Here is a 72,089-nt window from a genome sequence, read left to right on the forward strand (position 1 = left end):
AGGACTGGTGAGTGGTAAATGAGCAGTGCTAGGTTGGTAAGGGAGTGAGGGTATGAATGGAGGTGGGGAATGGACTTCAGAAGTTGAAGGGAATAATGGTGAACTAAGAGTAGTGGACAATTGTTCAGAAAGCTCAGGGATCTTGGCAGTACTAAGGGATGATTGTGGTGAATTCAGAATGTACTCATCAATTGATTTGTTGGCTTTTTGGACTTCAAGGTCTACAATAAACTCAGGATCTAGGACAGTATCATGAATTTCACTTTCAGACTTTGACTTAAATAATGACAAATCAAATTGCTCATCAAAGGGAAGATCTTCTAAAAACAACCACTCATCAGGACATGAATTAGCTTTAATCAATGGTGTGTGACTAGCTGAAATTTCTTCTTTTTTGGATTTTCCTGAAATCAAGTTGGAATTATCAAATTCTAGGGCCGGGTTTGGATTTTGGTTAGCCCTAGCATAATGAGTTCTCCTTGAAGCCAGAATTTCAAAAAAAATTCTAATTGTTTTTCTTTTGTGAGAATTTTTTTTTTTTTAAATAACTTCTGATAAATGCTTTAAGAGGCTCGAAATATAAATTTAGAAATTTCTTAAAGTTTTAGCAGGACTGAGGATTTGAATTCCCCAATATAGTCGCCACTGTGTTATCACTCAAAATTTTCCTTAAAAGTTATCAGAAGAAGGAATAAACCGAGGTAACCACAAACTAATCTTTTAAGTATAGGCTCTAACCAATCTATGACTTAGAGAGGGCTCTCTCTATGAAATTTAGCTTTGTTTTACTGGGATTTTAGGCTAGTTCTTAATGTTCATTGGGGTTTTGGTTTTGAATTGAAGGTTGGGTGGTCGAATTCCTGGAAAAAATGGATAGAGCAAGGTCTTTAAGCCGTTGGGCTATGGATTCAACAAATGGATAGCAAAACTGGATCAATTCATTAAAGGGAATGTTCACAGGGCAGGCTAGCAAAGTAAAGTGAAAATCTTTAGGTCGAATGGGTGAAATGATCCTAACCAGGGTGAGGGAGCACTTAAGAATCCTCAGACCGGTGTTAAGATAAAGAACAGAGGATAATGAACAAAGGGAAACTAAGAATCCTTTGCTATATATCACAAGGAACTGCCTAAACTAAGGAGCAATCAAGAATTCCTTAACTTAGATTAGTGAAGAAAACATTAAATATGCATAACAGTCAAAATAGAGTGCAGCTAAGCAATTTCTGAGATATCATTCCATGTTATAGCATTCAGATTTTTAGAGATACAAGTAAGACTGTGGAAAAAACTTAAAGAAAAATAACATTGAACGTGAGAGAATACTTATTTGAACTTTTCTTTATACAAGAATCCAGTGAAATATCTTATCTTTATTCCTTGATCCAGCTAGCTGATCCAATCATTGATACAATAGAATTTCAAAATTAAGAACAAGAAGTCTATAGAAATGTTTTGGAAACCACACCACATACTTCGAATTGTGAAGTATTTATACAAAAAATTATTGCAAAATATCTCAAAACAACTTGAGATTTAATCTAGGAAATACAAATATCTTCATGCAAGAAGATAGAGACAGCGAATGAACTATTTTCATGTTGTTCCTTTTACTATCATTGTGTTGGCCTTTATTGTTGAAGTGTAACCCTTTATGCTGGCATGTTGTTGTAGTGTTTCATGTTGGAGTCTTCTTTAACTTTTACCTTTCATCTGATACTCTTTAACCCCTATACTCTTTGACCCTGGTGTGTTGTTTTCACCTATTTATCTGTTTAGTAACTTTTTGCTGTAAATTTGTCACAGTAATTTAGTCATTATCTCCCACCATTCTGCATCAAGTAATTTTACATTCATCATCCTTCTGTAGATTTCATCAGCTTCAGTATACTTGGCAAAATTGGGCTTGGTGAGGAACAAATGTTTTGTCTCATGCTCAAGGAAAAACAAGTTCTAAAATGTGTTGTACAAAACTTTGCCTGTTGGCAATGCTTTTATGGATGAAGAGTTGTCTTGCTCCTTTACCAACTATCTGAGTCTAGTATCATAGTCTAACTGTGTCATGTGTTTGTCATTGATAACCATAGGACTGGGTAGACCTTTCTCCCTTAAAATCTGGAATTTAGCCATGAACATATCAATGGCTACCTACATATTGTGACACTTTTCTTCTAAGTTAAGCATAAGGTTCGTTTTGGAGAGGACCTTCCTTATTTCTAAAATGGTTGCAGTCCTATCTTCTATATTATTCTCATGGAGCTCATATCTATTCTTGTTGTTGAGGAAGTGGATGAGTCTATTGGCATCCTCTGGCTTATCTCCCAACTCCTCCTTCACTTTCTGGATAGCTTGTAGCTATCTTTACTAACTCTATTTGTTCAAAAATAACTTGTATTGAGGGCTAAATATCCTTTATGGAGTCAATGATATTGGCCCACAACATTTTCTTCATTTGCCGAAGTGGTTTCTCCAGTGTTAAGTCTTTCTCTAAGACTTTGATCCTTTCAGTCATTCTTTGGGCTTTTTGTGTTTCTTCTTTCTACTTCAATTGGGCAAGTTTGTATTCTGTTTCCAAACTTGCAACCTTTCCTCTTAACCTGTTCATTTCAGTAGCCTGGATAGACATCTCTTCCATGGCTTTGACTAGTTCTGTTGCTTTCTCTCTTGATGCACCTGCTGTTGATGTAGATTCTATTGTTGCTGGAAAGGTTGTTGCAAGTGGAGTTGTAGGTGCCAAAGATGCTGCTAGTGTGGATGGCACTACTATGGAAACTGTAGGGATAACATTTGCTAAAGAAGTGGCCACATCTGCTTGTTTTAATTGGATTAAAGCATCCAATTCCTTTTCTGTCTCTTTTAGTTGATCATTCAACTTTAATACTAAGTCCATTAGTTCTTCATGCCCCTGTTGGGCTTCTAGGACTTCCAATGTTTGTGGATGCTACAACTGAGGTATTTTTAGTTGTTTCTTCAATGTAGCTATATCATTGTTCTTCTTTTTAATAAGTTGTTTTGTGGATTTTATATCCTTGGGATCATGTCCCAATTCAATCACTAAGTCCTCTAAGGACTTGATCCTGGTATCCTTGGCCTGTGAGGAGGCCTTTGTTGGGTGATTTAGTTGTTTGCTAAATCCCTGTCATTTAATTTATCAATCTGGGGTATCGTAAACTTAGAAGCAAACCAAAATATATGGGACCTCAGTTGAAACAGGTGTAGGAAGTTTATTTAGAATGGAAATGCATATTACAAATCTAAACTATGAGATCTATTTTATGAAAGCATAAAAAATTTTTGATCAATGGAATTATTTTACTTTAAAAGATAGAGAAGAGTCTCTTGTTCAGGAGTCCTGATTGTCCTTCTACAATCTTCCTATAATAACATTACCAAATACCTAAGAAAGCAAGAAAGAAAGCATATAAATGAAAGCAAGTAAATATTGTTTTCAGTTCAATTCTTAGCTCATGGAGAAGAGTCTCCTAACTTAGGAGGACTTGATTGCCCTTCTCACATAAAAACTATATACTGAAAGGGAATCAATATTCACATAAATGTAATCTAGGAAAGCATATGAGAAAGTAAATCTTATTTCAATTTAATCTAGCTCATGGAGAAGAGACTCCTAACTTAGGAGTTCCCGGTTGTCCTTCTCACATCAAAACTAGCTACTGAAAGGGGATCAACCTTCACACAAAAAAACATGGCCACAACATGAATTCATACTGAAATTATCTACAAGTATTTACAACAAAGAAATAAGATGAACATCATAATTAGAATTAGTATATTCACAACATTACTTTATAACAAAGTGTAATTATCTCTGTATGGGGATCCTTCCATTCCTCAATGAGCACACATGAACAACTATCACACCTTAAGAATCAAACAACACTCATAACTCATGATTTGGAGAAATTGGTATTATTCATGTTGAATGAACATAAATCTGATGCTAATGAATAACTGATAATTGTTTTCTCTCCCTCCTCCTTTTCCTTTGAAGGATGCTCTTCTTATTTATACATGAATTAGGGATATCTACTCAATAAATGTAGATCCCTTAAATATCTACTAGACCCATACTTGTCTCAACTTATCCCTAAATACTAGATACAAATCCCATGACACATCAAAATCTCCATGATCTTTCTCCTTGGAATATGGTCCACCTCTTGAGTTGAAATTCGAGTTTGATCTTGGGAGGCCACATAAGGGTGCCTTGGAAACTTCCAAATGATCTACACATGTCATCAAACTCAAGCCACTTTTAGGTATAAGCAAATACATGTTATTTCTCTAACTTTTAATCATAAATTCACTCTAAATACATGAAATTAATAACTTTCGAAAATGAAAATATAAACTCATATGGTAATGGAAATATAGGGTTATGTAATGATAATATGATGAAATGAGGTGACAAAATGAGGATAAAGGTGAAAATGGAGTGAAAATTGATGTTAATTTGGTGGCCCAACATACCCCCCAACTTAAGTTATTGCATGTCCTCATGCATTCTATTACATTGATCATGATTTGATCTTTTGAATTGTCTTGCTTTTACATGAACTTTGGCTGATATCGATTTTTTAACTTCACATAATTTTCTTTTTTACAACTTTGTTCCTTTTTGCAAAGTCTTCTCTCTTAAAAACATTTGATTGCAACATATTATTTTGGTTGGTTCTTGTATGACAACCAAAATTTGATTAGTATTGGTTCTTGTGTAACAATACTTTCATTGTTTTTGTGTTGCATCAAAAGACTTTGAAAACATTTAATCAACCATTCTTTCTTTGATCATTATTTGCAAAACATGTAACATTTGAATCATAATGCAATAGTAGTTGTTTGGAAAAAGTATGTTGGTTAGGATGATATGTGTAGAAAGGACATATATGACATATGGAAGGTGATAATGGAGTATGGATGTGAATATGAACATGGTGAAACATTTTCCAAAAATTATAATTTTAGTATTAAAGGAATTGTATGATAAAAAGTTAGAAAAGAACATACCTTTACTTACCTGAGTGGACAAACTGTGTATATGTAGAAAAGTGTAGCTTCTGCTGTTGAATCATGGAATGAAGAATACAAGAATGTGATCTGTGTCTTGGTTGCATATATGATGGATGAAGTCGCGAATGTGGATCCTTTATTACTACTACTGAATCTGTTGAATCTACTCCTGAATCATATAGTCTTCATCTCGTCCCATATCGTGGCACAATTCTTTCCATGTGAATGAATGTGTCGATGTCGAACATGGAAAGAAGTCATTGGATTACCGACCATTGATGAATGTCGTTAACCAATGCGAGGCAAACTCACCATTAATGTCAATGAGTGCCAAGGTACCCAAGTACATCTTGCGAAGTGCGAATGAATGAGCTGATGTCGAGCCACTTGCAAGATCCAACAAACAAGAGACATTAATGTATTCCCATTGTTCATTGGCGAGAATACTTGCCATTAGGGCATGCAAGCCTCAAAGTACTAATAATGACTCTACTCTTTGTCCTAGATAAGGTGTTGAGGTCGATGGGTCAAGACTTGTTGAAAGGTGGGCCTTAAGGAATCCCACATCAGTCAACGCGAGTTCATACAAAATGATTGGTAGGACTATAGATACAAGATGTTATGGCCAAACAGTTTTTATGGCAAGGAAAGCAAGGCAATGTAGAGAGATGTGTTAACACCCAGGTTGTTCCCTACGACTCCCAAGGGAATACGGCCGGGGTAACCACTAACCAATCTTTGGATCATTGTTTCTAGCCAAACTGTGATCAGAGAGGGCTCTCTCTTTATGATTTGTCTCTGTTATGATGGTATTTTAGGCTAGCTATTATGCTCAGATTTTTGGTTTATGTTTTGGTTGAAGGATTCCTTTCAGGTCTTATGATGCAGTGTTTAGACAGTACAATACCATTGGGCAATGGAGTCTGAAGTTGTGAAGTGATCTGATACGCTGGTTTGGTGGTGCTCAAACTGTAGGGCCTATTGTGTATTTTAAACAGACAAACTAGATCAAATGGTGATGTATGTCAACCAACAAAAAGCAATTAAGGATTTTCTATTAAGTTGGTGGGATGAAAGTGAGCGCACTGCACAGGAGCAAAAGTCGAATCCCTGAGACAAAGGCCACTGTGAAAGATGTATTCCGTAAGCGCAGCATTTAAGAATTACACTTAACTAGATTACAGCTGAAGAAAACATTGATAAACAACGCAGATTGAACTCAGGTTACTCAATGAATAAATCCTGAAAGCTATTCTTTTTCCTTGTTGCTTAGTATTGAAAACGGATAACATATATGGATTTTAACAAACAACTAAATAACAGAGAGAGATACAGAGACTTATTGTATGATGAAATACACAGGGATCCAGTAGTTATCAACAGACACCAGAACGCATCCAACACCTCAGAAATCCGAGAAATTCCATTGCTTTGCTCTATTAACTTCTGAAAAGGATTACAGCATAAGAACTTCTTCAGGAGAAATCAACAACAACCCTTGCAAACTCATGCGAAGGGGACTTTATAGTAGTGCTTATACAAAATATCTCAGGCATTGAGTCATCTGAGAGAGAAAATATCTTCATAAATGCGTACAGAAAGTAGGAAAAGAAGTTATTGCAACTTTGAATGCAGCATAAATGCTCTTTATGTCTGTCAGAGGATAATTTGACCTTTGGAGGTCACTGAGTCGGTTGAGCCGCTCTGTTTTAATGCTGAATAGTGTGTCTTCATTTCTTGCTGCGCTGTATCTTCTCGGCCTTGCTACCTGTGGTTTGCAATTTCTGCTTTGTTGGCCGATATCTTTGCTGAGTTGGCTCATCCCTTCCATCTTTGCTCTGTATGCTTATCTATCAAAATTCTGCCTGTGTATGATTTTTTTTGTAAAACTGAAAATTAATATTACAGGTTTTGGCTTGACAATATTATGTGTGTCAAGTTCTTCCAGACTTCTGGTGGGGGCAATTGGTGCTTCACAATTGCCTCTATGGTTTCATCTGCCTCTGTATACTTGAAAAAATTTGGAGGTGCATCAAACAGATGGTTGATCTCATTCATAATGAAAAACAGGTCGTCCACCCTATCATATAAAGTTTGCCCTGATGCTGGTCCTGTTTCTGTTGAAGTACTGGGCTGTCTTGCAATTTGTGCTGCAGCATAGGCATCAACCCTCTTGGTGTAGTTTTCAAGGGTAAGCAGTCTACCTACACTGCTTAATATGCTGGGGAGGCCTCTGTTCTCTAATGCCTGAAATCTGTCCATGAACTTGTTGATTTCAGTCTGCATATCCTGGGTTCTTCTTTCCAATGTTCCAATCAGGTTTCGCAGTGTCAGGACCCTTTTAACCATTGAGATGGTCTCAGTTCTGTGAACAATCCCCATTGTAGCCAGTTGAGAGCTTGTCTTGTTATTTAAAATATTTATCATTCTAGTAGCAGCATCAGGCATGTTGCCAAGGCTAGCTCTAGCTCTGTGTATTTCCTTGTTTGCCTTTACAATGAGTACTGATTGTTCATCCATAGTCTCAATATACTGCCACTGATTTGTGATGGACCGGCCAATATTGCCCCAAAGGACTGCTTTTAGCTCTGCTGTCACCTTTTCTAATGTGAGCTCCTTCTCAAGCTCAGTTATCCTCTTCTTTAGAGCTTTTATTTCTCGTTCCTTTGCAGCTTCATTCTGCTCGCTCTTATCATATCTCTCATTTACTTTAGCCAAGGATTCTTTGGCTGAATTGAGCTCTAACATTTGAGCTTCTAGGACTTGGATTTCATTTCGGAGCTTCTGCATATCCAGACTATGAGTCTCCTCTGTTGTCGGTGCAGTTGTCGATGTAGTTGGTGCTGTAGGCCCTGTTTGCAGAGGAGGAGGGACAGTTGTCGGAGGAGTTTCCTCAAGATTGATGATTTCAGGAGGAGGCTGGGAGGTTTGCCCTTCTTCTCTTTGCTTCAATGCTGCCTGTAGTGCTGCCTTTGCAGCCTCTGACTCTCCTAGTTGTTCTTGCGTTTGGATAAGCTGCTTATAGAGAGATATCATCAGATCTGTGGCATCTTTTTCAAGCCTTTGTTGAGCAATCTCATCTGTTTGAGGGTGGATTGTGGCTGGGAGTTTCATTTTCCTCCTCAATGCTGTCAGGTCTGCATCTCTCAACTTCAATATTTGTTGGATACCCTTAATATCCTTGGGATCATGTCCCATCTCAATAATGATATCTTCTAAGGACCTGATTCTGTTGTCCTTTGCCTGGGATGATGCCCTTTCCAACTCCAGCTGAGAGGCTGTATTATTAAGGCTGCTTTTTAGTTTGTAATTCTCCAACGTTTCATCTGCCAAGGAGGCATACACCATCTCACCAGTCTGTTTATGCAGTTCAATTTTTTCCATTGGGTGTATGTCTTTGGCCATGACCTCCAGGTTGGTCCTGAGGTAATCTGAGGAAGATTGAGGCTGCAGTGCTGTGGGCATAAAGTGACTCATGATCATTTTTCCTTCACTTACATCAAAGGCAGACATGAGTCTTTGCTGATTGGAAGGAGCCATATTTAACAGATGATTGTACATCTGTACTTTGATGGGGTCACTCCTCCTTTTGATGTCTATAAATTGCTGTTTGATGCTTACTTGTCCTTCTCTTTGCTGGCTGGAGGAGCTGACCTCTCCTCCTATAGCTCTGTCCTGTTCATGCTGGAAGGAACTAGCTGAAACTTCTCTGCTGGGTGGGCCCATGCCCATTGCTTGCCTTATTGCTATGTCATCCTCTGGAAAGTCATTCAATCTTTGTCTTTTCTCTCCCTGGTCGATGGATGAAGTCAGGGGAGTATCTCTGTCCCTTTTTCTGGTTAAGTCCTCCTTTTGTGGGGTTTGGAGGACCGAGGCATCAAAGGTGGTCTCTGGCCTAGGAGGCACTATATTTTGAGCCTGTTGCTCAGTGGAACTTGGAGCATCAATCCCTTTTTCTTGCTGCAAGGGCTGCTGTTTGTTTTGTTGCTCCTCTTCTTGCTGCTGCCCTTCTCCCTGCTGCTCCATCTCTTCTTGTTGCTGCAGCAATGTTTCCACTTGCTCTTCTGTCAAAGGAGGTGGCTGTTCCACCTGCTTTTCTTTGCCTTTGCTGGCTATCTGTACCGTGTTCCCGGCAGCTTGCTGCTGTGTTGTTGATGATGAAGTGACTGCTCCTGGGTGCCTTCTATATGTGGAGGGAACCTGTACACAAGTTTCCAAGTCAGCTTCCTTCTGTATATTTCTAGCCTCTCTTTCTAGCAGTTCTTCCTCAGTAAATTCCTCTTCTAATGTGCCCTCTTTCCAGCTCAGTGTGTTGGCATACTGCTCAATTTCAGGTTGCCTCACATGTGAATAGCTACCCAATTTGTACCTTATTCTTCTGAGGGAAACAAAGTGATTGGGGTCATATGGTGTCCACTCAAAGCTAGTTTGCAGCCTGAGTGTCTGTAGGATCTGATTTGCTTCTTTCCATCCCTCTTTTGTGTTATATAGGAATGGGCCCAGCTGGTTCCTTATCTTCAATTGAGATCTCTTGTTGTTACTCTGGAAGTGAAGATAGTCAGCATTCCCAAATTGCCTGAAGTATTCTAGGGCAAACAGTCTCATAGGGACATACCTTGGCAGCCTATAAGGTCTCAACTGACAGCCATAAACTCTGATCACTGTGTGGTGTTGGTAAAAGTACCAATCACCAATGCTGTAGGATTTGCTCAAATGGAGAATTCTCCTCATGTCATCAGTTAGTCTTGGAGGAGGAACACCATATAATACTGTCATAGCTGGATGAATGAACATGTCTATGAACTCACAGTATGTGTATGGTGACACTGAGACATGATGGAACACAGGTGTCCAGAACACAACTGACCTTGGATTTCCCTGGGCATTGACTTGTTTCAAGGGAATGGAGAAGCTGCGCGGTTGATAAAACAGAAAGAGATGGTAGATGTATGAAGTGTATCTGAACAATCTCTCCCTTTGCAGATCCATTAGCTGCTCATGGATCTTGTCTGCAATATATGTGGCATAGTCATAATGCACAGTTGGAGGCTTTCCAGGAGAGAATATGGACAACACTGCCATTATAGTTTCATCCACATCCTCAACTCCCTTGAAGCCCAGGACATAGCTGATCAAGTCCACCAGCATCTTGCCCAAGTCATTTAAGTATGGGTATCCAATAGGAGGAGCTCTGATGGCTTCAGAGCCTGATTTTATAAACAGCTGGTTGATTTTGACAATCTGGTCATTTGTCAAGTTTCTTCCCTTCTTTATCAAGTTCTGCATATAGAGGGGAGTCAATGGCTTTGCTGTGTGGAAATGCAGCATCTCATTTATGCTTTCTGGGGTGATATGGAATAGAACTGAGCCTGTAGGGCTGAGAACAGCTCTTTGGCCTGGATCATAGCACTCTTGGCATCTGAAGATCAACTCTGGCATAGGATTTACCTGAGGGAGGTTATAAATAGGCAAGTTTGAGTCCCAAATCCCCAGGATGTCAGCTCCATTAAGGTGTTGGGCTTTCAACTCCTTCAGCATCTGAATATTATATTTGGAGCCCAATGGAAACCAGTCTAACATCTGGTATTCCATATCTCCCAGGGCTTTTCATTCCAATTCCTGGTGAGGGGCATTGAGTGGCTTGACGTTTAGTGCAGTTGGAGCATCCATTGTAATTGAACTGTTTGCAGCAGGCAGACCAGTTCAAGAGTGATTTACCACAATGCAAGTGGGTTACAGGTATCAGAGGGGAATTAGCCCAAGAGTAAGTGAAATATGGTATGAATTGGGGACTGTAACACTGTCAGGCCTTACTTTGTCTTCCTTAGTAGGTGAATTCAATGTAAATGAGTTTTTCGCGAAAGCGCGAACAGAATACTGCTTATTTGTGATAATGAGGGCAAACAAGGCTCAGCTGGTGTTTTTCGAGGTGTTGATTGAAAACAGAGGTCTGTAGAGGAAATTCACTGGTGAATTATGAGTTTTGATGTCCTTTTAAGCTTCCTGTGCGATTTTATAGACAACTGCAGGGGTACGGAGGAAAATGATGAAGAATACCTGGTAAACAGCGAGCGAAAGATGCGTATGCGTGCAGGACAGGTACTCTGGAGGTCTCCTTGGCCGATTGAGCAGGTTGGCGGAGTTCAGAACGTAAACAGCATGCAACGGAAACAGTAGCAGAATGAGAGAAAAGTACAAAAAAAATTGCGTTTTTTGGCTAAATATGGACTTTTTGCAAATTTGGCGCTATTTTGTGATGACGTCAGCGTGACGTCATTGGTGGGGTCAAGGTCAGATGACGTCATCAGGTGACGTGGCGGGATACTGTTGGTCCATGGGGGATGGTGCGGTGGCAGCTACGTCGGCGGAGGGGCGGACAAAGGACTGATGCGATGGCGGGGTGGAAGTGACATGGGCATGACGTGGGACAATAACTTGGCGGTTAGGGCCGTGACGGTTACGGTTGTGGATAGCCGCCACGGTCTCTCGGGGCGGTTAGGGTACGGCCCCGCTATTGTCAGAGCTTGCTCCGAGAGTCCTCAATGAGCGACGCGTGGCCGCGCCGTGACGCAACGTCACTTTCTCGGGCGCTAAATGTCCGCCGCGGGGGCTGCTCCGATATTGATATGGACCGTCAGATCTCTTGGATCTGATCCGACGATGGGCGGGGTATTGATGTGCTCGGGGGATATGCGTACGGGCGGAAACCTTCGAATGTGGGTTTTTACAAGGTTTTCAATGTATTTTAACCAATAAAATCGCGCACTGACACTTAGGATAAATGCCAACAGTGGGTTTTGGACTTTGGTAATTTGCGAAGGGGTTTATGGATAAAGGGGATTAGAACAAAGGTTTTCCATGCGCAGCAATGCAAGCCCGATACTTTGGATAAGAACAAAGTGGGTATTTAGGGGTTACCTTTGCAAATGAAGGGGTATAGGTAAAACAAGGTGAGTTATGAGGCTTCTTATGGCAGATGAAGTTTTCCAAGGGGCTAAATGACTTCAGAAGAGGGGAGGGGTTTAGGGCTAGGTTCATCAAAGTGGCCATATGCCATTTGATCCCTGACACAGAATTTATTGGCTATAATACCAAGGGGAGGGATATTTATACAAAATTTGGGGTTTATACACCATGGTGTTAGATACTAGTAGGGGAAAAAGTACTGTAGGGGATTTACATAGTAATGTTGGAGTTAATATGGATGAAGGGGTAAATGGAGGGGAAACCCCTAAGCTTATTTGAAGCTTACTTAGTTTAGAGAGTAGATCAAAATGAAAAGATTTTTAGACAAGAAATGTGGCTTTTGAATGAACAAGAACCACCATGAAACCATGATCTTCTTCCATGAATCTCAGCTGATGAAGGGATGTTAGTAATAAATTGGAAGGGGGAAGGAGGGAGGTTAGTCATGCTCCTTGCTGTAACTTGATGGAGGTGAACACCTTGTCAATTAATTGACTTTACCCTGGTAAACACAGTTAACATATGTGTAATGGTAAAGATAACCTTTCTGCAACCCCAACTACTTACCCAGCTACTTACCTAGCATTTTTTATTTCTCCTTGGAGGGTGCACTTGGACTTGCAAACCCTTACTTGCCTTTTCTTTTCTTTGGCTTTTTCTTTGTTTTTTCTATCTACTTCTACCCTTATCTCTTCCAAGGTCCCAGATTAAGCTGTTGGGAGCCTTTTCTTCTCTACCTGAACTACTTGTCTGCCAAGATTGAACAGTTTGGACAGACTCCTTTCTCTATTCTACAACTGCAAATTTAAACCATGGAATGATCCAGATTAGACTTTTGGACCATCCATCAAAACTTTGAGTCCATACCAAGCTATTAGCACCGATCAAAAATTCCTAGGAAATATGTGATCTTTGAATCATCAAAGCAGAGCATATTTGGACCTTCCATAGCCAATCATAAAATATGAAACCTATTGGTATAGGTAGCTAACAGTGGCTCCACATGGGGATGGTTTTTCTCCTGAAAGACCAAGAACAGCAGGTCAGATTGCCTTGCTTCTTGACTGCTCTTGCCAGTCTTGAAATTAGCTGCTTTGAGATGCCAAAATTGTGTGCTTTCGCTTCTTAATATATCTTTGATTCTAGGTGCCTTTTGCTGATAGTCAATAACCTTCAAAAACTGCCTTTTTACACTCTAAGCAGAAAAACAATATATACATCCTCATATATACAAGGGAACCTCGGGCTCCACTCATGGGTGATATTCAAAATAGTGTTTCAGCATCCTGCCATTGACAGGACCTTCATCCAAATCAGTTTCATTGAGGCTCTTAAGGAAATAAGTGTTGTTTCCTTGTACTGCTTGGACAGCATATGGTCCTCTCCATAGAGAATCAAATTTTCCATGTTTCCCTTTATCCTCTCTCCTTGCATCCCACTTAAGGACTTTGTCTCCTATGTTGAAATCTTCTGCCTTGGTTCTCCTGTCAAAAGCCTTCTTTAATTTTTCTTGCAAGATCTGAACTCTGCTGAAAACTTGATCTCTGGTTTGCTGTAGACATATGATCTGATTAATCCTTCTTTGCATATCATTTGGTTCAGCTTGGCTTTCTTGAAGAAGCTTCATGACAGGCACCCCTAGAGATGAGGGGAATTTGGCTTCTAGTCCATAAACCAACTCATAAGGGCTGGTCCCAATTGATCTTTTGGTTGTTAGTCTGTCTGCCCATAAGGCATTGACTAGTTTCTTATGCCAATTCTTTTTGTTTTCTTCTAGCACTTTCTTTATGATGTTTACCAAACTTTTGTTTGATGACTCAGCAAGACCATTTCCTTGGGGATAGTATGCAGTAGAATGGCCCAAAGTAATATGAAATTTATGACAGAAGTTCACCATTTTCTTGGATTTGAAAGCTGCAGCATTGTCTGTGATTATTTTGTCTGGACAGCCAAACCTAGCCAGTATGTTATTTTCCAAAAACTGAATGATTACTGAGTCATTTGCTTGTCTGCATGGGGCAGCTTCGATCCATTTGGTGAAGTAGTCTGTGGCTGTCAAAATCCATCTATGTTGGCCTGAAGATGAGGGATGAATTTCCCCAATGAAGTCCAAGCCCCATTGTTGAAAAGGTCTCTCTGTTGCAATAGGTCTTAGGGGGAGTGGCAGCAACTGTCTTTTGCCCTCAAACAGTTGGCATTTGTGGCATGAGGTGGTGAATCTCTTGACGTCAGAGAACATGGTGGGCCAGTAATAACCAGCCCTCAGTATTTTGTCCACAGTGGACTTCCAGTACAAATGTCCGCCGCAATGACCTGCATGAAATTCTTCCATGATTTTGTTAGTTTCATTTTCAATTAAACAGTGCAGCAATATACCTTCATGGTTTTTCCAAAGCAGATTTCCATCCATCACACAAAATCTTGATGTTTTCATTTTTAAGAACCTACACTTAGTCCTGGACAGTCCTGGGGGAGCACACAGGTTTTGTAATACATAACAGATGTCAGAGTACCAAGGAGATTGTTCAAAGGCTACATTGATCTTTGGAGTCGCCAGCTCTGTTTCACTGTCCAGCTGATTGATATCTAGGGCTTGGAAATTTGTTTCTGTCATTAATTTGGCCAAGCCTTGCCCTTTTATTAGCTTTGTAGGTTTTATTTCAATGTCAAATTCTAGTATGCTGGCAATCCATTTTCCTCTTCTGCCCTCTAAGTTTTCTTGGGTGAGAATGTCTTTGACAATAGGGCTTGGTACATAAGCCACAACATGGGAATAAAGGATGTAAATCCTAAAGTCTTTGATGGCCTTAACCAAATCATATGCTTGTTTCTCCATAATTTGATATTTTAGAGGTGCATCTCTAAGAGCCCTGCTGAAGAAGGCAATAGGCTTCTCATTCCCTTGGTCATCTTTCTGTAATAAAACAGCAGCAATAGTATGCTGGGAGGCAAAAGAGAAGATAATGAACTCTCTGTCAAACTGAGGATTGGTTAACACCGGGGTTTGAGTGAGGGCCAGCTTTATGCCTTCAAAGGCTTGCTTTGCTTCAACTGTCCATTTCACCTTTGAATCTTTCTTTAACATATTGTTAAGTAATCTGATCAACTCGGCCAGATTTGGGATAAATCTCCTTAAAAAATTGATTTTTCCCAAAAACCCTTGTAATTCTTTTATATTTCTTGGGTGGGGCATTTGTAGGATAGCTTGTATCCTATCTGGATCAATTCTTATGCCATCTTTAGAGATGATGTGGCCCAATAGTTTACCTTCCTCTAAGCCAAACAGGGATTTTTTGGGATTCAACGAAATTCCATATTTCCTACATGTAAGCAAGATCTGTCTCAAATGTCTCAAATGTTCTTGGTCAGACTTGGAAAAAGGTGTGAGGTCATCCAAATAAATGACAAGGAAATCATGAATCTCCTTCGCAAAAGCAATGTCCATTGCTCTTTGAAATGTTGCCCCAGCATTCTTCAACCCAAAAGGCATTTTAACATACTTGAAAGTTCCCCATGGGGTTGTAAATGCTGTTTTGTCTTGATCATCAGGGTGTACTAGGATTTGATTGAAACCCGAGAATCCATCAAGTAATGAGATCCTTGAGGCCCCTACCACTCTTTGGAGAATATGATCCATCTTAGGTAAGGGATAATTGTCTTTGAGGGATACTTGGTTCAGATTTCTTAAGTCCACACACAGCCTAATTTCACCGGTCTTCTTTCTTGTAGGGACTAAATTGGATATCCATTCAGAGAATCTGATTGGTGCTATGATGCCTGCCTTAAACATTTTTTGTACTTCTTGTTCCATTGCTGGGAGAAGCATAGGATTGATTCTTCTCAATTTTTGTTTAAAGGGTTTTTGATCAGGCTTGAGAGGGATAGTATGCTGAATAACAGAGGTGTCATAGGACTTCAGGTCCTCATAACTCCACGCAAAGACATCCTGGAACTCTTTAAAAAGGTCAATGTATTTTGGCTTTTGATCAGGAGGTAAGGATGCAGAAAATTTAATTATTTTGGGTTTGTCAATTGTACCTATGTTGTACTCTTCTATGGCATTGTTGATGGGCTGCATTTTTGGCTTGCTGGGAACATCATTTGAATTAAAAATGTCTTCCAAAGGAGCCAAACCAGCGGGTAAAAAGTTGTCTTTTAGCTCTATGATTTCAGCCTCAGCGCTGGTCACCTCTTCACAGTCAATTTGGTGAATTTGCTGAATGTCTTCATTGTTGAAATTGGTTGGATTCAGTAATTGTTTTGCTGTTCTAGGTGATATTGGATGAGCCATTTGTTGTAACAGTATTTGTGATTGACTTGCTTTGTCATTGTCAATATTTAGTCCTGAAAATTCCTGCTGCAAAGTCAAGAAATTGTTTATTTGCTTGTCATCATCAAACACTTGCCAATCTTTGACATTGTTTGGAATGGAGGGTCTGTACTTGACCTCGGCAGTGAAGCAGTTGTTGGGTTCCAGTGGAAATTTGAAAGTGCTGGCAAATGTTGCTAAGCTGTGTGCATGGAGATTGTGACTCCTTGAAATTTTTGTGATAAGGAACTCAGAGAAAGTGTTCAATATTTCTATTACAGCGGACCTGTAAGACCTCAACCTTTTGTCATTGGTGACAAAGCTTCCTTTCACTTGTTGAATCACTAGATCAGAATCTCCCATGATCGAAACTGTAGGAGCTTGTAATGCCTTTACTAGCTTGAGACCTAGTAACAGAGCTTCATACTCTGCCATGTTATTAGTGCATCTAAAGTTTAATCTATAAGCTCTGCCTTCTCCATGGGTTTTCTCTTTGTTATGTATCCAGACTCCGGCTCCTGCCCCTAACTTGTTGACAGAGCCATCAAATTCTAGGAACCACTGGATATCTTGCTTGACAGGAGATTTAAAAATCGGTTCATGGGATGGCAATGTAAGCAGGAGTTGGGGCTTTGTCTCAAGCTTGTCTTCTAGGGCAATTTCCTCACTTGATTGGCTATGCTTGGGATTTAAAATAGCAGCAGTATTTAGTGTTTGTTTAGCTGCTGTTTCGTGGGTGGTAATACTTTCAGTTGAGTCCTTTTTTTGTATGATTGTCTTGATTTCAATTTCCCCTTGTAAGGGAGTTGTGGTGTCATTGAAAAGGATATATGAGTCTATGTCTGAATGGATAGCATATATGGGGAAATTTTGAGGCTTTTCCTCACTGCTGACCATGTATTTCATCAGTCTTTTTGGTTGCCCAAAAACAGAGATGATGGCATATGACATGTCTAATTGTAAGGAACCTTGGAGTTTAGCTCCCCATGATCTTGATAACAGCATCCCATACTTGGGTGGGATGTCAGCGACTACCACATCCATTAGGATTGTCTTGTTTGGGTATTGAACTAAAGACACACATAAATCTTTTATGAGACCTAGACATTTGACTTGGCTGGAGTCAAAAGAAAATAGGTCCTTATATGGTCTTGTTATGTCTAGGTTCAGTCTTTCCATGACAGCCTTTGGCATAAGATTGTGAGATGCACCTGAGTCAAACATTGCGTTGTGTAGTACTTTATCATGGATGTGTAAGCTGACATAAAAAGGTAATACTCCTGCAACTGCTGTTTTTCCGTCCACTTCTGGGCCAAACAGTAATTCAGGAGTGTCATCCAGCACATTGACATCATCTTTGCTGCTAGTGAGTTGTAGTGATTTCTTGATATGTTGTTTATAGATGTCATGTTTAGCTAATTCTGAGAGGGGAATCGCTATCTTTAGTTTGCCAATTTCTGTACCTAAGTCAAAAGGTTTATCAGATTGGGTTTTGAGGTTATGGATAACAGTCCTTTCTTTGTTGATCAAGTCTTCTTGTTGGTTTTCATCTTGACTTTTAGGCTTGCCCTTTTCACTCATCTCATGAGGAACAGAGTTTAGATTAGAGCAAGAGGATGAAGCTGCCAAAGGCTGCTGTTGTGGTGGCAATGGTTCAATGATCTCTTCAACAATCACTTGTTGTGTATGTGAATTTATTTTGTCACCAGGTTCTGCGCCTGTGACTCTTTCAGGCTGTTGATTATCCTTTTTCTTTTCAGGCTGGTTAATATTTACAGTTCTGCTCCTCAGCTTGTATTGTTTATGGACTTCATAAACTGCAGTGTCATAGCCTTGTTTGAAGTCAAAGGATTCTCCTGATTTAGTTTGGAATAGTTCGATTTCCTCATCTTCTTGATCTTCTTGTGTTAGAAAAACTTGGCTTTTACCATCCAGACCTATTAAATTAATCTCAGGATCTTCATTGGGCTCAGTTGATGTTGAAGTTTCTGCATAATTTTCTTGGAAAGGGGGTCTTATATCTTGGTCAGCACTTGTCCTACCACTGTTCTGGTTTTGGGTTCTCCTAAAATTCGGATTTCTAGGAGGGTTGTTTTGTGGTGCTTCCCATGATGACTTTCTTTCAACCGATTCCACTCTCTCACCCAATCTTTTCATACCATTAAGTATTGCATCAAGTTTTTGATCAAGGGCTGTAGGTTCTTCTTTGTATATGCTTCTCTTTTCTAACCTTGCCCTGTTCCTTTTGGCAATCAGGTTTGCCTCCACAGTGACAGCAGCCTTCTAGGCATCTTCAAGGGTTTCAGGTTCTCTTTCCTTCAACTGATATGCCATGTCAGGATCAAATCCATCAGGGAATTTGTACAAGGCCAAATCAGGAGGAGGTCTTAGGTTTTGTGGTATTGCATTGTACACATTGTTGAATCTAGCACAATACTCCAGAACGGTTTCTTGTGGACCTCTCTTGATTGTTTCATATTCAGCAAGTATGTGCAGGGGATCTTTCTTCTTCCCCCATCTGGTAGTAAAGGCTTGATACAGATCATTGGGAGTTGCAATGGAGTTTGCATTCAGGGATCTAAACCAAGTTCTTACATCCCCGGTAAGGCTTTGAACAAACATCCTCATTCGGACACTGTCATCATCTATTTCATAGGTCTCAAAATGGTCTTGCATCTTCTTGGCATGCTGGACAGCTGTTAGAGAGCCATTGGAGTCAAAATATGAGATTTTGCTTTGATAATCTTGAGGTAAAGCTGCAGCATTAGCTGGTATCTGCAGAGGTGCATACCTGTTAGCCATATTTATTGGATTTAGAGGGTTGATAGGAACAAGCGGGACAACAGGGATCACTGGTATAACCGGGTTAGTGGGATGAATGGCTAGCGGGAAACTGGTTAAAAGAGTATGTGCAGTGGAAGAAGGTGAAAGAGGAGGACTTTGAGATGTTGATGGTGAACTAGGAGAACTAGGAGTGGACCGGAAAAGAACCTTTATTGGAGTAGAAATGGGGTTGGGATGAACTGTACGAGGGGTCAAATCAGCAGGTTGGTCCTGCCTTTGCTGCTTCCTAATGTTTTTTCGGATGGTATTTGGATTATCAACAATGATGGGTGGACTAGGGTCAGGATTTGCCCTAGTGTGCCGAGGATTTTTCTTAGGAGCCAGCTTCTAACTGTTTTTCAGGATTTTTATAGAAAATTTTTATATATGCCAGGACTGGATGAAGATTTTGGAATGGCTATATATGTTTCAAAGCTAAGATGAAGATTCCCTAACTAGCTCTTTCCTAAAGCTGTCACTGTGGTACAGAAACAGTTCTAAGGCCTCTTGGCTGGCTTCAGGCTTGCTGGTAGCTTTGGAAGATAGATAGTAATTGAAAAACCTAAAGCAGTCCCCAGTGGAGTCGCCAATAATGTTAACACCCAGGTTGTTCCCTACGACTCCCAAGGGAATACGGCCGGGGTAACCACTAACCAATCTTTGGATCACTGTTTCTAGCCAAACTGTGATCAGAGAGGGCTCTCTCTTTATGATTTGTCTCTGTTATGATGGTATTTTAGGCTAGCTATTATGCTCAGATTTTTGGTTTATGTTTTGGTTGAAGGATTCCTTTCAGGTCTTATGATGCAGTGTTTAGACAGTACAATACCATTGGGCAATGGAGTCTGAAGTTGTGAAGTGATCTGATACGCTGGTTTGGTGGTGCTCAAACTGTAGGGCCTATTGTGTATTTTAAACAGACAAACTAGATCAAATGGTGATGTATGTCAACCAACAGAAAGCAATTAAGGATTTTCTATTAAGTTGGTGGGATGAAAGTGAGCGCACTGCACAGGAGCAAAAGTCGAATTCCTGAGACAAAGGCCACTGTGAAAGATGTATTCCGTAAGCGCAGCATTTAAGAATTACACTTAACTAGATTACAGCTGAAGAAAACATTGATAAACAACGCAGATTGAACTCAGGTTACTCAATGAATAAATCCTGAAAGCTATTCTTTTTCCTTGTTGCTTAGTATTGAAAACGGATAACATATATGGATTTTAACAAACAACTAAATAACAGAGAGAGATACAGAGACTTATTGTATGATGAAATACACAGGGATCCAGTAGTTATCAACAGACACCAGAACGCATCCAACACCTCAGAAATCCGAGAAATTCCATTGCTTTGCTCTATTAACTTCTGAAAAGGATTACAGCATAAGAACTTCTTCAGGAGAAATCAACAACAACCCTTGCAAACTCATGCGAAGGGGACTTTATAGTAGTGCTTATACAAAATATCTCAGGCATTGAGTCATCTGAGAGAGAAAATATCTTCATAAATGCGTACAGAAAGTAGGAAAAGAAGTTATTGCAACTTTGAATGCAGCATAAATGCTCTTTATGTCTGTCAGAGGATAATTTGACCTTTGGAGGTCACTGAGTCGGTTGAGCCGCTCTGTTTTAATGCTGAATAGTGTGTCTTCATTTCTTGCTGCGCTGTATCTTCTCGGCCTTGCTACCTGTGGTTTGCAATTTCTGCTTTGTTGGCCGATATCTTTGCTGAGTTGGCTCAGCCCTTCCATCTTTGCTCTGTATGCTTATCTATCAAAATTCTGCCTGTGTATGATTTTTTTTGTAAAACTGAAAATTAATATTACAGGTTTTGGCTTGACAATATTATGTGTGTCAAGTTCTTCCAGACTTCTGGTGGGGGCAATTGGTGCTTCACAATTGCCTCTATGGTTTCATCTGCCTCTGTATACTTGAAAAAATTTGGAGGTGCATCAAACAGATGGTTGATCTCATTCATAATGAAAAACAGGTCATCCACCCTATCATATAAAGTTTGCCCTGATGCTGGTCCTGTTTCTGTTGAAGTACTGGGCTGTCTTGCAATTTGTGCTGCAGCATAGGCATCAACCCTCTTGGTGTAGTTTTCAAGGGTAAGCAGTCTACCTACACTGCTTAATATGCTGGGGAGGCCTCTGTTCTCTAATGCCTGAAATCTGTCCATGAACTTGTTGATTTCAGTCTGCATATCCTGGGTTCTTCTTTCCAATGTTCCAATCAACTTTCGTAGTGTCAGGACCCTTTTAACCATTGAGATGGTCTCAGTTCTGTGAACAATCCCCATTGTAGCCAGTTGAGAGCTTGTCTTGTTATTTAAAATATTTATCATTCTAGTAGCAGCATCAGGCATGTTGCCAAGGCTAGCTCTAGCTCTGTGTATTTCCTTGTTTGCCTTTACAATGAGTACTGATTGTTCATCCATAGTCTCAATATACTGCCACTGATTTGTGATGGACCGGCCAATATTGCCCCAAAGGACTGCTTTTAGCTCTGCTGTCACCTTTTCTAATGTGAGCTCCTTCTCAAGCTCAGTTATCCTCTTCTTTAGAGCTTTTATTTCTCGTTCCTTTGCAGCTTCATTCTGCTTGCTCTTATCATATCTCTCATTTACTTTAGCCAAGGATTCTTTGGCTGAATTGAGCTCTAACATTTGAGCTTCTAGGACTTGGATTTCATTTCGGAGCTTCTGCATATCCAGACTATGAGTCTCCTCTGTTGTCGGTGCAGTTGTCGATGTAGTTGGTGCTGTAGGCCCTGTTTGCAGAGGAGGAGGGACAGTTGTCGGAGGAGTTTCCTCAAGATTGATGATTTCAGGAGGAGGCTGGGAGGTTTGCCCTTCTTCTCTTTGCTTCAATGCTGCCTGTAGTGCTGCCTTTGCAGCCTCTGACTCTCCTAGTTGTTCTTGCGTTTGGATAAGCTGCTTATAGAGAGATATCATCAGATCTGTGGCATCTTTTTCAAGCCTTTGTTGAGCAATCTCATCTGTTTGAGGGTGGATTGTGGCTGGGAGTTTCATTTTCCTCCTCAATGCTGTCAGGTCTGCATCTCTCAACTTCAATATTTGTTGGATACCCTTAATATCCTTGGGATCATGTCCCATCTCAATAATGATATCTTCTAGGGACCTGATTCTGTTGTCCTTTGCCTGGGATGATGCCCTTTCCAACTCCAGCTGAGAGGCTGTATTATTAAGGCTGCTTTTTAGTTTGTAATTCTCCAACGTTTCATCTGCCAAGGAGGCATACACCATCTCACCAGTCTGTTTATGCAGTTCAATTTTGTCCATTGGGTGTATGTCTTTGGCCATGACCTCCAGGTTGGTCCTGAGGTAATCTGAGGAAGATTGAGGCTGCAGTGTTGTGGGCATAAAGTGACTCATGATCATTTTGCCTTCACTTACATCAAAGGCAGACATGAGTCTTTGCTGATTGGAAGGAGCCATATTTAACAGATGATTGTACATCTGTACTTTGATGGGGTCACTCCTCCTTTTGATGTCTATAAATTGCTGTTTGATGCTTACTTGTCCTTCTCTTTGCTGGCTGGAGGAGCTGACCTCTCCTCCTATAGCTCTGTCCTGTTCATGCTGGAAGGAACTAGCTGAAACTTCTCTGCTGGGTGGGCCCATGCCCATTGCTTGCCTTATTGCTATGTCATCCTCTGGAAAGTCATTCAATCTTTGTCTTTTCTCTCCCTGGTCGATGGATGAAGTCAGGGGAGTATCTCTGTCCCTTTTTCTGGTTAAGTCCTCCTTTTGTGGGGTTTGGAGGACCGAGGCATCAAAGGTGGTCTCTGGCCTAGGAGGCACTATATTTTGAGCCTGTTGCTCAGTGGAACTTGGAGCATCAATCCCTTTTTCTTGCTGCAAGGGCTGCTGTTTGTTTTGTTGCTCCTCTTCTTGCTGCTGCCCTTCTCCCTGCTGCTCCATCTCTTCTTGTTGCTGCAACAATGTTTCCACTTGCTCTTCTGTCAAAGGAGGTGGCTGTTCCACCTGCTTTTCTTTGCCTTTGCTGGCTGTCTGTACCGTGTTCCCGGCAGCTTGCTGCTGTGTTGTTGATGATGAAGTGACTGCTCCTGGGTGCCTTCTATATGTGGAGGGAACCTGTACACAAGTTTCCAAGTCAGCTTCCTTCTGTATATTTCTAGCCTCTCTTTCTAGCAGTTCTTCCTCAGTAAATTCCTCTTCTAATGTGCCCTCTTTCCAGCTCAGTGTGTTGGCATACTGCTCAATTTCAGGTTGCCTCACATGTGAATAGCTACCCATTTTGTACCTTATTCTTCTGAGGGAAACAAAGTGATTGGGGTCATATGGTGTCCACTCAAAGCTAGTTTGCAGCCTGAGTGTCTGTAGGATCTGATTTGCTTCTTTCCATCCCTCTTTTGTGTTATATAGGAATGGGCCCAGCTGGTTCCTTATCTTCAATTGAGATCTCTTGTTGTTACTCTGGAAGTGAAGATAGTCAGCATTCCCAAATTGCCTGAAGTATTCTAGGGCAAACAGTCTCATAGGGACATACCTTGGCAGCCTATAAGGTCTCAACTGACAGCCATAAACTCTGATCACTGTGTGGTGTTGGTAAAAGTACCAATCACCAATGCTGTAGGATTTGCTCAAATGGAGAATTCTCCTCATGTCATCAGTTAGTCTTGGAGGAGGAACACCATATAATACTGTCATAGCTGGATGAATGAACATGTCTATGAACTCACAGTATGTGTATGGTGACACTGAGACATGATGGAACACAGGTGTCCAGAACACAACTGACCTTGGATTTCCCTGGGCATTGACTTGTTTCAAGGGAATGGAGAAGCTGCCCGGTTGATAAAACAGAAAGAGATGGTAGATGTATGAAGTGTATCTGAACAATCTCTCCCTTTGCAGATCCATTAGCTGCTCATGGATCTTGTCTGCAATATATGTGGCATAGTCATAATGCACAGTTGGAGGCTTTCCAGGAGAGAATATGGACAGCACTGCCATTATAGTTTCATCCACATCCTCAACTCCCTTGAAGCCCAGGACATAGCTGATCAAGTCCACCAGCATCTTGCCCAAGTCATTTAAGTATGGGTATCCAATAGGAGGAGCTCTGATGGCTTCAGAGCCTGATTTTATAAACAGCTGGTTGATTTTGACAATCTGGTCATTTGTCAAGTTTCTTCCCTTCTTTATCAAGTTTTGCATATAGAGGGGAGTCAATGGCTTTGCTGTGTGGAAATGCAGCATCTCATTTATGCTTTCTGGGGTGATATGGAATAGAACTGAGCCTGTAGGGCTGAGAACAGCTCTTTGGCCTGGATCATAGCACTCTTGGCATCTGAAGATCAACTCTGGCATAGGATTTACCTGAGGGAGGTTATAAATAGGCAAGTTTGAGTCCCAAATCCCCAGGATGTCAGCTCCATTAAGGTGTTGGGCTTTCAACTCCTTCAGCATCTGAATATTATATTTGGAGCCCAATGGAAACCAGTCTAACATCTGGTATTCCATATCTCCCAGGGCTTTCCATTCCAATTCCTGGTGAGGGGCATTGAGTGGCTTGACGTTTAGTGCAGTTGGAGCATCCATTGTAATTGAACTGTTTGCAGCAGGCAGACCAGTTCAGGAGTGATTTACCACAATGCAAGTGGGTTACAGGTATCAGAGGGGAATTAGCCCAAGAGTAAGTGAAATATGGTATGAATTGGGGACTGTAACACTGTCAGGCCTTACTTTGTCTTCCTTAGTAGGTGAATTCAATGTAAATGAGTTTTTCGCGAAAGCGCGAACAGAATACTGCTTATTTGTGATAATGAGGGCAAACAAGGCTCAGCTGGTGTTTTTCGAGGTGTTGATTGAAAACAGAGGTCTGTAGAGGAAATTCACTGGTGAATTATGAGTTTTGATGTCCTTTTAAGCTTCCTGTGCGATTTTATAGACAACTGCAGGGGTACGGAGGAAAATGATGAAGAATACCTGGTAAACAGTGAGCGAAAGACGCGTATGCGTGCAGGGCAGGTACTCTGGAGGTCTCCTTGGCCGATTGAGCAGGTTGGCGGAGTTCAGAACGTAAACAACATGCAACGGAAACAGTAGCAGAATGAGCGAAAAGTACAAAAAAAATTGCGTTTTTTGGCTAAATATGGACTTTTTGCAAATTTGGCGCTATTTTGTGATGACGTCAGCGTGACGTCATTGGTGGGGTCAAGGTCGGATGACGTCAGATGACGTCATCAGGTGACGTGGCGGGATACTGTTGGTCCATGGGTGATGGTGCGGTGGCAGCCACGTCGGCGGAGGGGCGGACAAAGGACTGATGCGATGGCGGGGTGGAAGTGACGTGGGCATGACGTGGGACAATAACTTGGCGGTTAGGGCCGTGACGGTTACGGTTGTGGATAGCCGCCACGGTCTCTCGGGGCGGTTAGGGTACGGCCCTGCTATTGTCAGAGCTTGCTCCGAGAGTCCTCAATGAGCGACGCGTGGCCGCGCCGTGACGTGACGCAACGTCACTTTCTCGAGCGCTAAATGTCTGCCGCGGGGGCTGCTCCGATATTGATATGGACCGTCAAATCTCTTGGATCTGATCCGACGATGGGCGGGGTATTGATGTGCTCGGGGGATATGCGTACTGGCGGAAACCTTCGAATGTGGGTTTTTACAAGGTTTTCAATGTATTTTAACCAATTAAAATCGCGCGCTGACACTTAGGATAAATGCCAACAGTGGGTTTTGGACTTTGGTAATTTGCGAAGGGGTTTATGGATAAAGGGGATTAGAACAAAGGTTTTCCATGCGCAGCAATGCAAGCCCGATACTTTGGATAAGAACAAAGTGGGTATTTAGGGGTTACCTTTGCAAATGAAGGGGTATAGGTAAAACAAGGTGAGTTATGAGGCTTCTTATGGCAGATGAAGTTTTCCAAGGGGCTAAATGACTTCAGAAGAGGGGAGGGGTTTAGGGCTAGGTTCATCAAAGTGGCCATATGCCATTTGATCCCTGACACAGAATTTATTGGCTATAATACCAAGGGGAGGGATATTTATACAAAATTTGGGGTTTATACACCATGGTGTTAGATACTAGTAGGGGAAAAAGTACTGTAGGGGATTTACATAGTAATGTTGGAGTTAATATGGATGAAGGGGTAAATGGAGGGGAAACCCCTAAGCTTATTTGAAGCTTACTTAGTTTGGAGAGTAGATCAAAATGAAAAGATTTTTAGACAAGAAATGTGGCTTTTGAATGAACAAGAACCACCATGAAACCATGATCTTCTTCCATGAATCTCAGCTGATGAAGGGATGTTAGTAATAAATTGGAAGGGGGAAGGAGGGAGGTTAGTCATGCTCCTTGTTGTAACTTGATGGAGGTGAACACCTTGTCAATTAATTGACTTTACCCTGGTAAACACAGTTAACATATGTGCAATGGTAAAGATAACCTTTCTGCAACCCCAACTACTTACCCAGCTACTTACCTAGCATTTTTTATTTCTCCTTGGAGGGTGCACTTGGACTTGCAAACCCTTACTTGCCTTTTCTTTTCTTTGGCTTTTACTTTGTTTTTTCTATCTACTTCTACCCTTATCTCTTCCAAGGTCCCAGATTAAGCTGTTGGGAGCCTTTTCTTCTCTACCTGAACTACTTGTCTGCCAAGATTGAACAGTTTGGACAGACTCCTTTCTCTATTCTACAACTGCAAATTTAAACCATGGAATGATCCAGATTAGACTTTTGGACCATCCATCAAAACTTTGAGTCCATACCAAGCTATTAGCACCGATCAAAAATTCCTAGGAAATATGTGATCTTTGAATCATCAAAGCAGAGCATATTTGGACCTTCCATAGCCAATCATAAAATATGAAACCTATTGGTATAGGTAGCTAACAAGATGGATGGTTTATTCATGAGGCAACAAGATGAACTGAAAGGTAGGCAAAAATGTATGCGACTCAGAAAAGTAGACATATATGAAGTCATGATGGATAAGGCAATAAATCAGTGGACTTTAACATGAATGACTAATGAGGCTTTGAAGGAGAAGTGTAGGTAACATATCATGACGCAAAAGATTTTTGTCTATTGACAAATGTCCCGACATATGTAATTATCTCCTTCAAGCTTCCAATGATGAATGTGATTTCTGGAGATCACATTGGCATGGAATTATCGCGCACCTGTAAAAGCTCAATACAAATCCTGCATGAAAACCGTGAGAGTTTTTTTTTGAAGGACATAAAATGCAAGTATAAATGTTAGCAACTAAATAAAATGAATTTTTTTACCTATTGCCTTTGCACGCAAGTTCCTTTGAAATAACTCCAAGAAAGTATAAATTGTTTTCAAGAGTTATGAAATGTCCATTTGCAAAAAAAAAAAAATTGGTTTTTTTTGTTTTGTTTTGTTTTTTAAATTTTTTGATTTTTAATTTATTTATTTTTGATGTATTTTAATTGTTTTGATTTTTGTTTTTTTGTTTTTTTAATTGTTTTGAATTTTTATTTATTTTAATTGTTTTTGAATTTTTTTTTGTTTGTTGTATTGTTAAAATAATAATAATAATAATATTTTGAATTTTTTTTATTTATTTTTTTTTTTTTTTTTTTTTAACTAAAATAATCATTTATTAATTAAATTTACAGATTGAAAAAAAAAATTGAAAATCTGAAATGATCAAACTAAATTAAATTAATATTAACAATAAACAAAAAAAAAATTTAAACTAAATCTAAATTGGAATAAAAGTAAAAAGAAAACGAAAACTATAAATTCAAATAACATTAAATACAAATTCTAAATCTAAGAAAAAGTAAATTTAAACTAAATTAAAAATAAAATATGAGTAATACCAAATATTTATTTGATCCAACAGCCACCACACAAGTTTCACCTCCGCCAACATTCTCCTCCTCTTCATTTTAATTCTCTTCCTCTTCAGATTCGCTATCACCCTGGATCCAGAAATGGGAAGCCATGGACGAAACTTGTTCCAAATGTTCACTGAAAACTTCAAACTGAATGAAAGAAACCCCAGAAAACTCTGATATTGATCAAACGCCCCGCGGAAAATAACAGAGAGGTTTTACAAACTGAAACTAGCGCAGCGATTTTTCGAATCTCAGGTCTTCCTACATAATTCTTCAGAAATAGTGCTTGTTTCTAGGCATTACTTGGAATAATGATAACCTTTAGCCTGGAATGTAGACTCATCTGTGTAAGTTGAACAACTCGTCCTCTCACTGCTAAGAAATGATCCCCACAGACAACATTGAGAGCAGTCACGTTGGTGGCTAAGGCACTATTTCAGTCTCCACTAGAAGGTGATAACCAGCAATGCAAACCTCAGATATATGGCACACAAACGATAAACCCATAGGCACAATGAATAGTTTAGAAAATTTGATAACTCCCATGCACAGGAAGAGTAAGATAGATAACCTCAGTCAACAAGTGTGCACGGCCTTCCTCAAGGTCAAAATCGATCTATGGTAAGGATATATGCACAACAACTTACAGGGAAGAGTTTAGCTTCTCGAAACAAAGAGACTTGGTCGATCTGACAAATTCAGCGTCTTTCTCTTGATATAGAAAAGAGCAGTCGGCTTCTTGAACTTCACAATGTGATCTGGCTTGGGAACAAGCTTTTGGTCCTTGACATGCTTCAATGACTCAGTCTGAGTTCGGCTTCTGCATAGGAGGAGCTTCATGGAATTGACTCACAACGTGCTGCACTAGTTGGCTGATAACAATTCCCGTGGCCAAAATAGTCCCTCCTCCAGTTGAAGTGAACTGGAAAGCGCTGGGGGGCACATCGAGGGTGGTGTTCCCCACGGTGATACCCTTAATTCCAACAAAATACCACGCCGTAACTATAGGACTCGACAACAGGGCGGTGAACTTGGAGTTGGAGGGAATCGACACATCCTTGCCCAGGCTCAGTTTCCCTTTAGCCTCGAGATCCAAGAAGCTGGGTAGGCAGTAGGAGAAGCTATTGCTTTTGGCCTGAAAAGGCAGCGAAAGTTCGCCCCTGCCAAAAGCCAGGAGTCCAACAGAAGAATTGCCTTGGTATTGTGAGAAATCGATTCCGCATCCAAATGCGAACTTTGGAAGGGATTGAGAACCCAGCCACAGTGTATCATGACTCACCTTCGCGGTGACAATGCTCCCACCATTGGTTCGAGTTTGCAAGATGCAATCCGTTCCACTACAAGTTACGCCGTCTCCTTCCAGGTTAGTATAGCACAAGCTGCAATCCAGTTTCTTGTACATGGAGGACGCATTTCTGTAATCACACTTTATCCATGACACGTCCTGCGAGGTATCAAAAACCATAGGGATGTTATACTTTGCAGGCCTCCTGAAACCCATATTCACAATAAAACTTGTGCCTGCTGCATTGCCTGATTCAACAGCAATGGAACTTAATTAGCGTTTGTACGTAACCATTACTTGCGGCAATAGAACCATTACTTGCGTGCTCAATCTTGATACTAAACTGTTCGCTTGATTTCTGCTCTCTAACAGCACGTTGATCCCGCAATTATATTCATTTTTATCACCTAGCCAAGATTTTCGCACCTGCAACCAAAATAAACTCTGAATTAATAATATTAAAAATACTTATTAGAGCCTATAAATGTGGATCCAGGGACGATGGATGAGATCTGGATCGTGGATTTTGCATTCCACCACTCCACAAAATCTGTTAACAACTGTTATTTTTTTTACAGCTATCTGAAGGATACGCATGTTGATATCCATGATCATCAACTCGTCTTGGATACGAACTATGACTATAAGACTTGTTGATAGATCATCAACGCAAAGAGATTCATGGCGCATTGAGTGCCTCACACCAAGAATTACCTCCCGTGAGTTATTTGAAGGATATCCATCTTCATATCCTTGATTCCGGGTTCAGCACCATCCCAATGTTTTTAAACACGCCAAGGGCTTTTGCAGCATGCGACCATTGATTATATAGTTCGGTTATATTGTCACTCCTATTCACAAATGTTACTAGATTATCCCATTTGTTCAACTCAGCGTTTCTAGCATGCAGGCGACCTTGTGAAATATAAGCATTTCCTTCTAAAGTCTTAAAGGCGACCGAATCCTGGGAGTTGGCTTCCACTACTTCCATGGAATGAGCATTCAATTGTCTTAGCTTATCCAGATGAGCAGACACAAGTGAATCCACTTTATCTCATCTGCCTTCTTCTTTGAATATTTGACTTCTAATTATTTGTAGTTGTTCAGCGTGCAGAATGTAAGAACGGATCTATGATATATCTGGTTGCAATTCAGGCGGTGCATTCTTATTCAGCAGCTCAATTAGTACCTCCTGAATTATGTATTTCTCGCTTTCCCGCGGCGGACACTTCTGAAGCTCTTGGCTTACTGCCGAAACAACAACACAATCTCTTAACCATATCGATCTTACCTTTGTAAATCCAGTTCCTCTACCAGTGACACCGATCTTTTATATGTTGCAAGGCTCCTCTTTTAAAATCAAAATCCTTTAAAAAAAATAAAATTTTATTCTAACCCTAAAACAATCTAGGATTTTTTATTGATTTAGGATGAATTTATTTTTAGCAAATGGAGACAAGTATATTGCAACCCTCAAAACATTTATAAACATTCTACTTTCTGATCCTTGAGATCGTGCGAAAATGTAGGAGGAGAGCATACTTATTCGAAACATAAAATATCATCCTACCTACTCTATGCTAATTGAAAATTACAAACCATTACGGGTAATTAAATTTCCATTGTAACCATTCACGCAATAGTAGTAAAAATATACTCATTTTCAATTTCCCAATTTTAAAATGAAAATATACAAGGATGATCGAATCTAGTTTTTGTGAGTGTGATTTAAGGAAATAAAAACGAAATTGATCTAACCTCGTATTTGTTTGAAACCATCGAAACCACCTTTCGATAAAGCTTTCATAGGCGTGATTTTCACTCTCATTCAGATCATGCTGCAACTTCTCTTCGTCCTCCTCAGTCTCCTGTTCAAACAATCATTCATCATCAGATATACAGGATTCTTCAAATGTAAATTCATTGTTTTCTTCTGGAGGAGTAGTTAAGTTTTTGGCTGCTGTCAATATTTCTTCTTTGCAAGAAGAGGAGATCCTGACACTTGCTAGGATCTGAGCGAGTTGTTCTAAACTTATACTCATCGTTTTTCCATATATACATATGGATCTTTATTGTGTTTTTTTTTTTTTTTTAGTGAATGGGGGTTTTTTATTTGTGTTCTATTTCTATGTTTTCTATATGAGAATAAACTTAAATGAAAATTCCTAAATGCAATTAACCCTAAATAAAAATGATCCTAAATAAAAATTCTTCCTAAACAATCCTCCTAACTAGCTTACATTTAAGTTTGCTTCCCCGGAAATGGCGCCAAAATGTTGGGCGATTTAGTTGTTTGCTAAATCCCTGTCATTTAATTTATCAATCCGGGGTATCGTAAACTTAGAAGCAAGCCAAAATATATGGGACCTCAGATGAAACAGGTGTAGGAAGTTTATTTAGAATGGAAATGCATATTACAAATCTAAACTATCAGATCTATTTTATGAAAGCATAAAAAATGTTTGATCAATGGAATTATTTTACTTTAGAAGATAGAGAAGAGTCTCTTGTTCAAGAGTCCTGATTGTCCTTCTACAATCTTCCTATAATAACATTACCAAACACCTAAGAAAGCAAGAAAGAAAGCATATAAATGAAAGCAAGTAAATATTGTTTTCAGTTCAATTCTTAGCTCATGGAGAAGAGTCTCCTAACATAGGAGGACTTGATTGCCCTTCTCACATAAAAACTATATACTGAAAGGGAATTAATATTCACATAAATGTAATCTAGGAAAGCATATGAGAAAGTAAATCTTATTTCAATTTAATCTAGCTCATGGAGAAGAGACTCCTAACTTAGGAGTTCTCGGTTGTCCTTCTCACATCAAAACTAGCTACTGAAAGGAGATCAACCTTCACACAACAAAACATGGCCACAACATGAATTCATACTGAAATTATCTACAAGTATTTACAACAAAGAAATAAGATGAACATCATAATTAGAATTAGTATATTCACAACATTACTTTACAACAAAGTGTACTTATCTCAGTATGGGGATCCTTCCATTCCTCAATGAGCACACATGAACAACTATCACACCTTAAGAATCAAACAACACTCATAACTCATGATTTGGAGAAAGTGGTATTATTCATGTTGAATGAACATAAATCTGATGCTAATGAATAACTGATAATTGTTTTCTCTCCCTCCTCCTTTTCCTTTGAAGGATGCTCTTCTTATTTATACATGAATTAGGGATATCTACTCAATAAATGTCGATCCCTCAAATATCTACTAGACCCATACTTGTCTCAACTTATCCATAAATACTAGATACAAATCCCATGACACATCAAAATCTCCATGATCTTTCTCCTTGGAATATGGTCCGCCTCTTGAGTTGAAATTCGAATTTGATTTTGGGAGGCCACATAAGGGTGCCTTGGAAACTTCCAAATGATCTACACATGTCATCAAACTCAAGCCACTTTTAGGTATAAGCAAATACATGTTATTTCTCTAACTTTTAATCATAAATTCACTCTAAATACATGAAATTAATAACTTTGGAAAATGAAAATATAAACTCATATGGTAATGAAAATATAGGGTTATGTAATGATAATATGATGAAATGAGGTGACAAAATGAGGATAAAGGTGAAAATGGAGTGAAAAATGATGTTAATTTGGCAGCCCAACAGCCTTCTCTAACTGAAATTGTGTTGAAATGTTGTTTAGAGAGTTTTGTAGCTGGTGAGCAGCTATGGCTTTACCTGTCAGGGTGGAGTATATCATCTCTCTAGCCTGTTTGTGCAATTCAATCTGGTCTATGGGATGAATATCCCTTGCCAAAAATTCAAAATCCATCTTCTTAAAATCTGATGCTGCCTTGTGCTGCTCAGATGTGGGTTTAACAAAAGTCATCTGCAACTTTCCCTCTTTAATGTCAAATGCTGACATTAGCCTTGTTTGATTGGTGGGAGTCAGCTTTAGGTATTGTGCATATAATTGCGCCTTAAGCCTCTCATTTCTGGGTTTGATTTCCTTGTACCTCTCCTTGATATCTTGATCTTTGCCAGTATGCATTCTAAAGGAAAACACTTCAACACTAAGTTGCCTTTCCAACATCTGAGTTTGTGATGTGGAAGGCTCTTGCATGCCTTCAGATGGAGTGGTAAGCCTACTTCTTTCTGCTCCTATATTTGTGACCTTAGCTGAGTCTTCAGTATATTCCTGCTCAGAGGATGGATTTAGCCTTTTCCTCTTGTTTGATTCCTGCTGCAAATCGGAGGTGGCCATTCCTGAAGTGGAAGCCCCTTATCTGTTTCTTTTTGGGATCTTCTCCTCATTCTGAGGATTCTACATGACTAGAGGGGTACTCATGGTTCTTTCTAGTTCTTCTGGTACCTGCAGAAAAGAGTTTTCATCAAGTTGATTTTCTAAATCAATTATAGCATTCTCTATGTCTACTCTGGTGTTTTCTTGGTCTACTAGGGTACCTTCCACCAATTCTGTTTGATTTGCATATGCTTCTATTTTAGGTATGGGATAGTGAATGAAAGGTCCTAGCTTGACCTTTTGTCTCTTCTTTGTGATGAATTCCAAAGGATCATATCTCCAAACAAAACTTCTTTGGAACTTCATATTCTGTAATATCAAATCTGCGTCTTTGCCAGCCTCCCTAGAGTTACATATGAAGGGGCCTAGTTGGTCTTTTATCTTGAAATAAACCTTCTTCTTGGCATTGACGAAGTTGACTTCATCTGCATGGATGATTTGTTTATAATATTCTAGGGCAAACAACCTCATGGGGAGGTATCTTGGCAACTTATATGGTGCATGCATGCAACCATATATCCTAATTTTTGTATGGTTCTGGTAAAGGTACCAGTCACCCACTTTGGTCTATTTAGACAATTGAAGGAATCTCTTTATTTCTGCACTGATTCTAAGAGTCCAGTCAACATCATCATGACTAGATGTAAAAATAAATCACTGAAATCAAAGTAAGAGTAAGGAGACTGGTATTGGTGGATCATTAGGGTTCAAAAAATGACTGACCTGGGCTGACCTTTGGTGTCTAGCTTTTGAAGGGGGAATGGGAACTTATAAAGTTGCTAATATAAGAACATATGGTATAAAACTGAAGAATACTTGAAAACTATTTCATTGTTCATTCTAAGGAATTGCTCATGTATCCTATCAGCTATAAATTGGGCATAGTCATAAAAGACAGCAGGAGGTTGCCCTGGAGTGTAGATGGATATGAAGGCAAGGATTATTTCATGAATGTACTCACTGGTGGAGTAACCCAAAACACAAGATATCATGGCCACAAAATTCTGGCGCCATGGAGAGAAAATGACTGATACATATGCAGGGGAGTCCTTAGGGATGTGTTTATCTTCTCTGCTGAAGGTTTGGAACAGTTGGGCCAATTTTGTAGTATTGAGCTTGGGGTACTGGTCCAACAGGTCTCCAATTGAGAGGGGAGTTAGGTTAGGCCTTGGTTGGAGCTGCAACATTTCATTAATAGACTCAGCAGTGATGGTGAAAAGTATGGTTTGGTTTGGGGACATGACTGCTCTCTAACTGGGGATGTAATTGGCATGACAATAGTGGACAATCTCTAGGAAAATGTGGACTTGGGGGAACTGGTATTTGGGAAAATTTGACTCCCAAAGGCCAATTTCATCAGCATGGTTGAGATACCTGTCCCTGCTTTGGCAATGTACTTTGAGTAGGAGTTCTAAGGTAGTGGTATCTTTTATCTGAAAATCCTTATCAGCTAAAGGAAGGTGGTCCAGGTCCAAGTGAGGTGTAGAGATGGGCCTTACATCCATTGCAATTGGGGCATCCATACTCAGTTCTTGTGGATTTGAGCGTGGGAGGTGATTCAGATTTTTTTGGGCAATGAAGGTTTTGCAAAATGGTTATTGCTCAAAGTGTTAAAACGGAAGTAATTTTGATGTTTTTTACTTAATTAATAGTGTTACGAGGCTGAATTTACTTGAAATTTGACAATGGAGTTGGTTTTCCACGGTTAAATACCTTGAATTGGAAGAAATTGACTCTAAATGGTGGTTGATGGAGGCTGCAGAGGTCTGTATGGTTCTGGTACGGACTGGTGAACAAGCTGGGTTGTCTACAACATCTGTAGAGTAATGGCGGAGGTCTATGATCGAATTAGCTGGTTGCATGGTGTTATGCTCCTATACCAATAGGTGTCATATTTCATGATTGACTTGATTAGCTCTGCAATATGTTCATACCTTTTCTTTTTCTTTTTTATATAAAGTTTTCCATATTTTGAAAAAATCAAAAAATTAAAAAATGAAAAGATGGTATACCCTAAAAGAAAAATCAAAGGGTGAAAAGATAAGTGGTCAAAAAGAAAAAATGAAAGAAATGATGAATGGCCAAATAGCTTAATCTTGGCTAGATCATGTTTGAATTTCCTGTTTTAGAGATAGATAATAGAAATCTATCCAAACTATTTAAACTTGGCAGATAAGTAGATAGGTAGATAAGCAAAGGAGCTCAACTGCTAAATCTGAGCCCTTGGAAGAAATAAGTGCAAATTTAGATAGGTTTATCATGTAAAGAAAAGAAAAATTGAAAAAGGGTTTGCTAGTCCAAGTGCACCCAAAGAAAAAGAAGAAAAAATGTTAGGTACAATAGGCTGGGTAGGCAGTTTTGATGTTGTTGGATGTGACTTATGATGTATTATGTGAATATGTCAATTCTCATTCCCATCACAAGTACAAGGTAGAAAGTTTTGATGCAGTTCAAACTAAGCATGGCTAACTCCCCTCCATCCTTTCCCTAAATCACTCACTAATCTCCCCCAGGGTGTTGAGATCTGCTCAATATCCCCAAATCACTCCATCTCATTTCATAAAACCCTAAGTAAAACCCTTTTGCTTAGGACATTGTACAAAATCACATATAAACTCTTTCTTTCCTAAGCCTAAGTTATTAAACTTTATTAACATAGCACTTGTGTTCATATCATTTCTCATATTGACTATTAATTTTATTATATAAATCCCTATCCTTAATACCCTTCCCCGTAAGTATGTGTATATAACAAAGACCCTTATATTTTAATGTACCCGCCCCGGTTTGTTATAACCATAAAACTGCTAAAATCACTGTTCAAATATGGATTAGCAGGTTTATTCAGAACCTATTAAGAACCTTAGCCCACCGCGCACAAACCATGGGATTAATTAACCCCACGTTAATTAACGAACCATCGCCCCCGAACCAATAAACACATCCCTCATATGTTTAATTAATGTTTATTATATATCGGGCCCTGCTTCGTAATCTGCCGCCATCTCCGATGCCCGTCAACCGTCAGATCTGGGCCTGCTCATCCAACAGTCCATGCTTATATCGTGCCCCCCCTTCCATCCGACCTTTAACGCCCGGGGGAGTGGCAGTATTGCGCCCGTACCGTGGACGCGTGGCACATTCCCGCCGTGCTCGCTGCCTCTCCGCCCCAAACCACTCTGGCCCATAAGTGGTGCGGGCCAAAACCGCTTACCGCCCTCCCGCTGGCCCTCAGCTGACGTCACAACCATGTCATCTCTCCACGTCACCATCCCATACCCTTTGCTACGCGACAAAATGTCCCGTCATGCTGACGTCAGCCAGGCAATAAATGCCAAAAAAACCCCACCAAACCAAAATTTCACTAAAAACACATGAAAAGGTCATTTTCGTCATTTTTCTCTGTGAGAAGTCTTCCATGCAAATTATGTTTGGTTGATTGTGTGAGCGTACAGTCCACCACCCTGCCAGAGAAACCACAGCGATGCGCTCTGCCATCAATCATTTCAACCTGCAATTGCACAATTCATCTCCTTAAGCGAGGTATTTATCCATTCGATCAGTTACCCTGTAATTTCGATTTTCCTCTGGGAATTATACCTAAAAGAGACAAATTCAAGTTGAAAATAGTCCACAGTTGCCATACAAAGACACCCAAAACTGCTGTTTTGCCCATTTTCCTACAGAAACACGACCTCCAGTTTGAAAACACAAGAACCAAGCATGGAAGCTCTCATAGCCCTAAACGTGGTGGCTCTCAATGCACCTCATAAAGACTTGGATTGCTTACCCTTGGCTAACAGAGATTTTCAAATTAAAGAGTTATCTGGTGATATGAACCATATCCAAGCATTTTTCCGAATTAGGAATAGTCATCTGAGCAACTCTAATATCTATGGAATATGGGAATTTAATCTTCCCAGGTATTACCTTCCCTCAGTCAATGTGCTCCCAGATATTATTCACCGATGCTGTGCCAACTATGACCCTGTCAGTAAAGCAGTTATGACTCCATCCCAAACTGTTCTCTTTTACATAACTATTGAATCTATCAATGAGATGTTACACTTCCATCCCACTCAGCCCCTTGCTCCTCTTTCCATGGGATTTTTTCTTGAGCAAGGCTCTCAATTGCCCAATTCAGAAATAACCCAAATTGCTCAACTATTCATGAAACCAGATTGCCAGCCCCAAGGCCCACCTCCCTATGTGCATTCCTGGTTCACTAAAATAGGCAAGCTTATTCTTGACATGATATCCTTTATCTTGGGATTCAAAACCAGTGAATTTGTTGATGAGACAATCTTAGTTATGTTGTCAATGTTTACTCCAGGACAACCCCCTGCTGTCAAATATGATTATGCCTCTTTCATTGCCAATAAAATCAATGAGAAATTCATAACGCTGGACAGAGAAGGAGTCTTCAAGTACACCTCATTCATATACCACCTTCTGCTATATTATCAGCCAGACAACTTTTCATTTCCCATCAGGAAATTGGATTCCAAAGGAGAGAGGAGGTCTGTGATCTTTTGGACCTCGGTCTTCCACAATGTTTGTGAATCCCCTTATACCTACTGTGAATTCATTGACTTGTTTGTACATCCAACCTCCACCCTGTTGATAGGAGCTCCTCCTCCTAGAATTTCTGGTGATATGAGGAAAATTTTACAGTTGTCCAAACAGTACAGGATAGGTGACTGGTACCTCTACCAGAATCACACTAAAATCAGAATATATGGCTATGAACTGTGCCCTTTCAAGTTGCCCAAATATGTGCCCATGAGACTATTTGCACTGGAGTATTTCATGCAGCTTATCAATGCAGATTTAACCCACTTTTGCAATGTAAAGAAAAAGGCTCAGCTGAGAATAAAAAACTAGTTAGGCTCTTTTATCATCCATAAGAGGGAGGCATGGGAATATGCTGATAAGATATTAGGGGAAGACCTTAAATTGAAGAAAAGTTTCTGGTGGGTGCCATATGACCCAAATAGCTTTATAAGTGACAAAAAAGTAAGGAACAGGCTATCGGCTTATATACATCATAGGATCCCTGAAATTGAACAGTTTTCTAAACAGGATGAGTGGGTAGAGGGTACATTAATAGAAGAAATTATTGAACAAGAAAAGATGGAAAAAGATATGAAACATCTTGAAAAGACCCTTGACCTAGACTCTTTTGGACAGGTATCTTTCAAACTGCCTCAGCAAACTGGAGTGGGTACATCCTCTGCTGGAACTTCATAGCAGCCTGTACAAGAAACCAGCACACCAGTTATAGGGTCTTCTAAGGGCAAGGAATTGGCAGACATGGAGCAGCAAGTAATGACTGATCAGCAGGGGCAAATTCCTCTAGTCCAAACCAAAGCAGCAGAGATCCCTGCATTACAGACTCCTCTAAATGAGGAAAGAGGCAAGAAAAGAGACAGGGAAGAAGCCACACCTATCAGTGGGCCTGCAGAACAACCAGGGGAAAAGAGGCAAAGACTCAGTCCTCTGTCAGAAGAGGAAGTCTTTAAAGAAACAACAGAAAGTCTAAGAGGTGAGAGGGTAACCAGCCAGCAAACTTCCCCATTGATAGAGACATCAACTAGATCACATAGGCAGGAACTAGAAAGGCAACATAGTGTGGAAGTTTCATCCACTAGGCCACCAAGTAAGCAAGCCTCTGACATCAAAAGGACGTTCACATAGATAAAGGATAGAAACGATCCACTAAGGCTTCAGATTTATAACCAGTATCTTAAGATGGCCCCCACAAACAAGCAAAGGTTGATGTCTGCCTATGACATGAAGGAGGGAAAAATGATCATGAGTTATTTCAAGCCTAAGGTCCAGCAACCACAATCAGCAGCTAAGTACATCAAGACAAATCTGGAGGTCTTGGCCAAGGATATTCATCCAATGGACCAGATTGAGCTGCAAAAATAGACTGGAGAGATGGTATACTACACACTAGCTGATAAAGCTATGTTAGCTCATAAATTGCAAAACTCCTTGAATAATACCTCTGCTCAGTTAGATTTGGAGAAAGCTTCTTCTCTAGCAAAGGACAATAGGATCAAATCCTTGGAAGAAATTATCATTGAACTGGGACATGATCCCAAATATGCCAAAGGCATAAAGGAACTAATGAAGAAAAAAGAAGAGGACATTGTTGCCCTCAGAAAACAACTAAAACTGCCTCCTCCTATGCATCCACAGACTACAGAAGTTGTACAACAGAAATCTGAAGAGGACATGATGGACCTACTCATGAAACTGAATGAAAGATTGAGTGAGACAGAGCAGGCATTGGAGAAAGCTCTACAAGAAAAGCAGGGAGAGTCGACCTCCCAACCACCTGAAGTAGCCCCAACAGTTACTACTGCCCCCTCCACACTTATAATAGCATTGCCTCCCACTGTCCCGACATCAACAGCAGAGATCATCACAGGTACCTCAGCAACAACAATAGCAACAGCACCAGGCAGCAGTACTACTATGAGTACAGAATAGCTGATAAAAGCCATGGAAGAATTAAAGCTGCAAGTATCAGAATTGAAACTAGTCAAAGAGCAATTGGCAAAGGTGGAAAGAAATTATGATAAATCCAAAATGAATGTGGCAGAGAAAACAAGGGAGGTCAAAACATTGGAGAACAAGGTGAGAGCATTAGAAAAGGATCTCTCTCTGGATAAACCTCTAGCAGAAATCAGAGGAATTTTGTGGACCAACATCAATCAATCCCTTAGTGATGTGTGGAGGTCTATCCAAATCATTTATGAGTAGATTGACTTAATAAGAGTGGCCCAAATGGAGATTCAAAAAACAAGAGCTTTATTGGGATAGATGCCTAAACAAGCTAACCGGCTGATACATTTTTTGAACACCAAGACCAGCAAAGAACTGGAAGCACTAGAAATCAGAAATAGAATAGGCACCATTCTAGAAATCAAGAGAGTTCTAACCATAAGAACTGCCAGGACATGCAGGTAGAGATTAATTCTTTCACAAAAAAGTTTACAGTCTTGCATAAAAAAGGTTTTCCAAGTCCTTTGGGAAGTAATGATCGTCTGATGAAACACAAAGACTATGTACTTAAATTGAATACATATGTTGTTGATCAAGTTAATACATCATCGAGTACTTTAGGAGAGAAGGTACTTCCATCTGGCCAAGCCCTCTACGACAGCCTGGAAAATTTGTTCTACATTGAGCACGAGGTGAAGCATCTATTCACCATCCCACCTAATTTCTTCAAGTACACAAAGATTGATGAAACTTTGAGGAAGCTTCAGAGACATAAATTACCAGGACCGGAGTGGTGGCAAAGTAAGTTAGAAATTATATAAACTTATCTTTGGTATCTTTCGTCAATTGAAAATTTTGAACCATCTACTATAATGCGGAGAACAGAAATGAATTAGAGTCATGCGGGTCAAAGCGCATCACATCAGAGTTGAAGAACATCTAACGCAGGACGGAGCAACCAGCACAGAGTATCAATGGAAGACGGTCGTAGACCAACTCGCAGCACCTACCTCTGATACATCTCATAAAGATGGAACACCCAGCACAGCATCAATTTATTGTTCCCCTGTTTTCGAGACTGTCTGTCTCTATCTTTGTAAAAACGCATTAATCATCACCAGATATTATTTCTATCAGATATTTTGTAAGATATTTTTACATTTTTGTATAAATACCCCCCCAGACGAAGTATTTGGGGTTGGTTGGTGGATGTTCATAGTTTTGACTGTAATACTTAAATTCTGGAATAAAGGGTTGTTGGAACCAGTTTTGTCTGGCTTACTGAATGAGGAATTGACACTAAGGACCATGTTACAAAATTCTTGAATCATCTTATGGATCAATAAGTCCCTTCTAACTTGTGTTTTACAGTTTCTATGTTTATTATTTCATCTATGTTTCATGATCTCAATAATGAAGAAAAGGAATAACTCATAATTTGCTTGACTGCACTCTGTCTTCAATCTTTGTTATTTTCTATGTTTTATTCGAAATTAGAATAAACAGTGAATTCTTAATTGCTCCTGTTTCCCTTGATTCTTTCATCTTGAATATTTGCTAAGGAATTCTTAATTGCTCATTAACAAGTAATCTTCCATTTTCCCTCTGTCAAATATGATGAAGGATTCTTAATTGCCCTTCACCCAATTGACTCCATTCCATCTGATTCCAGCCTATAAATTGTTCCATATTTGAGTATCTTGCTCTGTGATACCTCCTCTGATAAGGAACCTAATCCAGGAAGCTATCCTTCTTTGAATCCATCATGCCCAATGGAGTGAAACTTTTCAGCTTTACCTCACTGTTCTATTGAATCTCCATCCCTCCAACCAAACTCCAAACAAAACCCTTGCACTTCATAGTTAGCCTATTATACCTTAAAAAAAAGCTAAATCATAAAGAGAAAGCCCTCTGTGGATGTAGATTGGCTAGAATCTGTATCTAAAAGATTGGTTTGTGGTTACCTCGGTCATATTCCCTTTCTTACAGCTTTTGGGAACAACCTAAGTGATAACATCATTGGCGACTCCATTGGGGACCTGAATAATTGCTTGTTAGTGTTGTTTATTTCATAAGCTACAGATAGAGCCTGAAGTTGGCCAGGTAGCCTTTGAAACTGATTTTTTTATGCAATTGCAGAAATAAATGAATGCTACTTCAGTCTATCTCCAGTCTAGTTTATGTATTGGACAATTGTCTCAAATACTTGATCAGTCCCTTGTTTCAGCATATCTTTAGGAAAATTCATAATTTCCTCATCTAAAAAATTCCTAAACTATTTCAAGAAAAACCAAAAACATACTCAGAAATTGGCTCCAAAGAAGAAGATCCGTTACACTAGATCAAATCTTGATCCAAACCCCCCACCTATCTTTGAAAATCCTAATCTCATTCCTAAAATCCTTAGAAGCCAAGAGAGCAAAGAACATTCTGCTAATTCACCCCTTGACACACATCAGCAGAACCCTATCCAATCTGAGCTTACTTTTGGAAAAACACCAACCCTTTCTGCCATTGTTGCAGCTTCTTCAAGCTCACCATCAGTACTTCAAACCCTTCTTTCCACTCCTCCATCCACAACTTACATTTCCACTGTTATCCCTGCTCTTCCAGCTGTTACACTTATCTCTGCAAACATGGCAAACCGTTATGCTCCCCTGCAACTACCTGCAAATCCAGGGGCTATGCCTCAAGATTATCAAAGCAAAATCACCTATTTTGATGGTACTGGCACTTACACAGCTCAACAACATACCAAGAAAATGATAGATTATTTTGAAAACTATGAGATTGATGATGATGATGTCAGAATGAAAGTCTTTGTTCAAAGTTTAACTGGAGATGTTAGAACATGGTTTAGAGCCCTCCCTGCAAACACTATCAATGACCCAGAAGCTCTTTATCAGACCTTCTTGAACAGATGGGAAAAGAAGAAGAATCCCCTACACATTTTATTAGAATACGAAAACTTGAAGAGAGGTCCACAAGAAACGGTTCAAGATTACTGTACCAGATTTAATAATGTATACAATGCTATCCCTTAGAATCTCAGACCTCCTCCAGATTAAGCCTTGATCAAATTCCCTTATGCATTTGAACTCAACCATTAGTTTACAGCTGAGATTAGGCACAGGCCAACCATACCTGACAATGTAAAAAACTGGCAAGTGTTTGACAGTGACACTCATATTAACAATTTCTTGACCCTAAAGGAAGAATTTTGTAACACTAATATGGACACAGACACCATTGGAGAGGTTGACCAATTAAACAAAATTGAAACAGACATTGCAGCAGAAACTGCAACACGAATACTTCACCCAATGAAATTTACCAAGGAGAAGTTGCAAGAGCTTAAAGAAATAGACATTGATGAGGCTATTGAGGGGGAACCTGAAGTTATTGATTTAAAAGACAACTCTTTTCCCACAGGATTAACTCCTTTGGAAGATTTCATTGATTCTAATGATATCCCAAAGAAACCCAAAATGCAGCCTCTAAACTCAGACACAGAAGACAATAACATAGGAACTGAATAAAATGCTAAAATGATAAAATTATCCAAAACTTTGCCTCCTGACCAAAACCTTAAATATGTTGATCCGTTCAAGGAATTCCAGGATGTTTTTGCCTGGATCTATGAAGATCTCAAATCTTACGATACTTCTGTTATTCAACATACAATACCCCTCAAAGAAAATCAGAAACCTTTCAAGCAAAAACTCAGAAGGGTCAACCCTGTACTACTCCGTTTAATTGAAAAAGAAGTCAAAAGAATGTATGAAGCTGGGATAATTGCCCCTATCAGATTTTTAGAGTGAGTGTCCAATTTAGTGCCCACTACGAAGAAAACAGGAGAAATCAAAGTGTGTGTAGATTTAAGGAATGTAAATAATGTTTCCTTGAAAGACCACTACCCCTTACCTAAGATGGACCACATTTTACAAAGGGTAGTAGGTGCCTCTAGAAATTCACTGCTGGATAGGTTTTTAGGCTTCAACCAGATTCTAGTTCATGCTGATGATCAGGAAAAGACTGCTTTTACAACCCCATGGGGAACTTTCAAATATGTGAAAATGCCATTTGGACTCAAGAATGCGGGGGCAACCTTCCAACATGCAATGGACATAGCTTTTGCTAAAGAAATTCATGATTTTCTAGTCATATACTTAGATGATCTCACTGTGTTTTCCAAACAGATCAGCAACATCTAGATCATCTGAGACAAGTGTTTTTAACATGCAGAAAGTATGGTATATTGCCAAATCCTAAGAAATCCTTGTTTGATCTAGAGGAGGGCAAACTGTTAGGTCACATAATCTCTAAAGATGGCATCAAAATTGATCCTGACAAAATAGAAGCCATTTTGCAAATACCCCACCCTAGAAATGTCAAAAAATTTCAAGCTTTCCTAGAGAAAATTAACTTTTTAAGAAGATTCATACCCAATCTAGCTGAGATAATTGGATTGTTGAATAATATGCTAAAAAAAGATTCCAAGGTTAAATGGACATTAGAAGCTAAACAAGCCTTTGAAGAAGTTAAAATAGCCTTGACCAAAACACCAGTCCTTACAAGCGCAAAATTTGACAGAGACTTCATAATCTTCTCGTTTGCATCAGAACACACTATTGCTATGGTTTTACTACAGAAAAATGATCAAGGATGTGAAAAACCCATAGCCTTTTTTAGTAAATTGCTCAGGGATGCACCTCTAAAATATCCAATCATGGAAAAGCAGGCTTATGCACTTGTGAAAGCCATCAAAGATTTCAGAGTCCACATACTATACTCTCATATAATAGCTTATGTGCCAAGCACTATTGTCAAATATATCCTAACCCAAGAGGGGATTGAAGGCAAGAGAGGTAAATGGATTGCTACTATATTAGAGTATGATATTGAAATAAAACCTACAAAGCTTACAAAAGGACAGGGATTGGCTAAACTCATGACTGAAACTAATTGCCAAGCCCTGGAAATCAATGAACTGGATAATGAACAGGAGATGGCGACTCCACAACTCGGCCAGGCCTTCTCAGAATCACCTTGGTACACTGATATATCTTATGTGTTATTAAACTTGCAAACTCCTCCAGGGTTATCCAGAACAAAGAAAAGGTTTTTGAAAATGAAGCTTCTAAGTTTTGTATTTTAGATGGTGTTCTTTTTTGGAAAAATCATGAAGGTGTTCTATTAAATTGTCTAATAAAAGATGAAGCTGACAAGGTACTCAAAGAATTTCATGCAGGGGACTGTGGTGGACATTTGTACTGGAAATCCACTGCTGACAAAATTCTAAGGGCTAGATTTTATTGGCCCACCTTGTTTGCTGATGTCAAAAAGTTTGTCACTGCTTGCTACAAATGTCAAATTTTCAAAGGCAAGAGGAAACTTTTGCCTCTGCCCCTTAGACCAATTTCCACTGAAAGACCATTCCAACAATAGGGTTTAGATTTTAGTGGGGAAATCCACCCTCCCTCTTTCGGCCAACATAAATGGATCCTCACTGCCACAAATTACCTCACTAAATGGATAGAAGCCATCCCTTGTAGACAGGCCAATGATTCAGTGATCATTCAATTCTTAGAAACCATCTTGTCTAGATTTGGCTATCCTGAAAAAATCATAACTGACAATGACGTTGCTTTCAAATCCAAGAGAATGATCAATTTCTATCATAATTACCACATCACCTTAGGCCACTCCAAAGCTTATTACCTGCAAGGTAATGGTCTAGCTGGGTCCTCGAATAAAATCCTGATCAATATTATTAAGAAAGTATTGGAAGAAAACAAGAAAAACTGGCATAAGAAGCTTATCAATGCACTATGGGCAGACAGATTAACTACCAGGAGATTCATTGGAACTAGTCCCTATGAGTTAGTAAATGGTATGGAGGCTATATTTCCTTCATCTTTAGGAATTCCTGTAATAAAATTACTGCACGAAGCTCAGGTACAGACCAATGACATTCAAAGAAGAATAAATCAGACTATACATTTGCAGCAAACTAGGGAAGAGGTGTACCAAAGATCCCAAGTGTTACAAGAAAAACTCAAGAAGATATTTGATAAGAGGACTAAGGTAGAAGATTTTTACATAGGAGACAAAGTTCTAAAATGGGATTCCAGAAGAGAAGATAAAGGAAAACATGGGAATTTTGACTTCCTGTGGATGGGATCTTTTATTATCCAGGCTTCACAAGGCAATAATACTTACTTTCTGAAAAGCCTGGATGATACAGAAATAGAAGATGGACCAGTGAATGGCCGAATGCTGAAACACTATTTTGATCCAGTTTGTCGATATATCCTGACTCTAACTTGTACATAGCAAAGTTCAGTTTCTGTAGCTTTTTACAGCAATAAGAATAGGAAGGAATGGGCAGAAAGTTTTGAGAAATAGTGAAGGAATTTCACTATTTTTGTTTTCAGCTCAAGAGAAATGTATATATTTTACATAATCCTTTTGAACAGTTTTTCTACTTATAGCAAAGGAAGATTTCAAAGTGCAGCAAGAATTGTACATAAGGCCATCTAACCTACTGTTCTTGACTTTTCACCAGGAAAAGCCATCCCCAAGTGGAGCCAGTGTTATGCTCCTATATCAATAGGTGTCAGATTTCATGATTGACTTGATTAGCTCTGCAATATGTTCATACCTTTTTTTTTATATATAAAGGTTTCCATATTTTGAAAAACTCAAAAAATTAAAAAATGAAAAGAGGGTATACCCTAAAAGAAAAATCAAAGGGTGAAAAGATAAGTGGTCAAAAAGAAAAAATGAAAGAAATGAACCCCAAATAAAAGGACCAAGAAAGTGTGCAAGTCCAAATGCCACTACTACTTCACTTTTTGTAAATAAAGTATCATGTGCAGTTTGTTGAACTTTATGCTGCAATTGATGAATGGCCAAATAGCTTAATCTTGGCCAGTTCATGTTTGAATTTCCTGTTTTAGAAATAGAGAATAGAAATCTGTCCAAACTGTTTAAACTTGGCAGATAAGTAGATAGGTAGAGAAGCAAAGGAGCTCAACTGCTAAATCTGAGCCCTTGGAAGAAATAAGTGCAGATTTAGATAGGTTTATCATGTAAAGAAAAGAAAAATTGAAAAAGGGTTTGCTAGTCCAAGTGCACCCAAAGAAAAAGAAGAAAAAATGTTAGGTACAGTAGGCTGGGTAGGCAGTTTTGATGTTCCTGGACGTGACTTATGATGTATTGTGTGAATATGTCAATTCTCACTCCTATCACAAGTACAAGGCAGATAGTTTTGATGTAGTTCTAACAAAGCATGGCTAACTCCCCTCCATCCTTTCCCTAAATCACTCACTAATCTCCCCTAGGGTGTTGAGATCTGCTCAATATCCCCAAATCACTCCATCTCATTTCATAAAACCCTAATTAAAACCATTTTGCTTAGGACATTGTACAAAATCACATATAAACTCTTTCTTTCCTAAGCCTAAGTTATTAAACTTTATTAACTTAGCGCTTGTGTTCATATCATTTCTCATATTGACTATTAATTTTATTATATAAATCCCTATCCTTAATAGCCTTCCCCGTAAGTATGTGTATATAACAAAGACCCTTATATTTTAATATCACCGACCCGATTTATTATAACCATAAAACTGTTGAAATCATTGTTCAAATATGGATTAGCAGGTTTATTCGGAACTTGTTAAGAACCTTAGCCCACCGCACACAAACCATGGGATTAAGTAACCCCATGTTAATTAGCGAACCATCACCCCCGAACCAATAAACACATCCCTCATATGTTTAATTAATGTTTATTATATATCGGGCCCCGCTTCGTAATCCGCCGCCATCTCCGATGACCGTCAACTGTCAGATCCAAGCCTGCTCATACAATGGTCCACGCTTATATCACGCCCCCCCTTCCATCCGACCTTTAACGCCCGGGGGAGTGGCGGTAGTGCGCCCGTACCTTGGGTGCATGGCACATTCCTGCCATGCTTGCTGCCTCTCTGCCCCAAACCACTCTGGCCCATAAGCGGTGCGGGCCAAAACTGCTTACCACCCTCTCGCTAGCCCTCAGTTGACGTCACGACCACGTCATCTCTCCACGTCACCATCCTGTACCCTCCGCTACGCGACAAAATGTCCCGTCATGCTTATGTCAGCTAGGCGATAAATGAAAAAAACCCCACCAAACCAAAATTTCACTAAAAACACAAGAAATGGTCATTTTCGTCATTTTTCTCTGTGAGCAGTCTTCCATGCAAATTACATCCGGTTGATTGCGTGAGCGTACAGTCTGCCACCCTGCCAGAGAAACCACAGCGACGCGCTCTGCCATCAGTCATTTCAACTTGCAATTGCACAATTCGTCTCCTTAAGCCAGGTATTTATCCATTCGACTAGTTACCCTGTAATTTCAATTTTCCTCTGGGAATTCTACCTAAAAGAGCCAAATTCAAGCTGAAAACAGTCCACAGTTGCCATACAAAGACACCCAAAACTGTTGTTTTGCCCATTTTCCTACAGAAGCCCGACCTCCAGTTTGAAAACACAAGAACCAAGCATGGAAGCTCTCGTAGCCCTGAACGTGGCGCCCCTCAATGCGCCTCATAAAGACCTGGATTGGTTACCCTTGGCTGACAGAGATTTTCAAATAAAAGAGTTATCTGGTGATATGAACCATCTCCAGGCATTTTTCCGAATTAGGAATAGTCATCTGAGCAACTCTGATATCTATGGAATATGGGAATCTAATCTTCCCAGGTATTACCTTCCCTCAGTCAATGTGTTCCCAGATATTATTCACCAATGCTGTGCCAACTATGACCCTGTCAGTAAAGCAGTTATGACCCCATCCCAAACTATTCTCTTTTACATAACTGTTGAATCTATCAATGAGATGTTACACTTCCATCCCACTCAGCCCCTTGCTCCTCTTTCCATGGGATTTTTGCTTGAGCAAGGCTCTCAATTGCCCAATTCAGAAATAACCCAGATTGCTCAATTATTCATGAAACCAGATTGCCAGCCCCAAGGCCCACCTCCCTATGTGCATTCCTGGTTCACTAAAACAGGCAAGCTTATTCTTGACATGATATCCTTTATCTTGGGATTCAAAACCAGTGAATTTTTTGATGAGACCATCTTAGTTATGTTGTCAATGTTTACTCCAGGACAGCCCCCTGCTGTCAAATATGATTATGCCTCTTTCATTGCCAATAAAATCAATGAGCAATTCATAAATCTGGATAAAGAAGGAGTCTTCAAGTACACCTCATTCATATACCACCTTCTGCTATATTATCAGCCAGACAACTTTTCATTTCCCATCAGGAAATTGGATTCCAAAGGAGAGAGGAGGTCTGTGATCTTTTGGACCTCGGTCTTCCACAATGTTTGTGAATCCCCTTATACCTACTGTGAATTCATTGACTTGTTCGTACATCCAACCTCCACCCTATTGATAGAAGCTCCTCCTCCTAGAATTTCTGGTGATATGACGAAAATTTTACAGCTGTCCAAACAATACATGATAGGTGACTGGTACCTCTACCAAAATCACACTGAAATCAGAATATATGGCTGTGAATTGTGCCCTTTCAAGCTGCCCAAATATGTGCCCATGAGACTATTTGCACTGGAGTATTTCAGGCAGCTTATCAATGCAGATTTAACCCACTTTTGCAATGTAAAGAAAAAGGCTCAGCTGAGAATAAAAAACCAGTTAGGCCCTTTTATCATCCATAGGAGGGAGGCATGGGAAGATGCTGATAAGATATTAGGGGAAGACCTTAAATTGAAGAAAAGTTTCTGGTGGGTGCCATATGACCCAAATAGCTTTATAAGTGACATAAAAGAAAGAAACGGGCTATCGGCTTATATACATCATAGGATCCCTGAAATTGAACAGTTTTCTAATCAAGATGAGTGGGTAGAGGGTACATTAATAGAAGAAATTACTGAACAAGAAAAGATGGAAAAAGCCATGATAGATCTTGAAAAGACCCTTGACCTAGACACTTTTGGACAGGTATCTTTCAAACTGCCTCAGCAAACCATAGTGGGAAAATCCTCTGCTGGAACTTCACAGTAGCTTGTACAAGAAACCAGCACACCAGTTACAGGGACTTCTAAGGGCAAGGAAGTGGCATACACAGAGCAGCATGCAATGACTGATCAGCAGGGGAAAATTCCTCCAGTCCAAACCAAAGCAGCAGAGATTCCTGCATTACAGACTCCTCTAAATGAGGAAAGAGGCAAGAAAAGAGATAGGAAAGAAGCCACACCTATCAGTGGGCCTGCAGAACAACTAGGGGAAAAGAGGCAAAGACTTAGTCCTTTGTCAAAAGAGGAAATCTTTGAAGAAACAACGGAAATTCTAAGAGGTGAGAGGGTAACCAGCGAGCAGACTTCCCTAGTGATAGACACATCAACTAGCTCACATAGGCAGGAGCTAGAAAGGCAGCATAGTGTGGAAGTTTCATCCACTAGGCCACCAAGTAAGTAGGCCTCTGACATCAAAAGGACGTTCACAGAGATAAAGGCTAGAAACGATCCACTAAGGCTTCAGATTTATAACCAGTATCTTAAGATGCCCCCCACAAACCAGCAAAGGTTGATGTCTGCCTATGACATTAAGGAGGGCAAAATGATCATGAGTTATTTCAAGCCCAAGGTGCAGCAACCACAATCAGCAGTTGAGTACATCAGGACAAATCTGGAGGTCTTGGCCAAGGATATTCATCCGATGGACCAGATTGAGATGCATAAACAAACTGGAGAGATGGTATACTCCACACTAGCTGATAAAGCTATGTTAGCTCATAAATTGCAAAACCCCTTGAATAATACCTCTACTCAGTTAGATTTGGAGAAAGCTTCTTCTCTAGCAAAGGACAATAGGATCAAATCCTTGGAAGAAATTATCATTGAACTGGGACATGACCCCAAAGATGCCAAAGGCATAAAGGCACTAATGAAGAAGAAAGAAGAGGACATTGATGCCCTCAGAAAACAGCTGAAACTGCCTTCTTCTATGCATCCACGGACTGCATAATTTGTACAACAAAAATCTGAAGAGGACATGATGGACCTGCTCATGAAACTAAATGAAAGATTGAGTGAAACAGAGTAGGCATTGGAGAAAGCTCTACAAGAAAAGTAGGGAGATTCGATCTCCTAGCCACCTGAAGTAGCCCCAACAGTTACTACTGCCCCCTCCACACTTATAACAGCATTGCCTCCCACTGTCCCAACATCAACAGCAGAGATCATCACAGGTACCTCACCAACAGCAACAGCAACAGCACCAGGCAACAGTACTACTATGAGTATAGAACAACTGATAAAAGCCATGGAAGAATTAAAGCTGCAAGTATCAGAATTGAAACTAGTCAAAGAGAAATTGGCACAGGTGGAAAGAAATTATGATAAATCCAAAATTAATGTGGTAGAGAAAACAATGGAAGTCAAAACATTAGAGAACAAGGTGAGAGCATTAGAAAAGGATCTCTCTTTGGATAAACCTCTTGCAAAAATCAGAGGAATTTTGTGGACCAACATCAATCAATCCTTTAGTGATGTGTGGAGGTCTATCCAATTCATTTATGAGCATATTGACTTAATAAGAGTGGCCCAAATGGAGATTCAAAAAACAAGAGCTTTATTGGGACAGATTCCGGAACAAGCTAACTAGCTAATACATTTTTTGAATACCAAGACCAGCGAAGAACTGGAAGCTCTAGAAATCAGAGACAGAACAGGCACCATTCTAGACATCAAGAGAGTTCTAACCATGACAACTCTAATGCAAAATTTGGAAAGAAGGTGCCAGGACATGCAGGTAGAGATTAATTCTTTCACAGAAAAGCATACAGTCTTGCATAAAAAAGGTTTTCCAAGTCCTTTGGGAAGTAATGATCATCTGATGAAACAAAAAGACTATGTACTTAAATTGAATACATATGTTGTTGATCAAGTTAATACATCATCAAGTACTTCAGGAGAGAAGGAACTTCCATCCGGCCAAGCCCTCTACGACAACCTAGAAAATTTGTTCTACATTGAGCATGAGGTGAAGCATCTGTTCATCATCCCACCTAATTTCTTCAGGTACACAAAGACTGACGAAACTTTGAGGAAGCTTCAGAGACACAAATTACGAAGATCGGAGTGGTGGCAAAGTATGTTAGAAATTCTATAAACTTATCTTTGGTATCTTTGGTCAATTGAAAATTTTGAACCATCTACTATAATGCAGAGAATAGAAATGAATCAGAGTCATGCGGATCAAAGCGCATCACATCAGAGTTGAAGAACATCTGTTGCAGGACGGAGAAACCAGCACAGAGTATCAATGGAAGATGGCCGTAGACTGACTCACAGCACCTACCTCTGGTACATCTCATAAAGATGGAACAGCTAGCACGGCATCAATTTATTGTTCCCCTGTTTTCGAGACTGTCTGTCTCTATCTTTGTAAAAATGCATTAATCATCACCAGATATTATTTCTATCAGATATTTTGTAAGATATTTTGACATTTTTGTATAAATACCCCCCCAAACAAAGTATTTGGGGTTGGTTGGTGGATGTTCATAGTTTTCACTGTAATACTGAAATTCTGGAATAAAAGGTTGTTGGAACCATTTTTGTCTGGCTTACTGAATGAGGAATTGACACTAAGGACCATGTTACAGAATTCTTAAATCATCTTATGGATCAATAAGTCCCTTCTAACTTGTGTTTTACAATTTCTATGTTTATTATTTCATCTATGTTTCATGATCTCAATAATGAAGAAAAAGAATAATTCAGAATTTGCTTGACTGCACTCTGTCTTCAATCTTTGTTATTTTCTATGTTTTCTTCAGAATTAGAATAAACAGTGAATTCTTAATTGCTCATGTTTCCCCTAATTCTTTCATCTTGAATATTTGCTAAGGAATTCTTAATTGCTCCTTAACAAGTAATCATCCATTTTCCCTCTGTCAAATATGATGAAGGATTCTTAATTTCCCTTCAACCAATTGACTCCATTCCATCTGATTCCAGCCTATAAATTGTTCCATATTTGAGTACCTTGCTCTGTGATACCTCCTCTGATAAGAAACCTAATCTAGGAAGCTATCCTTCTTTGACTCCATCATGCCCAATGGAATGAAACTTTTCAGCTTTACCTCACTGTTCTATTGAATCTCCATCCCTCCAACCAAACTCCAAACAAAACCCTTGCACTTCATAGCTAGCCTAATATACCTCAAAAAAAAGCTAAATCATAAAGAGAGAGCCCTCTCTGGATGCAGATTGGCTAGAATCTATATCTAAAAGATTGGTTTGTGGTTACCTCGATCGTATTCCCTTTCTTACAACTTTTGGGAACAACCTGAGTGATAACATCATTGGCGACTTCACTGGGGACCTGAATAATTGCTTGTTAGTGATGTTTATTTCATAAGCTATAGATGGAGCCTGAAGTTGGACAGGTAGCCTTTGAAATTGATTTTTTCTTGTAATTGCAAAAATAAATGAATGCTACTTCAGTCTATCTCCAGTCTAGTTTATGTATTGGACAATTGTCTCAAATACTTGATCAGTCCCTTGTTTCAGCACATCTATAGGAAAATTCATAATTTCCTCATCTAAAAAATATTCCTAAACTATTTCAAGAAAAACCAAAAACATACTCAGAAATTGGCTCCAAAGAAGAAAATCTGTTACACTAGATCAAATCCTGATCCAAACCCCCCACCTATCTTTGAAAATCCTATTCTCATTCCTAAAATCCTTAGAAGCCAAGAGAGCCAAGAACATTCTGCTAATTCACCCCTTGACACACATCAGCAAAGCCCTATCCAATCTGAGCTTACTTCTGGAATAACACCAACCCTTTCTGCCATTGTTGCAGCTTCTTCAAGCTCACCATCTGTACTTCAAACCCTTCTTTCCACTCCTCCATCCACAACTTACATTTCCACTGTTATCCCCGCTCTTCCAGCTGTTACACTTACCTCTGTAAACATGGCAAACTGTTATGCTCCCCTGCAACTACCTGCAAATCCTGGGGCTATGCCTCAAGATTATCAAAGCAAAATCACCTATTTGGATGGTACTAGCACTTACACAGCTCAGCAACATACCAAGAAAATGACAAATTATTTTGAAAACTATGAGATTGATGATGATTATGTCAGAATGAAAGTCTTTGTTCAAAGTTTAACTGGAGATGTTAGAACATGGTTTAGAGCCCTCCCTGCAAACGCTATCAATGACCCAGAAGCTCTTTATCAGACCTTCTTGAACAAATGGGAAAAGAAGAAGAATCCCCTACACATTTTATTAGAATACGAAAACTTGAAGAGAGGTTCACAAGAAACGGTTCAAGATTACTGTACCAGATTTAATAATGTATACAATGCTACCCCTTAGAATCTTAGACCTCCTCCAGATTTAGCCTTTATCAAATTCCCTGATGCATTTGATTCTGATATGGCATATCAGCTTAGGGAAAGAGCTCCTCGAAGCTTAGAAGACATGCAGAGTATAGATGTCAGTGTTGAGGCCAACCTGATTTCTAAATGAGCTCGAGCTAGAGCTGAAAGGAGGATACCCATCAAAGAAGAACCTTCTGTCTTTGAAAAAAAATTAGATACTATCATTAAAGGAATGGATAGACTGGGTGACAAAGTAGAAACAATTGAGAGGAAATCCCCTTGGGATGGTCAACCGAGCAATACTGGGAGAAATCCAAACTTTAGAAAAAACCAGAATTCTAATACTGGAAAGGCTGGCCCTGACCAAAACATTAGACCTCCATTCCAGGAAAACTATGCTGAAGCTTCAACTTCCAGCGAGCCAACAGAAGATACTCAAATTAATTTAATGGGTCCCAATAGTGAACAACAAATTTTCTTGACCCAAGAAGACCAAGAAGCTCATACTCTCAATCAATTCCAAATTCAATCAAGTGAGTCATTTGATTTTAGGGAAGGATATGACACAACCATCTATGAGGTTCACAAGCAATATAATCTAAGAAGCAGGAGGATAGATGTTCCTGAAGACAATAAACAAAAAGAAACCAAGCAACCTACCAAAGCTAAGGTTAAGAACCCTCCTAGACAAACTTTTCCTAGAACAATTCCTAACCCAAATAATCCGACACTTGAAGATATATCAGACAATCAACAACCTAGAAAACAACCTTCCACTTCTACTCCTCCCAAAGGAAAGGTGGAAGAACCTCCAGAAATTGACATAGAAGCAACTTTAGCCCATAACAACACTCATGTAAAAGAGAAAGATACAAAAAATACAGCAGAAAAAGAAAATCTCCCTGCCCGAAATGAAAAAATCCAAACAGAAAAACCTTTCAACCTTGAGACCGAAATAGGCAAATTAAAGATATCAATTCCATTGTCAAAATTAGCCAAGCATGATGTCTACAGAGATCAAATTAGCAGATCACTTCAGATTTCAGAAAACAAAGATGCAGTAAATGTCTTGGATGACCAACCTGAATTAATTTTTGGCCCTGAGGTAAATGGTAAATCAGTAGATAGAGGGGTCCCTCATTTCTATGTAAGTCTGAACATTCATGATAAAATACTTCACAATGCAATGTTTGATTATGGTGCTTCTCATGACTCAATACCTAAATTTGTAATGGAAAAATTGGACCTAGATATCACCAGGCCATACAAAGACTTGTTCTCTTTTGATTCTGGCCAAGTCAGATGTCTAGGATTGATCAAAGATTTATATGTATCATTAGTTCAATACCCTGCCAAGACAATTTTAATGGATGTAGTGGTTGCTGATATTCCACCAAAATACGGCATGTTGTTATCTAGATCTTGAGGTGCAAAGCTCCAAGGATCTTTACAATTGGACATATCCTATGCTATCATTTAAGTATTTGGTCAACCAAAGAGATTGTATCGAGAAACCCTAATGAAATACATGGTGAGTAGTCAAGAGAAACCCTAGAATTTTCCCATCTACTCCATGCATTTTGACATGGATTCCTTCATTCTATACAATGCTGAAAGTGATCCTCCAACTAATGTCAAGGTTTTAGCATTAGAACAAGAAGAAATTTTAAACCAAAAATCCAGTGTTCAAATTCAAGAAATTTCTGTGAACAATGATATATCAGACACACAAGGGAAACCAGATGAAACTAAAAATCCAGATCTCCCTAGTAAACAAATTTCCAAGACTCATGATACTAACTATGAACATGAGACCCTATGGTATTTAGAATTTGATGGATCAGTTAATAAATTAGGGGTAGGAGTAGGAATTTGGGTACATAATCTGGAAAATGATCATGCTGAAGGACATGCTTACAGGTTGAATTTTAGATGCACTAATAATATGGTTGAATATGAAGCCCTCTTGCTAGGACTCAAATTGATTAAAAGTTTAGGGGCAGTTAGGGTATCAGTATTGGGAGACTCTGATTTAGTCATTCAACAAATGAAAGGGAACTTCCTCACAAATGATCTCAGATTAAGATCTTACAGAGGGGCAGCAATTGAGATCCTAAATACATTTCTAAAAACACAGCTCGCCAAAATCCCAAGGAAACATAATTTGCATGCTCACAGTTTGGCAACATTTGCCAGCACTTGTAAACTGCCATTTGAACCCAACCAGCTGAGATTAGGCACAAGCCAACCATACCTGACAATGTAAAAATCTGGCAAGTGTTTGACAGCGACACTCACATTAACAATTTCTTGACCCTAAAGGAAGAATTTTGTAACACTAATATGGACAGACACCATTGGATAGGTTAACCAAATAAACAAAATTGAAACAGACATTGCAGCAGAAACTGCAACACGAATACTTCACCCAACAAAATTTACCAAGGAGAAGTTGCAAGAGCTTAAAGAAATAGACATTGATGAGGCTATTGAGGGGGAACCTGAAGTTATTGATTTAAAAGACAACTATTTTCCCACGGGATTAACTCCTTTGGAAGATTTCTTTGATTCTAATGATATCCCAAAGTGACCCAAAATGCAGCCTCTAAACTCAGACATAGAAGACTATAACATAGGAACTGAATAAAATCCTAAAATGATAAAATTTTCCAAAACTTTGCCTCCTGACCAAAATCTTAAATATGTTGATCTGTTCAAGGAATTCCAGGATGTTTTTGCCTGGAGTTATGAAGATCTCAAATCTTACGATACTTGTGTTATTCAACATACAATACCCCTCAAAGAAAATTAGAAACCTTTCAAGCAAAAACTCAGAAGGGTCAACCCTGTACTACTCCCTTTAATTGAAAAAGAAGTCAAAAGAATGTATGAAGCTGGGATAATTGCCCCTATCAGATTTTTAGAGTGGGTGTCCAATTTAGTGCCCACTAGGAAGAAAATAGGAGAAATCAGACTGTGTGTAGATTTAAGGAATGTAAATAAGGTTTCCTTGAAAGACCACTACCCCTTACCTAAGATGGACCACATTTTACAAAGGGTAGTAGGTGCCTCTAGAATTTCACTGTTGGATGGGTTTTTAGGCTTCAACCAGATTCTAGTTCATCCTGATGATCAGGAAAAGACTGCTTTTACAACCCCATGGGGAACTTTCAAATATGTGAAAATGCCATTTGGACTCAAGAATGCAGGGGCAACCTTCCAACGTGCAATGGACATAGCTTTTGATAAAGAAATTCATGATTTTCTAGTCATATACTTAGATGATCTCACTGTGTTTTCCAAATCAGATCAGCAGCATCTAGATCATCTGAGACAAGTGTTTTTAACATGCAGAAAGTATGGTATATCGCTAAATCCTAAGAAATCCTTGTTCGATCTAGAGGAGGGAAAACTATTAGATCACATAATCTCCAAAGATGGCATCAAAATTTATCCTGATAGAATAGAAGCCATTTTTCAAATACCCCACCCCAAAAATGTCAAAGAACTTCAAGCTTTCCTAGAGAAAATTAACTTTTTAAGAAGATTCGTACCCAATCTGGCTGAGATAATTGGATTGTTGAATAATATGCTAAAAAAAGATTCCAAGGTTAAATGGACATTAGAAGCTAAACAAGGCTTTGAAGAAATTAAAATAGCCTTGACCAAAACACCAGTCCTTACAAGCCCAAAATTTGACAGAGACTTCATAATCTTCGCGTTTGCATCAGAACACACTATTGCTACGGTTTTACTACAGAAAAATGATCAAGGATGTGAAAAACCCATAGCCTTTTTTAGTAAAGTGCTCAGGGATGCACCTCTAGAATATCCAATCATGGAAAAACAGGCTTATGTACTTGTGAAAGCCATCAAAGATTTTAGAGTCTACATACTATACTCTCATATAATAGCTTATGTGCCAAGCACTATTGTCAAAGATATCCTAACCCAAGAGGAGATTGAAGGCAAGAGAGGTAAATGGATTGCTACTATATTAGAGTATGATATTGAAATAAAACCTACAAAGCTTATAAAAGGACAGGGATTGGCTAAACTCATGACTGAAACTAATTGCCAAGCCCTGGAAATCAATGAACTAGATAATGAACAGGAGATGGCGACTCCACAACTCGGCCAGGCCTTCTCAGAATCACCTTGGTACACTGATATATCTTATGTGTTATTAAACCTGCAGGCTCCTCCAGGGTTATCCAGAACAAAGAAAAGGTTTTTGAAAATGAAAGCTTCTAAGTTTTGTATTTTAGATGGTGTTCTTTTTTGGAAAAATCATGAAGGTGTTCTATTAAATTGTCTAATAAAAGATGAAGCTGACAAGGTACTCAAAGATTTTCATGCAGAGGACTGTGGTGGACATTTCTACTGGAAATCAACTGCTGACAAAATTCTAAGGGCTGGATTTTATTGGCCCACCTTGTTTGCTGATGTCAAAAAGTTTGTCACTGCTTTCCACAAATGTCAAATTTTCGAAGGCAAGAGGAAACTTTTACCTCTGCCCCTTAGACCAATTTCCACTGAAAGACCATTCCAACAATAGGGTTTAGATTTTATTGGGGAAATCCACCCTCCCTCTTCTGGCCAACATAAATGGATCCTCACTGCCACAGATTATTGCACTAAATGGATAGAAGCCATCCCTTGTAGACAGGCCAATGATTCAGTGATCATTCAATTCTTAGAAACCAACATCTTGTCTAGATATGGCTATCCTGAAAAAATCATAACTGACAATGTCGTTGCTTTCAAATCCAAGAGAATGATCAATTTCTGTCATAAGTACCACCTCACCTTAGGCCACTCCAAAGCTTATTACCTGCAATGTAATGGTCTAGCTGAGTCCTCCAATAAAATCCGGATCAATATTATTAAGAAAGTATTGGAAGAAAACAAGAAAAACTGGCATAAGAAGCTTATCAATGCACTATGGGCAGACAAATTAACTACCAAGAGATTCATTGGAACTAGTCCCTATGAGTTAGTAAATGGTATGGAGGCTATATTTCCTTCATCTTTAGGAATTCCTGTAATAAAATTACTGCAAGAATCTCAGGTACAGACCAATGACATTCAAAGAAGAATAAATCAGACTATACATTTGCAGCAAACTAGGGAAGAGGTGTACCAAAGATCCCAAGTGTTACAAGAAAAACTCAAGAAGATATTTGATAAGAGGACTAAGGTAGAAGATTTTTACATAGGAGACAAAGTTCTGAAATGGGATTCTACAAGAGAAGATAAAGGAAAACATGAGAATTTTGACTTCTTATGGATGGGACCTTTTATTATCCAGGCTTCACAAGGCAACAATACTTACTTTCTGAAAAGCCTGGATGATACAGAAGCAGAAGATGGACTAGTGAATGGCCGAATGCTGAAACACTATTTTGATCCAGTTTGTTGATATATCCTGATTCTAACTTGTACATAGCAAAGTTTAGTTTCTGCAGCTTTTTACAGCAATAAGAATAGGAAGGAATGGGCAGAAAGTTTTGAGAAACAGTGAAGGAATTTTACTATTTTTGTTTTCAGCTCAAGAGAAATGTATATATTTTACATAATCCTTTTGAACAGTTTTTCTACTTACAGCAAAGGAAGATTTCAGAGTGCAGCAAGAATTGTACATAAGGCCATCTAACCTACTGTTCTTGACTTTTCACCAGGAAAAGCCATCCCCAAGTAGAGCCAATGTTATGCTCCTATACAAATAGGTGTCATATTTCATGATTGACTTGATTAGCTCTGCAATATGTTCATACCTTATATATATATATATATATATATATAGAAAGGTTTCCATATTTTTAAAAAATCAAAAAATGAAAAAATAAAAAGAGGGTATACCCTAAAAGAAAAATCAAAGGGTGAAAAGATAAGTGGTCAAAAAGAAAAAATGAAAGAAATGAACCCCAAATAAAAGGACCAAGAAAATGTGCAAGTCCAAATGCCACTACTTCTTCACTTTTTGTAAATAAAGTTTCATGTGCAGTTTGTTGAACCCTATGCTGCAATTGATGAATGGCCGAATAGCTTAATCTTGGCCAGTTCATGTTTGAATTTCCTGTTTTAGAGATAGAGAATAGAAATCTATCCAAACTGTTTAAACTTGGCAGATAAGTAGATAGGTAGAGAAGAAAAGGAGCTCAACTGCTAAATATGAGCCCGTGGAAGAAATAAGTGCAGATTTAGATAGATTTATCATGTAAAGAAAAGAAAAATTGAAAAAGGGTTTGCTAGTCCAAGTGCACCCAAAGAAAAAGAAGAAAAAATGTTAAGTACAGTAGGCTGGGTAGGCAGTTTTGATGTTCCTGGATGTGACTTATGATGTATTGTGTGAATATGTCAATTCTCACTCCCATCACAAGTACAAGGCAGATAGTTTTGACGCAGTTCTAACAAAGCATGGCTAACTCCCCTCCATCCTTTCCCTAAATCACTCACTAATCTCCCCCAGGGTGTTGAGATCTGCTCAATATCCCCAAATCACTCCATCTCATTTCATAAAACCCTAAGTAAAACAATTTTGCTTAGGACATTGTACAAAATCACATATAAACTTTTTCTTTCCTAAGCCTAAGTTATTAAACTTTATTAACTTAGCGCTTGTGTTCATATCATTTCTCATATTGACTATTAATTTTATTATATAAATCCCTATCCTTAATACCCTTTCCCGTAAGTATGTGTATATAACAAAGACCCTTATATTTTAATATCACCGCCCCGGTTTATTATAACCATAAAACTATTGAAATCATTGTTCAAATATGGATTAGAAGGTTTATTCGGAACCTGTTAAGAACCTTAGCCCACCGCACACAAACCATTGGATTAATTAACCCCACGTTAATTAACGAACCATCACCAGGAACCAATAAACACATCCCTCATATCTTTAATTAATGTTTATTATATATCGGGCCCTGCTTCATAATCCGCCGCCATCTCTGACGCCCGTCAACTGTCAGATCCGGGCCCGCTCATACAACGATCCACGCTTATATCGCGCCCCTCGTTCCATCTGACCTTTAACGCCCAGGGGAGTGTCAGTATTGCGCCTGTACCTTGGACGCGTGGCACATTCCCGCTGTGCTCACTACCTCTCCGCCCCAAACCACTCTGGCCCATAAGCGGTGAGGGCCAAAACTGCTTACCGCCCTCCTGTTGGCCCTCAGCTGACGTCATGACCACGTCATCTCTCCATGTCACCATCCAGTACCCTCCGCTATGCGACAAAATGTCCCGTCATGCTGATGTCAGCCAGGGAATAAATGCCAAAAAACCCCACCAAACCAAAATTTCACTAAAAACACAAGAAAAGGTCATTTTCGTCATTTTTCTCTGTGAGAAGTCTTCCATGCAAATTACATTTGGTTGATTGTGCGAGCGTACAGTCCGTCACCCTGCCAGAGAAACCACAGTGACGATCTCTGCCATCAGTGAATTCAACTTGCAATTGCATAATTCGTCTCCTTAAGCCAGGTATTTATCCATTCGACTAGTTACCATGTAATTTCGATTTTCCTCTGGGAATTCAACCTAAGAGAGCCAAATTCAAGCTGAAAACAGTCCACAGTTGGCATACAAAGACACCCAAAACTATTGTTTTGCCCATTTTCCTACAGAAGCCCGACCTCCAGTTTGAAAACACAAGAACCAAGCATGGAAGCTCTCATAGCCCTGAACGTGGTGCCCCTCAATCCGCCTCATAAAGATCTGGATTGGTTACCCTTTGCTGACAGAGATTTTCAAATAAAAGAGTTATCTGGTGATATGAACCATCTCCAGGCATTTTTCCGAATTAGGAATAGTCATCTGAGCAACTCTGATATCTATGGAATATGGGAATCTAATCTTCCCAGGTATTACCTTCCCTCAGTTAATTTGTTCCCAAATATTATTCACCAACGCTGTGCCAACTATGACCCTGTCAGTAAAGCAGTTATGACCCCATCCCAAACTGTTCTCTTTTACATAACTATTGAATCTATCAATGAGATGTTACACTTCCATCCCACTCAGCCCCTTGCTCCTCTTTCCATGGGATTTTTGCTTGAGCAAGGCTCTCAATTGCCCAATTCACCAATAACATGGATTGCTCAATTATTCATGAAACCAGATTGCTAGCCCCAAGGCCTACCTCCCTATATGCATTCCTAGTTCACTAAAACAAGCAAGCTTATTCTTGACATGATATCCTTTATCTTGGGATTCAAAACCAGTGAATTTGTTGAAGAGACCATCTTAGTTATGTTGTCAATGTTTACTCCAGGACAGCCCCCTGTTGTCAAATATGATTATGCCTCTTTCATTGCCAATAAAATCAATGAGCAATTCATAAATCTGGACAAAGAAGGAGTCTTCAAGTACACCTCATTCATATACAACCTTCTGCTATATTATCAGCCAGACAACTTTTCATTTCCCATCAGGAAATTGGATTCCAAAGGAGAGAGGAGGTCTGTGATCTTTTGTACCTCGGTCTTCCACAATGTTTGTGAATCCCCTTATACCTGTTGTGAATTCATTGACTTGTTTATACATCCAACCTCCACCCTATTGATAGAAACTCCTCCTCCTAGAATTTCTGGTGATATGAGGAAAATTTTACAACTGTCCAAATAGTACATGATAGGTGACTGGTACCTCTACCAGAATCACACTGAAATCAGAATATATGGCTGTGAATTGTGCCCTTTCAAGTTGCCCAAATATGTGCCCATGAGACTATTTGCACTAGAGTATTTCAGGCAGCTTATCAATGCAGATTTAACCCACTTTTGCAATGTAAAGAAAAAGGCTCAGCTGAGAATAAAAAACCAGTTAGGCCCTTTTATCATCCATAAGAGGGAGGCATGGGAAGATGTTGATAAGATATTAGGGGAAGACCTTAAATTGAAGAAAAGTTTCTGGTGGGTGCCATATGACCCAAATAGCTTTATAAGTGACAGAAAAGTAAGAAACGGGATATCGGCTTATATACATCATAGGATCCCTGAAATTGAACAGTTTGCTAATCAGGATGAGTGGGTAAAGGGTACATTAGTAGAAGAAATTACTGAACAAGAAAAGATGGAAAAAGCTATGAAAGATCTTGAAAGGACCCTTGACCTACACTCTTTTGGACAGGTATCTTTCAAACTGCCTAAGCAAACTAGAGTGGGTACATCCTCTGATGGAACTTCACAGTAGCTTGTACAAGAAACCAGCACACCCGTTACAGGGTCTTCTAAGGGCAAGGAAGTGGCATACACGGAGCAGCAAGCAATGACTGATCAGCAGGGGAAAATTCCTCCAGTCCAAACCAAAGCAGCAGAGATTCCTGCATTACAGACTCCTCTAAATGAGGAAAGAGGCAAGAAAAGAGATAGGGAAGAAGCCACACCTATTAGTGGGCCTACAGAAAAACCAGCGTAAAAGAGGCAAAGACTCAGTCCTCTGTCAAAAGAGGAAATCTTTGAAGAAACAACGGAAAGTCAAGAGGTGAGAGGGTAACCAACGAGCAGATTTCCCCAGTGATAGAGACATCAACTAGCTCACATATGCAAGAGCTAGAAAGGCAGCATAGTGTGGAATTTTCATCCACTAGGCCACCAAGTAAGCAGGCCTCTGACATCAAAAGGACGTTCATAGAGATAAAGGCTAGAAACGATCCACTAAGGCTTCAGATTTATAACCAGTATCTTAAGATGGCCCCCACAAACCAGCAAAGGTTGATGTCTGCCTATGACATTAAGGAGGGAAAAATGATCATGAGTTATTTCAAGCCCAAGGTGCAGCAACCACAATCAGCAGTTGAGTACATCAGGACAAATCTGGAGGTCTTGGCCAAGGATATTAATCCGATGGACCAAATTGAGCTGCATAAACAGACTGGAGAGATGGTATACTCCACACTAGCTGATAAAACTATGTTAGCTCATAAATTGTAAAACTCCTTGAATAATACCTCTGCTCAGTTAGATTTGGAGAAAGCTTCTTCTCTAGCAAAGGACAACATGATCAAATCCTTGGAAGAAATTATCATTGAACTGGGACATGATCCCAAAGATGCCAAAGGCATAAAGGCACTAATGAAGAAGAAAGAAGAGGACATTGATGCCCTCAGAAAACAGCTGAAACTACCTCCTTCTATGCATCCATAGACTGCAGAAGTTGTACAACAAAAATCTGAAGAGGACATGATGGACCTGCTCATGAAACTAAATGAAAGATTGAGTGAGACAGAGCAGGCATTGGAGAAAGCTCTACAAGAAAAGTAGGGAGAGTCGACCTCCCAGCCACCTGAAGTAGCCCCAACAGTTACTACTGCCCCCTCCACACTTATAACAACATTGCCTCCCACTGTCCCAGCATCAACAGCAGAGATCATCACAAGTACCTCACCAACAACAACAGCAACAGCACCAGGCAACAGTACTACTATGAGTACAGAACAGCTGATAAATGCCATGGAAGAATTAAAGCTGCAAGTATCAGAATTGAAACTGGTCAAAGAGCAATTGGCAAAGGTGGAAAGAAATTATGATAAATCCAAAATTAATGTGGCAGAGAAAACAATGGAGGTCAAAACATTGGAGAACAAAGTGAGAGCATTAGAAAATGATCTCTCTCTGGATAAACCTCTAACAGAAATCAGAGGAATTTTGTGGACCAAAATTTATCAATCCCTTAGTGATGTGTGGAGGTCTATCCAAATCATTTATGAGCAGATTGACTTAATAAGAGTGGCCCAAATGGTGATTCAAAAAACAATAGCTTTATTGGGACAGATGCCTGAACAAGCTAACCAGCTGATACATTTTTTGAACACCAAGACCAACGAAGAACTAGAAGCACTAGAAATCAGAGATAGAACAAGCACCATTCTAGACATCAAGAGAGTTCTAACCATGAGAACTCTAATGCAAAATTTGGAAATAAGGTGCCAGAACATGCAGGTAGAGATTAATTCTTTCATAGAAAAGTATACAGTCTTGCATAAAAAAGGTTTGCCAAGTCCTTTGGGAAGTAATGATCGTCTGATGAAAAAAAGACTATGTACTTAAATTGAATACATATGTTGTTGATCAATTTAATACATCATCAAGTACTTCAGGAGAGAAGGCACTTCCATCTGGCCAAGCCCTCTATGACAGCTTAGAAAATTTGTTCTACATTGAGCACGAGGTGAAGCATCTGTTCACCATCCCACCTAATTTCTTCAGGTACACAAAGACTGACGAAACTTTGAGGAAGCTTCAGAGACACAAATTACTAAGATCGGAGTGGTGGAAAAGTATGTTAGAAATTCTATAAACTTATCTTTGGTATCTTTGGTCAATTGAAAATTTTGAACCATCTACTATAATGCGGAGAACATAAATGAATCAAAGTCATGCGGGACAAAGCGCATCACATCAGAGTTGAAGAACATCCGTCGCAGGACGGAGCAACCACCACAGAGTATCAATGGAAGACGGTCGTAGACCGACTCGCAGCACCTACCTCCGGTACGTCTCATAAAGATGGAATAGCCAGCACAGCATCAATTTATTGCATCAATTTATTATTCCCCTGTTTTCGAGACTGTCTGTCTCTATCTTTGTAAAAACGCATTAATCATCACCGGATATTATTTCTATCAAATATTTTGTAAGATATTTTGACATTTTTGTATAAATACCCCCCCAGACAAAGTATTTGGGGTTGGTTGGTGGATGTTCATAGTTTTGACTATAATACTGAAATTCTGGAATAAAAGGCTGTTGAAACCATTTTTGTCTGGCTTACTGAATGAGGAATTGACGCTAAGGACCATGTTACAAAATTCTTGAATCATCTTATGGATCAATAAATCCCTTCTAACTTGTGTTTTACAGTTTCTGTGTTTATTATTTCATCTATGTTTCATGATCTCAATAATGAAGAAAAAGAATAATTCATAATTTGCTTGACTGCACTCTGTCTTCAATCTTTGTTATTTTCTATGTTTTCTTCAGAATTAGAATAAATAGTGAATTCTTAATTGCTCATGTTTCCCCTATTTCTTTTATCTTGAATATTCGTTAAGGAATTCTTAATTGCTCCTTAACAAGTAATCATCCATTTTCCCTCTGTCAAATATGATGAAGGATTCTTAACTGCCCTTCACCCAATTGACTCCATTCCATCTGATTCCAGCCTATAAATTGTTCCATATTTGAGTACCTTGCTCTGTGATACCTCCTCTGATAAGAAACCTAATCCAGGAAGCTATCCTTCTTTGACTCCATCATGCCCAATGGATTGAAACTTTTCAGTTTTACCTCACTGTTCTATTGAATCTCCATCCCTCCAATCAAACTCTAAACAAAACCCTTGCACTTCATAGCTAGCCTAATATACCCCAAAACAAAGCTAAATCATAAAGAGAGAGCCCTCTCTGGATGCAGATTGGCTAGAATCTATATCTAAAATATTGGTCTGTGGTTACCTCGGCTGTATTCCCTTTCTTACAACTTTTGGGAACAACCTGAGTGATAACACATGGGTCGTAACAGCTTTTCTGAATTCTTAATAACAATTGCACGAAAAGAGTGAAAAGAGGGGTAAACGGGCTTTTATGGAAAAAATGGTTAATTTTGGTGGGTTCATGGATTGATGAACAGTGGTGATTTTTTAGTTAGACGAGGGAAACAATTTAGGAGGGCCATCACACCGCTTTTGTGGTGCAAGCGATATTTTGGATGGGTAGCCCGATTCCACTTATTGTTTGACACGTAGCATCAGGGGTCGGGGGGAAAACTACCTTATCGGGCGGGTAAAGGGCAGACATCGGGTCGGCCCAATATGGATGCAAGTCGTTGGATGAAGGGGAGGGAGATCATATGGTGATCGGGAGATGAAGCTACGTGGTGATTTATACAAAAGTTTTCGGGGGGGCCATGGATCTAATCACCTTTGGTATATGATTAACATAATACTTAATCTCGTCAGGGGCGCTTTAATGAGGGATTAAGGACTGAGGGTAAGATTTAATATATTTTGTGGGATATGGGGTAGTTGTATAATTTATAACTAAACTAAGGGGTGGGGTTATTTTGTATAAGGGAGTTAAATATATACAGGGTAATGGGTTTTTTGGGAATTTTAAATAATAAATTTAAAATGTTAATATGCAGTGAAATGAGCAAAAGGGGCATTCTACTTAGGTGTATGAACATTATGTGCTTTCCATACACTTAGTAATTTAGGATAAATGTATTTGGTGGGTTTTTGCATAAAACATGTTTATAAAGGGGTTTTCCTAGGCAAAAGAACTTAACCTTAGGAAAAGGGGCTTTGTGATGGGATGAATGAATTATAAGGGAATTTAACACCTTTCCTTCTTAAGTCATCAAGCCTAGGGTCTAGTCCCACTAGAAGTCAGAGAAATGCTCTGAGCCTTTTTGACTAAAGAACTAGAGGTATTAATATTTTTATTATGAAAGGGAAGTTAGTGAGTGTCATAGGGGTTAAAATGAATGAGGGGATGTTAAGTAAACCAAATTGTGAACCATTGCCTTTTCTTTGTCCTCTACTTATGCATTTTTGAAAATTGCATTTAAGATGATGACATAAGTGCATTTGTATAATTACATGACATTTCTGCAACCTTTCTACTACTTACCCACTTACTCATCCTACCATTTTTTTCTTCACTTTATTTGGGTGCATTTAGGCTAGCAAACCCTTATCAATCTTTTTCTTTTCTTTACAAAATAAACTATCTAATTCTAACCTTATATCATCCAAGGGCTCAGATTAAGCTGATGAGCTCCTTTTATTCACTCTACCTATCTAATGATCTGCCAAGATTATATTGCTTGGTTAGATTTATTCACTACCTATGAACATAAAATTCAAAGCATGAAATAGCCAAGTTTAAATAATTTGACTATCATGGATTGTGGCATGAGTAACAAGTTGCACACAATCATTTATTATGCATAAAAATTAAATAGTAGTGGCATTTTGACTTGCACACTTTCATGGTCTCTTTTTGTCTTTTGGGGTTCATATATTTTCATTTTTTTGCCTTTTCATTCTTTTTGTCCTTTGATTATTCTTTTAGGACATACCCTCTTTACATTTTTTACTTTTTTAACATGGAAAACATTTGTAGAAAGAAAAGGTATGTACAATATTGCAAGGCTTAACCTTAGTCATTCAAAATTATGACTCCTATAGGTATAGGAACCTAACAAGACAGTCCCTCTTGGTTGACCTAATTTGTTGTGGCTTCGCTTGTTATAGAACTATATCTACACAAAAACCAATGTGAGAGATCAAATTGTTTTCTTTTTTCTTCCTTTTTCTCTTTTCCTTTTTCTTTTTCTTTTTCTCTCCTTTCTCTTTTTTTCTTGGGCTCACTGGATTCCTTATGAAGGTTTTCAACCATAGAAACTGCTTCAAGTGCCTTGGAGGATGTTTTATCTTGCATCTTTATTCTATTTTCATTTTTTTTCAAATTTACTCACTGCCTCATGGAGGTTTCTAGACAATAAGCCTGTCTCAAGCACCTCAAAGGAGGTTCTCACTTGAGATATTAAATTTTTATTTTTCTATTTTTTCTTTTTGCTAGTCATGGACTAGATGGATTGGGAGCTTTGATGCTCTCAATCACATTCAATTCCTTACTTGTTGAATCTTTAAATTCAATCCTAAAAAGGGGCTTATTGTAAACCTTTAGCCCATAACCATTTACATTCAATGGTATTTGTTCCTAACCTATAATTATTATTTTGACAGAGCCATTATCATAATATTTCTCCACCAGGTAAGGTCCCAACCATCTATTTGTGAGTTTTCCTTTGAATTCCTTGAACCTAGAGTCATATAAGAGAGCCCAATGATCCTCTTGGAAGGCTGTGGTTTTGATGTATCTGTCATGCCATATTTTTGTTTATAGTCGGACTACCTCAATATGTAACAAGTCTTGTATCATGCACTCATCCAAGGCATTTATTTGTTGTATCTTATTGAAAAGTTCCTTGGTAAAATTTATGTCTAGCTAGGATACCATCCTCAATGTGTTGTATTCAAACTCAATTGATAACAAATCCTTCTTTCCATAAACTAGCTCATATATGGTGAAACCAATGGTGGTTTTCGAAATATTGTTATAGGACTAAGTGGCTTTAACAAACCTTTCTACTCAGTCTTTCTTGGTGCCAATAATCAATTTTGTAAGCTTTTTTTCTAATTCTTTGTTAGTGACCTCTACTTTCCCATTTGCTTGGGGGTAGTAAGGGTGGAATTTCAATGGTGAATGTGATATTGCTTCATTATCCCTTCAATTAGGTTAGAGGTAAAATAGGAGCGTTGACATGTTACTAACTCTATTGGAAAACCAAACTTGTACAAAATATTTTCTCTTGAGAACTCAACAACCTATTTTTATGTTGTTGCCTTTACTTCCTTCACTTTATCCCATTTAGTTAGCTAGCTAGTTGGTGCATATAATGATGTAATTTTTCTATCAGAATAGGGAATCAATAGGACCAATGAAGTCCATGCTCCATTTCTAAAATGGCTGGAAATACACTTGAGGTTGAAGGGGCATTGAGAAACATAGCCTATCCAGATATAGGAATAACCTATCCAGTTACTGGAACAACCTCTACAACTACACGAACAACATGTAGAACTACAAGAGACAAAGAAAGCTACAAAATAGTCTACCCCAGGAAGCCACTTTCCTTATTCTCATAGCCATTAAGGGTTAACCCCCTTATTGTAGCAATATCAGGAAGAGTAGTTCTTACACATATAGTGCCTCATTTCATGATTGAGGTAGAAAATGGCCAAAGTAGAAACATATAGATGGAAGATAATTGTAGAGGAAAAAGGCATAGCTGATCTTTGCCAAAATGGAAGATGAAGTCAAAACGATGAGGGAGGAAATGGATCTCTTAGGAATGGATGAAACGAATACAAGAGAGCACCTTGAAAGAGAAAATCAACAACTAAGAAATCAATTGCAATAAGAAATGAGTTTCTGAAGATAAAGGATGCTTAAATAACAACCATGGATAGATCCTTAGGAACCATGGCACCTCTCTTTGGAATTTGTTAAATGTAGGAAACCTTCTAAGACATACTCATTGTTCCTAAAAGAACAATAGTGTAGGTTCCAGATTAACTAGATAGCTCAAAGAGGAGTAATAAAGTTGCAAGAAACCAAACATTTCATGGAATTTTTCCTAGAATGCAGCATGGAAGATAGGGCCAAGCTTGTTTAGTTCTATATACATAACCTTGTTGTCACCAATATGTCCATATGGGACCCCAACTTGTACCTAGGGAATGCACAACTATAGGCACTAACATCTTAGCCATGACATGAAGATATCATAACAGAGGAAGTAAAAAGGATATTGGAAGGGGAATTGAGGGAGCCACTATGGATTAGGTTAGAAAATCCATTCCAGTCAGTACTTACATCATCCCATGATATTCTTGTAGATGATATTGAAATAGAAGATATTGGAAGAAGAGAAAGGTAGAAGCTATTGTCCATTTTGAGGACATTTTCAAACTATTGTGAGAAGAAAGATCACAAGCTTACTAGAGAATGTGATGAGGATTGTCTCACAGCATGAAGATAAGGGAGTATCACTCTCCAGATAGCTTGCAAGTATCACTAGAAAAAAGAAATTATATAAGAGGATCATCTAGTGACTTGGGGTTCAATGGGTAGGAATCAAGTTCAATCCAACTCTATTGATAAGGATATAAGAACACAGAATCCAAGAAGAAGAGTCTTGAGAGTGGAAGGATATAGAGGAAAATCCAAGATTCTACCCAGAAAGGGTAGGCACATCTAGCTCATCATGGGACATCAAGCAAACAATCAGAGAGCTTAATGAACAAGAGAAAATAAGAGAAGAAGATTGATTTTCTCAAGGGTGAGAAACAATTCCAATAGTGGGTATGATGGGCCTCCAAAATAGGTAAATTATAAGGCCCATAAATCCACTCCTAATAACATAAATGATGTTTGAATTCACATTTTTCACCTAATAGTATATTTTCCTATCTTAGTGGGTTCCTAGAAGAATTCAATATGCTTTTTAGATTTTATGTGCCTTAACATGTTTATTGTGTAAGATTTACAAATGTAACACCCTCCTCCCACAATTACCCAAGTTCACCGGTCCACCGAGGTAAATATGTGACAAAGAGTTACTATGATATGACTCAACCTCCTAGGTATAGTTAAGGAAGTGGAATTGACAAACTAAAACTTTACTTACCTTCCTCAGGATCTATGGGACCCCCAGAAGCTAAATAACCACTCCAGGTGCCCAAACCCTGATTTAAATTTATTTTTCAGTGATCAGGATCCCCATTCACTTTGATGACAAGGAAATCTAGCGACTATAACCCTCCAGTCACTCTAATGACCCTTCCTCCCAGCTACTGCAGTCTATATTACCCAATTCTGAGCCTGCAACCCCGAAATCTGAGCCACCTTTTCAGGGTCTGACTCTCAACCACTTCCCAGAACTTAATGAGACTTTCAAAAATGATAAATGACACTAGGAAAAATCTAT

At 39.1% G+C, this 72,089-nt stretch overlaps 1 protein-coding gene across 1 annotated transcript; it reads right to left on the reverse strand.

The window, feature by feature from the left end:
• Positions 1-28,800: 28,800 nt before the first annotated feature.
• On the reverse strand, positions 28,801-51,436 carry LOC149261991 (aspartyl protease AED3-like). The gene is made up of 2 exons (XM_089373139.1): positions 51,268-51,436; positions 28,801-29,531 (listed from the first exon to the last, which is right to left on the reverse strand). Exons 1-2 carry the CDS (start codon positions 51,434-51,436, stop codon positions 28,801-28,803), a joined length of 900 nt encoding a protein of 299 aa, XP_089229265.1.
• Positions 51,437-72,089: the final 20,653 nt, after the last annotated feature.

This window comes from Pinus tabuliformis, chromosome 6 (genome assembly GCF_031772625.1).
Source record: "Pinus tabuliformis cultivar Carrire ecotype Pingquan chromosome 6, CPIR1, whole genome shotgun sequence".
In the NCBI taxonomy this organism is placed as follows: Eukaryota; Viridiplantae; Streptophyta; class Pinopsida; order Pinales; family Pinaceae; genus Pinus; species Pinus tabuliformis.

What these genes read in the sequence shown, in the direction of transcription:
- LOC149261991 (XM_089373139.1), bottom strand. Translation starts at nt 51,436, where the DNA reads ATGGCTTTTATCAGTTGTTCTATACTCATAGTAGTACTGTTGCCTGGT. An exon ending in AACTGTTGGGGCTACTTCAG is followed by an intron (nt 29,532 to 51,267) that starts GTGGCTAGGAGA and finishes CTGTTGAATCAG; the next exon opens with GCAATGCAGCAGGCACAAGT.